The following is a 60,585-nucleotide window of genomic DNA, read 5'->3' on the forward strand; positions in this document are numbered from 1 at the left end:
TTGATAATATGAAGATATTTAAGTAATCTTCAAGCTGGCCAAATTGACAACGATTGATCTGTGCTTACTTTCATGTGTAATATATCTATTAAATTACAACTTGTAAATTAAAATATGGAATTTTGAAAAATCCAAAATTCTGAGCAGCATAGAAATTGTCTCTTTCAAATATAAGATGCTAAATCTCAATTGCCCAGTAATTTCACTAGCTACGGCGCCCTTCAGACCGAAACACACTAATGTTTGTACACTAATAATAATACTTGCAGAAAAAGGCGCCGCATTAGTAAATTTATGCATCATCATCATCAGCCGGAAGACGTCTACTGCTGGACAAATCTCAATAAAAATGCAGATTTCAAACACATTTTATTCATTAATAATACTTATGGCAATTTACTCTAGCGTTTGCTTCGTCGATTCATTCTCAAATCACGCTCAATCTCGTACTGTCGCATTTCAGACCTGTCGAGAAAGTCTTGCCGGTCCAAATATCTGAAAAAAAAACATATTTAAAACATCGTGTCAGTGCTTTCCAAAGTTAAAAGCTTAGATAATTTATACATCTAGATACAGCCCCTTGCTGTTACTCAAGTTTGCGCGTTTAACATTAAAAAACCCCATTTGTCGTATCACCGCTCTTCGAAAACACTTCCCTTAAAACCTCGCCTAGTATCAGAATACTGGGTCTCGAAATCTCGAGCGATTGCCAATTTCGCGGCGACTTGGAGAGCAAAGCCAAATTGGCTTCGAAGAAACTGGGCGTCATAAATAGAGCATGGCAATACTTCAAGCCGGCCCACATTCTACCGCTCTACAAAGCGCAGGTCCGGCCACATATGGAGTATTGCTGTCATCTCTTGTCTGGCGCACCCCAGCATCAGCTCGATCCATTTGACCGCATGCAACGCAGAGCAACTCGAATTGTCGGGGACCCCGTGCTCTGGGAACGGCTGGATCAATTGGCTCTGCGTAGAGACATCGCTTCATTGTGTGTCTTCTACCGCATTTATCACGGGGAGTGTTCCGAAGAGCTGTTTCACCTGATTGCTGCTGCCGAATTCCACCTTCGCACGACACGCCACAAATTAGGATGTTATCCCCACCATCTGGATGTGTGGTGGTAGTCCACAGTGCGGTTTACAAGGAGCTTTCTTCCATGTACTACAAAGCTGTGTAATGAACTTCCTTGTGTGGTGTTTCCGGGACGATACGACATGGGTACCTTCAATAAAAGCGCGTACACCTTCCTTAAAGGCCGTCAATACTCCTGTGATTCCTCTGGTGTTGCAAAATGTAGGCGGCGGTGATCACTTAACACCAGGTGACCCGTATGCTCGTTTGTCCTCCTTTTCCATAAAAAAATTCAACGCATGACAACAGGCCAGGTTTATTAGTTAAGTGTGCGTGACGACCTACGTCTAATACTCGCGATTTGCACTTTGTTTTAGCGTATATGCCTTGCTGAAAATATAGGTTAACAGTTCACCGGTATAGGTATGAAGTGTTCACAGCTGTCACCATCTAATTAGATGTATTAGTATCTAAGGTTAAGAGTTATCAGCGTGTTAGATCATTTGGGAGGATAAATTATTTATTAATTCTATCATTATAAATAGTGTTTTCTTCAATAGCATTGGGAATTATATTTATTAATTTCTGACCCGACAGACGTTGTTCTGTACATAATGAATAAAATACTGTTTTTTTACGAATTTGTCAATAATAATTAATAGCATCAAGAATTATTTCGTAAAATATGCTCCCTGTTGTTATAATGATATTATTTCACAGCAGAACTGTCAACACCGTGCGTCAATAAATTCTCTCATAGAAAATATGCCCATACAAAACAAATATTGGAAATATAAATAATTATGGGTCCCAAATCGAAAAAAAAACTATCATATCTCTCAAGTTGGGCTAAACTGCACTCCATGAAGTAATCCCCATTAAAATCCGTGCATTAGTTTAGAAGTTCACATTTTTTTATATAAAATATAGCCTAAGTTACTCCTTATTACATCAGCTACTTGCCAATAAAAGTCCCGTCAAAATCAGTTCGCCCATTTCAGAGATTACCCGGAACAAATAGACAGACAGAAATTGTAAAAAATGTTAATTTGGTGCACGGACTAGTAAAAAAATAAGGACTCCGTGTCACCTTAAATAACAGTATAGCACCAAAACAAGCCGATTAACGTGTAAATACATAGCCCCACGCACACACTTATTATTACACACTTATGAGATGTGACAGATCAGTTTGCGTCTCAATAAAATATTTTAAAAATAACATAAAAGTATTTGTGGATATATGATTATTTAAGGGAGAAAAAATTGTGTAACTGGTATTCCCCGTAACTGCACACACACTAGCATAGAGGTGCTTCACTTGCTAATATCACGGCGCGGAGTCCTTTATTTACTAGTCCGTGTTTTGGTGTATGTACCGTATATATATTCATATACATGTAGTAAAAAACGGTTATTTCAATATTACAAACAGACACTCCAATTTTATTTATATGTATAGATAAGATATTGATAAAATTACCCATTCTTTCCTTTATTGTGACTCGTAACTTCCTCTTCAAATCCTTCTTCCTGTTTGTAAGTATTCCAATCCAGCTTTGATTTCTCTAATGTAGAAAGTTTGTTTTTTTTGTTCAATTGTCCGACTAAGTTCGACAGTCCGCCAGAACTACGACCGCTGGGCACAGCTACTTTACTCACTGAAATTGTTTTGAATTGATTGTTACAAATATAATTATATTATAAAAAATAAATAAAAATTTCTTACAAAAAATCTTAAACCAAAAAAACAAAATTTTGATGTTCTTGTTAGTTTCTTATTAAATGTTTAAGATTTTATTTCCAAATTATTATAATATATTAAAAGTTTATTTTGTAAGAACCTCCCCATAGGTGAAGGCTCTTCCAAAGAAGGCCAGTTATCTCTGTCTTGAGCTTTTTTCATTCCGTGTTGGCCGGCGACTTTAGCTATTTTGTCCTCCCATCTAATTTGGGGTCTCCCTCTGGATCGTTTGCCTTTGGGTCCATGAAGTCACCCTTGCTGCCCATCTTTGGTCTTGTAGGCGCGCTATGTGCCCTGCCCATCCATTTTAGTTTATGAGCATAATGCAGAGCATCGGTAGCCTTTGTTAAGTTTTTTATTTTTGTGTATTATACATTAGTACCGCTGATTCATTCGAGGCACTATGAGCAATCCTTAAGTACCGGCGAATACATGTTATTCCTCTCGTATCTATTCCATAAAAAATATTTGAGCACTTTCATACATTTCCTGACATACGCTATCGGGGAAAACTTTAAAGATATTATATTATACATATTTAAGAAATTTATAGTTACCTGAGGGGGGTGCTTCAGCTGTTTTAATTTTATCTTTAATAACATTATTTTCTACTATTATGGTTTCTCCCGCAAACTCAAATATCCTCTTTTCTCTTTCCTTTTCACTATTACTATCTTGCTTTGTTACTTTACTATCTCCTTTTTTATCTCCATCACTTAGTTTAGTACCTCTTACTGGCTCCTCTACTTTGGGCTTCGGTTTGGAATCGGTTCCTTCTAAGAACTTCGCCCACAAATCATCCTCTCGTTTTTTCTCTTCTTCCGGTTTCACTGGTTCTTTGCTGTCTAGTTCATCTTCCGTTGCTTCTTCGACAACACTGCTTGCTTTGATTCTCTTTTGTCCATTCGAATTTGCTATGATTTTACGTTTCTTTGTGTTTTGTTCGTCTTCGTATTGCTTCTCTGTCTCTTCATCTGCCGATTCTTCTTCAGAAACTTGCTCTGGTTCACCCGGTACAAAATCTTCGTCACTTTCACTGCCTGACGACATCTGTAAATTAATTACTGCATAATAAATATATGAATTTACATTAAAATGTTATAAAAGTACCTAGTAATAATCTCATAGGATAAGGAAAATCACAAAATTAGAAAAAAAAACTACTTTTATTATTAGGTATTTAGTATTCTCCATTATACAAATTCATTGTATTAAAGCTGAGAGAAAGGTATTAATAGCCTATTTTAATGCAGCATAACACTCAATTAAAATATTGTATAGGTACCTAGTCTTGGCTTAACTGCCTAAATCGTTTCCCCTTCGTCAATCTTCACAGCTGATAAAAAATATGACGATAGCTTAAGAAAAATTCTCATGTTTATTTTAACTAGTTTTTTGTATGAACATTTTAAATAATCATAATACTTAACATTACGTCGGGATTTTTCACTAAATCGTATCAAACTAATATTATAATAAAGAAGCTTATGAAATTTCTTTTGATAATATTAATTGTACCCCAAGGGATTCTTAATATATTTTGGATAGTCGAAGGGCAGAATTGAGTCTAATGTTTATTATTTAATAATATTGGTTGTTCACGTAGAGAGAACAGGTGAAAATAGACTTTACAAAAAGAAGTGGTGAATAAAACGAAATGGAACTAATTAAATTAAAAATTATTTAACTCCATATTTATAATAATAATAACAGTAAGTATGATATATCTATAAATATAATTTTTTTATGAAAGAGATCGGCAAACGAGCGAACGGGTCGCCTGATGTAAAGTGATCACCGCCGCCCACGTTCTCTTCAACATCAGAGGAATCACAGGACCGTGGCCGGCCTTGTAGATGTCGTATCATCTTGGAAACACCACACATGGACGCTCATTTCACAATGTTTGGTTGTACATGGAAGAAAGTTCCTTAAAAATCGCACTGTGGAAGAACGCCACACATACAGACGGTGGGGACGATATCCTAAGTTGTTGTGTGTCGTGCGAAGGTGGAATTCGGCGGTAGGAATCAGGTCAAACAGCTCTCAGAACAATCCCCGTGATAAATGCGGTAGAAGACACACAATGAAGCGACGTCTCTTCGCAACAAGTGATCTAACCATTCACAGAGTACTGGATCGGCACGGTTTGAATCTGCACGCGGTCAAATGATTCGAATTGATACGGGGGTGCGCCATACCAGATATGACAGCAATACTCCTTATGTGGCCGATAATTGTGCATTAATTAGTCTAGTTGCTAACGACTCTAATTGAACAAGTTTTACAGCTCAGTCTCTTTCAGTTTTCACAGCAAAAAGTTACTATAAAAAGAAGAATACAAGCCCAACAAGCCAGGTAATTATATCAGGACCATAGAGGAGGTCTGTTATCTCTGACTAACCCTCTAGAAGTCATGCTTAATTAAACATATTTTTTTAAAATATAAAGTACTTTAATTTGGTGAAATTAATATTATTTAGTTTCCCATAACTAAATTGATTCTAATGAGGATATAACTTTGACGTAAAAATAAATGATTAATTTAACCAAAAAATTGATGTTAAATTTTGCATGATGCATTTTAATGTAGGTATAACTGGTGCCAATAAAAAACGAAACTAAAATGGAGGCCAGTAACATATAACGTATTGCCGCCATTTTAGATTTGTTTCATTATTGGCATGGGTTATATAGTAGTTGTTAAGCTCACAGTTCCATGGAAAACGGCCATACCAAAACAGCACAGTTAAAAATTTCAGTAATTTCTGTCTAGAGCAAGTATATTTTACCAGTGGGAGGCTCCTTTGCACAAGATGCTAGATTATGAGTATACAGTTGAACAATTGAAACGAAACGTGTGAAGATAGCTCTTGTCTTTTTAATTCAGTTTAATAGTTAAAAGTGGATATTTTATCATTATTATTAGTGTTTTTGTTTTAAATAGTACCTTAAAGTAATACGAATAAATAATTTTTGTGTGTATCTATTCATTTGGACGGATTTTAAAAAAAATTAAGTGAACAATTGTGAGATTTTTTGACGGTGAATCGAAAATACACGTTAAAAGAAGACGCACAACTCGTTTACTACGTTGTAAAGGCATCATACGACTATAAATTTCTTTCTTTCTTAAACTATTTTATTATAATTGTTCAATTCTTAGTGCATAAGTTAATAAATTGTATTTAGTTGGTAAGCCTTTATAAATAAATAAATAAAAAATAAATAAATAAAATGAGTACCACAACGGCGCCTATTTCTGCCGTGAAGTAGTAATGTGTAAGCATTACTATGTTTCGGTCTGAAGGGCGCCGTAACTAGTGAAATACCTGGGCAAATGAGACTTAACATCTTATGTCTCAAGGTGACGAGCTCAGTTGCAGTGCCGCTCAGAATTTTTGGGGTTTTCACAAGAATCCTGAGTGGCACTGCATTGTAATGGGCAGGGCGCATCAATTACCATTAGCTGAACGTCCTGCTCGTCTCGTCCCTTATTTTCATAAAAAAAAAAGTATATAAAGCTGCACTAGCAGGGTCTTACTAGATTTGGCTAGACAAGGGGTCCTATAAACCTACAACCGACTCACAATGTCTTGAACACTGTTTAGTTACTAGCTATGTCACATGATAGATCCATACAATAAATACATGGAATTCTAAGGAGTTTGAACTTAATACTTTAAAAAAAATCCAATGTATGATTCTCACAAATCAATGATGCTACTATGAATAAAAATATAACTACAAAAACCTCCCATATCACATGACATATAACCAAATAGGATAGAGCTTGTTCAGAGGTGTTTCCACTATGAAACAACACAAACAAACAGTGTGTACAACCCACGGACGAGTAAAAAAAGAACTGTTATGCTAGTGGGTGTGCGGTTACAGGGGATACTAGTTACACATTTTTTTCCAATTAAATAATCATATATGGCCACAATTACTTATATAGTATCGTTTTTACACTTTTTCACAACGCACTACGGCATTTTTAAAATATTTTATTGAGACGCAAACTGATATGTCAAAGACGATGACAATTCTCATAATGGCCGCCTATCGGCCTGTAGTAGTGTAAGTGTGTGCGTAGGGTTATGTATTTACACGTTAATCGGCTTGTTTTGGTGCTCCACTGTTATGTAAGTTGACACAGAGTCCTTATTTTTTTTCTAGTCTGTGGTACAACCATGTAACAGTTCTTTAAATGGTTTCTGTGATTTCTCTGTTGTTGCAGGAGAATGGAAGGGCAGGCAGGTGAAAGGATTACATCAGATTCCAAACTTTAGTGGGGGCCTCATTTACACTATTTAACTAGTCAATTAAGGGAAAAGTTCAAATTATGACCATGTACGGCCAATATATTTATAGCAATCCTGCATGTACATAAACATTATAATTTATACAGAAAAATAAGTGACGAACATAATTTTAACACTAGAAATAACTACAAGCTTATAGTGCCCCCTACTAGGCTCTGTAACATAAACAATTCTTTTGCATGCAATGGTATTAACTTTAACAATAAACTACCAAAAAGTGTATCTGAATTATCAATAAATAAATTTAAATCTTTTATTAAACACAGACTAATATCGAAGGCTTATTACATATATGTTTAAACTTTTGTGTATGTATTTAATATGTATTCTATTCTATTCTTCCTACTATGGCTCCTGTGGAGGGTATACCAGTAGTTTGCCAATGTCACATTAAAGTAGCCCACCAAGCATAGAGTTTTTATGTATTGACGTTGACAAGCAATCTTTTTGATTTTATGTCAATAAAATATCTTAGACTTTGAATGTATGTGATGGTGACCACTTAAAATGAGTTGACATACTTGTTTGTCCCCATTTCCATAATAAAAGCAATACTGTTGATGGGATGTTATTAGGTTTTCTCTCCTTATAATATTAGATTGGGATTATTTAATGTGAAACAAACAAACAATTTTAACCATCCATATCTTATTCTTATTAAGAAATTAGCTGTAAGTGGTGTTTTAAATAAAATTAAAAAAAGTTATAATACCTATATATTTATCTAAAAAATACTAAGGCTTTTTCTTATTTCTATTTCTATTCTTAACATTTGCAACTTCATAGAAATTGCTTCCTGTTTTGGTGCGTTTTTGGGCTCTTTCAATGGCTCTTCTGTGTTTTGCAGTCATCTTTGCCTTAAATGATTCTTCACCCATTGCCTTTCGTTTCCTACCATGAGGTAACTCTTCAATGGTAAAGGTACCACTAGCAGCTTTAATCTTTTGTAATTTCATCTCTTTAACAGTTTCAATATCATTTGTTAAATAATCTTCAACATCACTACAGTCATTCTCATCAGTACTATAAAAGGTGCTTATATCTGAATCACTATTTTCATTTTCATTGTTTTCTTTTTCCTCTTGACCCTGAGATATATCCTCTTGAGTATCATCAATACCTTTAAGTTCTTTTGGTATATCAATAGCATCTAGGGGTTTAACATCATCTTCATTGTCAAATTGTAGTCCAACTCTAATCTTAGCAAAGTCTTGAGCTATAATTAATTTGTTGACTTTCAGTGCAGATGTATTAGAGTCATTTTCATTTTGTTCCAATTCAACTATTTCATTAGATTTTTCTTCAGTTTCTTCTGGTGCTGTTTGTTTTGAAGTTTCTTTCACCTCTTCACCACCCTGTTTAGATAAGGGAACTTCAAATCCTTCTGGGGCTACATAGAATGGTAATTTACCTCTCTGCCAATCATTGAGAACCATTTTCGCAACCTGTGCAATGTCGGGTTCACCTTTTTTTAATAATTTTCCAGTACGAGCAGCCATCTTTTCCAGAAATTCAGTGGATGTCTCCCAACCGTCTACTTTATAAGTTTTTATTAAATAGTCTTTACGGACCCTTTTGATTACTTCCTCAATGTAATCTTCAGGATTCTGAACTAGTTCCACTCGAACAACACCTTTTAAAACTTTTTCAGTATCCGTCTCTGCTGATGGATACACAACACCTGGACAATCAATTAAATATATCCTTCTCATCAGCGTAATGTACTGCCATACTTTAGTTTCACCAGCTATAGGAGCAACCTTACAAACTTTTTTAGCTCTTAATGTATTTATAACTGATGATTTACCAACATTAGGATATCCAATGAGGCCAACACTAATTTGTTTTTTGTCAATGTGTAATTTTGCAAATTGTCGCAACAAATTAATAAGCGAACCTTTACCAAATGGATGATTCATAGATGCATGGAAGGCAATTGTAGGATATTCAGAGCTTAAAATAGCAACCCACCTTTGTGTAACCCAATTTGGTACAAGATCAACTTTGTTTAAAATAAATATTAAATGTTTGTGTGGTTTTTCTTCTCTAAGAAATTTCTCTACATAAGGACTTCTTGTTCCCATAGGATCACGGGCATCAAGAACTTGTAATAGTACATCAGATGAATCTATAACTTTATAAAGTTCATTCCAAATTCTTCTGCTCATTCCAGCTCCAAATATCCATTCCCTTTGACCATCTTTTATTCCAGTGTCTTCACGTACCCTATCAATATCTTTATTTTCGTCATATTTCTCAGCACTCTCCTCAACTGCTTTGGACAATGTTTGTAAATCATCAAACTTCAGATTAACTCTCTTCCTCTGTTTCTTTGGCCCAAATGTTTTATCAAAGCCTTCTGTATCTAACAAATGCACACGTGCATTCTTAGCTTTTTCATTTAATAAAGTAATGGGCAGATTTGTTGGTTTCATTACAACCTGATAAGGATTTTTGATGGCAGCACCAAATTCATCCTGAAACTTTTGAAGGGCATTTTGTGATATAACCCTAGAGTTTCCAAACCATTTTTGGTTGGGCTCAACTCTTGCCTGAGTGCCAGATGCTAACCAACCTTGAAATGGAGCTGGTGTAAGGATCTTTCCTGTTTTATCTCTTTTAGCTTTAAAATTCCTATACATCTGCAGCCTCTTTATTGTACCTTTGGTACGTGGTTTACCAACTCCTACAAGTCCTTCAGTCGGGCGCTCTGGATTCATGGAATGGCCCGATTTGTTAAAGCCCTGTTTTCTGGGCGGACCCGTTGCTGATCTCACCTTGCCCATTTTCAAGTTTTTGTTTCTTTAACTCTTTTGATTAATATAAAACGTATATCCTTCAAACACGTGTATAATAATTCACTTATAAAATACACCCGAACAAGTTAGGTTATATCCGACCAACAACATGATCATTATCTGTTATTTGGACACACATTTTTGACATGACTAAAAAATTACTGACTGGTAATTGACTACTGTGACATATTGTGCGAACTTCAAGCAATTGGTCTTTGCGTTTCCAAGGTATAATATAAAAGAGATTTAGATGTTAACAGTTGTATGTTACTTACCCTAGATATCGTTAAGTAATGTTTGACTACCACAAGACGTGGAGAAAAATTCTTCCTTTGCTAACGCAGTCAAATGTTCAAAAGCACAATTTATAAAATGTTTAAACATAAACAATGCCGAATTGAATGTTCAATTTTGTCAATGTCAACTGTCAAGAATAAGAATCAAGATTGAGTGAATTTTTACTTTTTACTTCAATTTTCACTAACTTCAGGCTGTTAAACATAAATATGACATTGACAATGCATTTTACGTTAGGAGGACGGAGGAAGAATGGCTTTAGTTTATAGAGGGGATGTAAACATACATACTAATAATTTAATAATACTTAAAAAGTTCTAATTAAGAAAACGTCACGTCAGTGCCAACGAATTAAAAGGTGTGCACTAGAAGAATATTCATTATAATGAATAATCTAAGTAAGCCTTTTGTAATATTATGTACGTAAAATAAGCCTTATGATTACATTAGGTAAGGTAGAGGACCTTATTGTATGAAATATTATTATGATAAAGTTGGTACCAAGAATTAGCTTCTGCGTTTTAAATAGGTTCTCAACAATCGGTGATGCTTTGGCTTTTTATGATACGATATTTTGCTATGGGGATTTACCCCAAGCTCACTTTATGGCTAAATTATATGCATACAGCACTGCTTACATGTGGCTCTTTAGTGGTAGACAAGAACCGAGCTTTTAATTTGCATTACTAAAGCTTCAGATTTTATCATCATGGAACTTGTAATTATTCCGCCGCGACCACGATTCATGCAATTGGATAGAAATATCAGCAACAAATTAATAAAATATGATATATCGTGACTACCCGTCATAATAATTACAAAAGCTTCAAAGACAAGCATGCTATGTGGTGATGGAATGCATGAGAACAACACGTACTGCGATACTATTGAGATAACTCTAATCATCCCCCCGCTGCATCTGTTTATTTATCAAGAACTAAAGATAGCTGCACTTAGATAAAATACCTGGACACACTAAAATTCGACAAATTAAAGTACCTTAGAATATTGTAACCGAAGCAGATTATAGGCTAGGAGGGCCTGTGAGACCCAACCAGTCGGACAAGAATCCTACTTGCCTCTTTCGCATAGTTGATTTAAGAACCAGATTTAAATCAACAGTATTGGGACAATTGAGTATAGCAAGCAAGCCAAATTTGCACTACCCTGTGCCCTCTTGCGATTCTCTAGGGAAATTTTACAGCTTAGTCGATGTTGACTACGGTTAAGCGCAGCCCCAGATCACAGCAATGTTACTATAGATGTCACATACAGCCCCTTATGTAGAGGCTCCCTATGGGTAGAAAAAACAGTCGCCCATGTTCTGCTGGAGCAACAGAACAGTATAAAAATAACAAGTGAAAAGAGGTGGCAAACTACAGGGCGAAACTCACCACGGGGTTCGGGGAGTCTCCGGAACGTCAAGAAGAGCTCTACCGAGTCGTCCGCAATATGACTTATGCTTTGACGCCCAGTCGTGAAGACCTGTGTCTAAGATAAAATAATAAATGATTGAGAACTTGGGAAGGATGTATGGTCAGTGGTGTATTTGCCTCATGCAAATCGTCAATCTTTAATTTATGAAAAAAAAAAGATGTCAATTTCTAATTTGTAACAAAAGTCAAAACATCAGTGAGATAAAAAGAAAAGAAGAAATATTCGCTTAATGTCTACCTAAAACCCTGGAGTAAATTCTACATGATTCATTGTTAACATTACTTATGTATACGTAAATATTAAAAATGAAAATGAATCGGAAAAAGCGGGATTTTCTTCTGAGTTACGTTGTTTCGATCAAGTGCGAAAGAATGGATTCAAAAAATAATAGTTCACCAATATCATAAAAGTGCTGATGGAACAATAAAAATCTTCTAGGTTCCCAAAACAATAAACATCAAACAATTCGTGTTGCTAGAGGTGTGATAATCGTTCCCGATGCCTCTAAGCCTCAGACTCCGTGATAAAACGTCATGTATGATATGCTGTCTGAATTCAGAGTATCGGAATTCGATTCAATCGTAGATATATTAAGATTGACTCCAATTGATCCCTTAGATACATTTGGTGAAATGTGGTATCCTGTATTTTTGTGGTCCTTGTGCTCTTCCGTTTTTGTACATACTTGTGCAGCTTTAGTAGCATTTGGAACACTAAGAAAACATAAATATGGTAAATTTTTTCCAGTGCTTCTTATAGTGACAGGTGTTATGAGTCCCATTACATCTGGAGTTGCAAGTAGTGCTGCAATTGCATTCATATATCGTGCAGCCAACTTGACTATGCCTCCAATACACGCTATGATATGGGGCATCGGACAAACTCTTTTAGGTGCAGGAATTGGTTTTACAAGAATATTAGCTACCCTATAGAGTTAATAAAATGTCTTTTTTTATGAGCCATACATGTCAATTAAAGTAGATTTAATGAGATCAAGATGAATGGTGCTAAGTTGCATGTTAAGTACACTTTTCATATTATTTTATAAATGAATGTGAGGTTAGCTTTAGTCTGTATGCTTGTATTTTTCTAATACTGGTTAATGTGTGTCACTTTTTATGTAGTTAAGTAGATAATTTTGTATAAATCTGATAATTATTATGTAATATAATATTTTTACTGTGTACAATTGAAAATGTTTGAAATATAAGCTAGAAACAATTAGTAATATCAAAATATCCAATTTTATGGAAAAATAATATAATTGTTTATTTAAAATGTTTAATAAATAGCATTCCATAATAATGTGAGGTTTGATTATATTTTTTGGCATTAAAAACAGAACAGGAGGTAAATTAATACTGCAGGCATGTTACTAAACCATTAATTTGTAACAAAAAAGCTACATTATGGTGCATTTAATGTTATATGTATTCTTTAAAATAATCTATTAAAAACAGGATGGTAATGAAATTTTGTAATAAGTTATAAATACTAAATAAAAATTATTTAATTCATATACTTAACATAAAAATTCATACTAGGAAGAGTTACACTCTAATAATTTATTTATCATTAATGCCATAAACACACTGTGACCCTCAAGCACTGATACAGTACTTACAAGAAGACTCGGGAGTGTTTTGATGGCATTAAATGTGTTAAGTACAAGGTAACAGTAATTATAATGTTCCATATCTGTATTTTGAATATGTTTTGTGGTCACCATGCAGATGTGGACTACATTCTTCATATTCATTGCTATCTTCTTGAATTGGACTTCCTAATAGAAGTGGTAATTCTAATTCTTCTTTTAAGAAGACATTCTGAAAAAATTAATAATGCATTGTAATAATCATTGTATTCTAATATTCATAAAGTGTCATGTTTATAAAAATCTATTTATTAACATTAAACACTAGGACTTACAGGACATAAGCAGAGATACTTAAAAGAAGACATCCATTTACCATAGTCCTGACATATATCCTGACTATCTTCCTCTGCCATTAACCCTTAGATACAAGCCGAGCTGGTGAATTATTAGTACATCCCTGATGTCACCAGGAAATGCATGACTAAGTCTACTTATCCCACAACATTATAATAACAATCACTTTAAAAATTTATGAAACTAACAAAACACATTTGGTGCATGACCAACCCAACAAACAATAAAAGGTTTTTCCTAAATCTCACCTCATTAATATCACTATCAGATTCCTGTATATTAAATCTGTTGACACGGTCTTTTAATGATTTTGTTTCTGATGTTGCATCTTGTAAAGTCAACTTTAGGTCAACTATTTCCCTCCTAGCATTAGATAAAAGATTTTCAGCAGTCAATAGTTTTTCTTTGAGTTCAAGCTTCTCAGCTTCCAATTTTTCCTTAACACTCTTAAGAGCTCTTATCCTACTCTCATAAAGTTTTAGTTCTGAATCACCATTACCAATACCAGACTTGGTTTGATCAGCTTTCATATCATTACACATTGATTTCAAATATTGAACATTCTGTTCGAGCACCAACTTTTCCTCGGTTATTAATTTTACTTCATTTTCTAAAGCATTTATCTTACATGTCATTGAGGCAATCCGAGACGTTTGGCTATCTATAATATTGTCTTTTTCAATCAGTTTTTCTTCTAAACTCTCAATTTTAGAAATGTATGATTGAAGCTGTAATGATTTAGATGCAGTTTCATTTTCAAGTGAATGGTTAGTATTTTCTAAAATATTAGCTTCCACAGATAAACTAGCAAATTGTTCAAGCATGTCTGATCTTTCAGTCTCCTTATGAGATAGTAATTCTTCTATTCTTCTTACTTCTGCAACATAATGCTGAAGCTGTTGTTTCAAACCATCAACTTCTTTTCTGGATTTTTCCAATTCAATCTTTGTTAACCTTAACATTCCATTAGCATCTGCAAGACTATTTTGTAAATGTTTGTTTTCTATTATTGATGTATCAAATTGCTGGTTCAGTTTGAGTATTTCTCCATTTAGGAATGAAATCTGAGATTCATAATCAGATATTTTGTGCTCTGAAATTTTACTCACACTTAGTTTTCTTTTCAGGTGTGCAATTTCAGTATCTAATTTAGTAATTTCAAAAAGCTTTGATTGCAACTTTTGTTCCATAATATTTGCATCTTCTGCTTTCTGATCTAATTCTAGAACTAATTTATCACGAGCTTCATCAATCTTCTTAATATTTTCTACTAAATTTGCTTTATCAGCTCGAAGCATTAATATTTCAGATTGATATTCCTTGCACCGTTTTTCTAAGTTTTCTATACTATCCTTAGCAAGACTCAACTTTTTTTGAATGCTGAATAATGTGTTTTGAGTTTCTGTAGTGCTTCTTTCTGTTTCAAGTTGAACATTTCTGATTTGGTTAGCTACTGTTTTTTCTGTAATAAGTTCACTTTGAAGTTTTTTTATCTGTTCCTTTAATATGATATTTTCTTCTTTATACCTTTCCCTGGATGCTTTTCCAGACCTATTTGTAAGTTTATAAGAACAGTTTTCTTCTTCTAATTGTGCTATTTGGTTTTGCTTAAATACTAAATCTTTTTTTAATTTATCACACTTGTCTAAGGCATCATTATATCTCATGTTATATTCATGTTTTTCTCTTTTCAACGTTTCTATCTCCTTAGACAGTATATCTATCTTTTCTTGTAATCTATTACTTTCCTGTTGGAAGTATTTATTCTTATCCTGATTTCCAATTTCGGTGCTTTTGAATTTACTTAATTGTTGAGTAAGGAAAATATTTTCCTTAGATAATTCTGAATTTTCAATGTTTAAATGATTTATTATGTCTTTATAATTATTATTTTTGTTGTAGTCTTTTCCTTCAGTAACTTTTGATTTCAATTCATCATTTTCTTTTTTCAACATCAAACATCTTTGTTCAGCTTCACAAAGTTTTAAATTCAAGTCTTTGATAAAACTATTTTCTGGTAAAAACTTAGGGCTGTTTCCAACACTTTTATTTTCTAAAAATTTAATGGTTTCATTGAGTTTTTCTTGGATCTGTGTAATATACTTCTCATATTTCTTTCTTTCATCCTCAAACATTTTCTGCAATTCATTTTTTCCTAAACAAATAGGGTTCATTGTTTCATAATTATTTATGAGTTTGTTTTGGTATTCTCTACTAACTTGTGACAATGCATAAATTTTCTCTTGCAGACTCTTGTTAAGCTCTACTAAATCTTTAATTTCATTTTGTAATGATGCCTTTTCATTTAGATCTTTCCAATTAAGTGAGCCAGATTCATTATAAGAGTATTGCTTCTGATTTCTTTCTGATAAGTCTCTTTCTAGCTGAGATTTCTTTAAAAGCAAGGTGTCTATTCTACTTTGTAGGATATTATTTTCATTTAACATATCTGCCAGCCTTTTATTACAATCTTCTTCTACTTTAAGGGCCAAACTATCCATTCTTTGTAACTCTTCTTTTAATTTTTTATTTTTATCAGCAAGGTCAAGAGCTCGTAACATTGCTTCATGTTGCTTTTCAAGGTTACTTTCAAGCTCTTTCTGCAGGGATTCATTGACAGTTTCCAAATCTTTAAGCTGTTTATGCATACTTAAAATTTTGTTTTCTGGTTTGTTGGAATAAAAATCTTTATTGATAGCTGTAAATGGTCTACCACCCTGAAGAAGAATATTGAGTCTAGCTATTTCATTATCTCGATGATCTACAACACTTTTTAAAATCATGATTTCATCATTATATGCATCAATTTTTTCCTGCATAAGTTTAAGAGTCCTAGATATATCTTCTGAATCTTTGTTTTGTGCCAAACCAATACTATTACAAATACAGAGCCTTGGAATTGTACCTGTATCTCCTGCATCTTTTCTCTTGCTTCTATTTCGACTACTCAAAGTTTCAGCACATAAACCTCTTAGGCTCAAATCTCTCAAATCATGCTGTAATTTCAAAATTAAGCTATCCTTTCGAGCAATATCGTCAGTTAGATTCTTTATAGTTCTCTGATTGTCTTTTATAGTCTTTAAATGGTTTTCTTTTAGTTGCATTAGTTCTCTATGAAGCCGATTGTTCTCTTGAATTAAATTGGCATTGTCAGATTTGTACGGTTCTATTTCTAATAATAATGAGTCTCTCTGCAATAGAGTCTCCTTAGATAAAGTCATATAATGCTGTAGACTACGGGTAGTCTGAAGCAAGTCAGCAAGAATATTTTCTACCAATGCTGTAGCTTCTTTAGGTAAAGTGTTATTGTATCCTAAATCCTTAAGCTTTCGTTGTAAGTTCAAATATGCGTCTGCCATCCTTAATTCTTATAGAACATCTTATTTAAAAAAAAACAATTATAGTTTTGATATAACTTTTGTTATAGGGACTTACATTTTTGTTTTAAATCCGTAACATACGGTGTTGGTATGCAGTTCTAAGTACTTACACTTAGACATATTCATGGATTTTGTAATCGTTTTCATAAAATTTTGAATGTAATATTTGTTTGGAAGATTCTATCATCTATTCTCTAAAGTAGGTAAGTAAACAGTTTTCAAACGAACAACAAATGAATACGGATTACGGATTACCAGTTTACCACAGAATAATAATAATCGCATAATACAGAATGACAGGTCAATGACGTTCTATATATATATATGGACATATCATTCGCAGTCTGAATAACGGAACGGCAAAAGTGTGGTCAAAGACAATATAAGCACACTTTTCTGCTTAGAAGTGTGTCAGCTGTGTGTCAATCAACAAGCCTAAGTGTGATATAAAAAGTGCTTAAATAATACATTAACGACTCAAAAAAAAGATGGTGTGATTAATTATAAAAGGTTATTTTATTTATATAAGATTCATATGCAAAAAGCGTAAGTACTTTAATAAAACGAGTATTTTTTCATTAAATATGGTACAATTATTGACAAGTCCTCAGACAAGACCCGCTTGTCAGAATGGGACAGATAAAAGGACACAGTCAGAAATGAAAACTATAGAGTCACTCTTTTTAAACGACTTCAAAAAAGGAGGAGGTTCTCAATTCGTTGGTATGTTTTTTTTTATGTAACTTTCGATTGGGTGAACCGATTTTGATAATTCTTTTTAATTTTATTTGAAAGCTGGTGCTTCCCGTGTGGTCCCATTGCAATTCGGTCCAGTGCTGCCAATGGCAACCATGGGAAAACCATAAAATTCTTAAATTTGCTATAAGTATGTGTGCAACAAATATACGAATAACTCAATATCGACCGATTTCAATAAATCTTCTTTTATTGGAAAGGATATCAAAGGTAGATTGGTGATAGTTTGGTTAGTTCTGCTTATGAGATCCCAGACTAAGTAACGGAACTCTACAATTCTTAAGAGCAAATTAACGATACTAGGCCAAATCTTTCTTATGCTATCCAGATATTTGAGTCACCTACCGTTAAGTTATGGTCAAGTAATTGTCGTAGTAAAATATGATGATCAATGGATCTCATGGAACAAAAAATCAAATTAAGACCTAATGAATATGTCAAAATTAATGTCCAGACACTTGGCCCGAGGGGCCCACAGGAGAATGTACAAAGTACTATCTTCGCGCCTCAATAAGGCTACTGGAAACCCAAGCGCTGGCAGCTATTTCGGTCAACGGATCAGCCTAGCTATCCAACGCGGAAATGCTGCCGGTATTCTTGCTTCCCTGTAATGATAGTTTTCATTTTATGTAGTCATAGTATTGTAAGCATAGTTATAAGATTTATTTTGTTTGAAAAATAAAATATAATGTGAGAAAATATAAATTGAAAAACTTTAAAATTAAATTAATTATCACAAAATGTATAAAATAAGCTTTCACTCTTTTACATTCAGCAGAAATAAAAATCTGGGTTTGAAACACAAAAAACGCGTCATCAAATAGCATCATAAACGCGTCTTTTTTTTGATGATTATCTGATTGCGTTTTAACAAATACACTTTCAGTCATTGCAAATAATAATTACATATATAATTATCATTAAATAATAAAAAACCATCACAAAACGTAATATATCGCTAAACACTAAAATTATATCTAGATCTTTGACGTCACACTGCGCTTCAACCAATAGCATTGCGTTTCGATGTTTTATATTTCGCGGGTATTTATTTAATGCCTCTTTGTTTATTTAATATTTATTATTCAGCAATAATTACAGAACAAAAAAAAAGACGTGTGGCACTCGGGGACTGCCGCGGTAAAGCTATTGCATAGCATTTTTTTTCTCAACGCATGCAATTATAATTATTTATTTATTTTATTTATGCAGTATATTTTTTTCCTTTGTTTTTTTCTTCTTTGACATTAATTCAAGTTACACTTTTTGAGCGTGGTGACCGATAAGAAAACATTTTTTTCTTTTATTAAATAAATGAGAAGTTAATATTGTTCAAAATATTTTTATTATCTTACAATACATGTAGGTTATTCAGGAATATTTATCATTGCAACTATAGGTCTATGGTAACTGAAATAAGAAACATAAGTTTCAGACTTGATATCTTCTAAATATCTGGAAAATACCGCGTCAGTTGTGGTCCCATATTTTGTTGTGGTTTCTTGTTGATCATTATTCATTTTCAAAATCAATATTTTCGAAAGAAAAGTTGTCAACCACTCTGATTTTTTATCAGCGAAGTTGATGTTGAAATCGCTAGTCAAAATAAGTGGAAATTTATTACCATTATTATATTTAGTAAGTATTTTCGACCCTTCTTCAGTGTACTCCAGTTGCTCGAATTATTTTTTGGGTACACTAAGTGATCCAAAAAAGTTAAAATAAACTGTTAAATTTATTTATCGTAGTTTTGTATTTTAACACAAGATGGCACTCGTTTCCCATTGAATGGACCACAACTGTCGACTGACACATTTTCATATTATTAATATTTCAAAAACAACAATGAAAATAAAAAAATAATAATTTTGAGGTTATTTTTGATAAAATTAATTTAAAAAAAAAGCAAGCAGTGAGTAAAATTTAACTTGCAAGATTTGATTTCAGACAGACAACGGGACAGGTGAAACTAAATAAAAATGCTTGTCATAATAATAAAAAATAAAAAACGTAATAAAAAAATATATTAATTAAAAAAATAAGTCGTACCCCAGGCTCGAACCTGGGACCTTCTGCATAAAAAGCATACGTGATCACCGCTGTTCCGCGGCAACTGTAATGACCGTGGCGAAATATCTATATACATCTAGTGCGGGGGTGTTAGGTTATTTTTGTTACGGAATGTCTGGATTCGGTCTCCACGCTCAAGGCCCGCGATAGAAGCTATGCAATAGCTTAAAAAACTTTTTAAGATAAAGTCAATAATAAAAAAATAACATTAGAACTAAATTCAATTCGCCGAATTCCACCTTCGCACGACACGCTACAAGTTAGGATATCATCCTCACCATCTGGATGTGTGGCGGTCCTCCACAGTGCGGTTTTCAAGGAGCTTTCTTCCACGTACTACAAAGCTGTGGAATGAGCTTCCTTGTGCGGTGTTTCAGGGACGATACGACATGGGTACCTTCAAAAAAAGCGCGTACACCTTCCTTAAAGGCCGGCAACGCTCCTGTGATTCCTCTGGTGTTGCAAGAGATTGTGGGCGGCGGTGATCACTTAACAACAGGTGACCCGTACGCTCGTTTGTCCTCCTATTCCATAAAAAAAATCTATACTACAAGCATAGGTATTAGGGGTATGTTCCGTACATATGCACTGCGATCACTGCACAGTGCTATCACTGTAGAAAAATTCGTTCCGTTATGGACTGCCAGTATACTGCCGCAGTACCCTAGGGAAATATATGACGTCATAAATCGCCGCCATATTCTATTGTGAGCACTGGCGTTTTCGAGGTAAGGTACTCGCAGTACTTTGATCACGTGATCTGTCAAAACTACTTGAGTGCCTAAAATATTAATTAAAATATTTTTAATTTAACAGTACTCCAACTAAAGTTTTTTTAATGAAGTAGAAACCTTACACGTACTTGAATGCTGCGTCAAAAAATGAGGCTGGCAGAATACGGGATTGCGTTCCGTTTTAAATAGTAATCTGTATGACTGGCTATAAAGGAACGGCTTCACAGTATACTAAATTGACGTCACACTGTACAGTGGTTTCAGTGCATACTCTAGGTTAAAAACGTTCTAGCCTGTGCGTTATGTGGATACGGAAAAAAATAATCGATACGTGAAAACGTCACTGTCGTTGTCAGTTGTCACACATGCTAATTTCGTAATGAGAAATAATATAACAATACCAATAACAAAGATGAAAGATCAAATCAAAGATCCAGGAAGTTTACAAAGTAAATCAAAATATTTTATAATATAGATTTGTTTTTATTGATTGATTGAACAATATAATAGTTTTACCTCTAAGTTATTGATTTTTATCTTTAATGAAATTTTTCACTGAGGAATAGAAATAGTTTTCAGATGCGTTGTTATTTGTTTTGGTGTAAAAGTAGTTTTAGTTAAAATTTGTTAAAAGAGTACTTAAGTATGAATCCGTACAAAGAATTAGAAGATAACTCCTTTAACACATCACCACACCTTACTTACGCAGAAATTGCCACAAAATTGCTTAAAGATAATTATTTTTTGACGGCGTTAGAATTTCACACTGAGTTAGTAGAAAGTGGAAAAGAACTTCCGCAGTTGAGAGAATTTTTCTCGAATCCCGGGAACTTCGAACAACATGTCTCAAGAGCATCTGAAGTCTCTACAATGTGTAAGTGTATTATGCATATATCTTGTAATAAAATTATAAATCTTTATTTATTTTCAAATATATTCGCTCTAAAATAAAGGCAAGTGAGCATGCAGCTTACCTTGTAAGTGAACAACAGCACGTTTCCGCGCTTTAAACACCAGAGAAATCACAGGAGTACTATTAAAGCATTCCTGTGATTTGTGCTACATTAAAAATATTGTTCCTTGTAACTAATTCTAGTAGTCTTCATAAGACACAATAACTTTAAAGGCAAATGTACACACATTTATAATAAAGTCCCAGCCACTGTTCAGGTATTATCTATAAATAGATTTAAATGTTTTATTAAAAAATGGCAATCTAAGTGATCCGACAGCCTGGTACAAGATTATGATTATTTTATAGCAATAGCAATGACAGTATAAAATATTATATATTTCATTAAAAATAATGCTTTGAGAGTAACTTGCGCTACTTCTTCTTTCTCAGAGTGTCATTTGTTTCCGAAGTGGCAGTAGTGTCTAGTATATTAGAAATGACATCAAAAATAATTCTTAAAGGCCGGCAACACTCTTGTGACTCCTCTGGTGTTGCAAGAGAATGTGCAATGCAAGGGCTGTGGTGATCACTTAAGACCAGGTGACCCGTAGACTTGTTTGTCCTCCTATTCCATAAAAAAATCAATTTTGAAAAAATAAATGTCTGTTATGCCTTAAGGTCATATGTATTTTTGAATGTTGACACAATAGACCTTTCATTTATTGATGTCTGCCTGGTAATCATTAGCTTGTTTGATATTCATAATACCAAGGAGCCGCTGCCAAGCGTGGCTGACCGTGAGCAACTTGTCAATCAAAATCTGTTACTAATTTCCTTTTCTATCTTACTGTATCTCCGTAGCATATGTTCTTTTCTCTTGCAGAATTACAGCACACTATGATGGCCGTTTGACATTTGTCCACTCATGAAGTTTCATATTAATTAATAATTTCATTGAAGGAGCAAATTACTGTTCTTTATTGTCAATAGTGATGTTTAGTTAGTCATAAAAATTTATCAAATGTATAATTTTAGGACACAAAATTTATTTATTACATTGATTTCTAAACTATATTAGGGTCCCACGATCATTTATTTTTATAAGATTCTAATAATTGTGGTACTTATTTACCATAAAACACGGCATTTGTTTTTCGAAATTCAAAATTTTTTAAAATGAAATCTAATATGATCGTCACATAGGATCGCTGGCCAGCACAAATACAACCTCTTGCAAACTCGCGTCAATGCTCATGCTCGATATGGCCGAACGTACGCAGAAAACTGTTCTAAACAGTCAGACACGTGAGTTCGTTATACGCCTTTGTAACTATTTCGATCGTGAATCTCAAAATGAAGGGACAATTTTACCTATAACGTCAGTGGTTGAACGCGTAGCTGATACGCTTAATATTGGACAACGAACTGTTAGACGAATAACCAAAGAAAAATATGCCGAGACTGGCTCAGAAGAATATAAACATCACACACCAAAAAAGAGAAAACGAGCAAAACCAGTTGTAGGCATTGATACCAGGCATTGATGCCGATGCCATCCAAAGACATGTTTACGGCTACTATTTATGGAAGGAGTATCCAATAAGTTAATACTATCACTGAAGGTATCTGGATTATTCTTCGGTGGGGAAAGTTCTTCAACGAAGATTTTGAAGACCGTTGGATTTCGATACAAGCAATGTAACAAACGCACAATATTGATGGAAAGATTTGATATCGTGATGGCAAGATATAGATTTACGGCAAGTGAAAGAAATTGAAAATTGGCAAAATGTTGTGTTTTTGGATGAAACATGGCATAATGCTAACCATGCTGTAAACCGTTCTTGGACCGATGATACTGCAGCTTCTACGGCCAAAGTTCCTGTTGGAAAAGGATCGCGACTTATAACTTGTCACGCCGGAACCATCACCGGGTTTGTCGAAGGTTCTCTCATGGTTTTTGCGTCAAAAACCAATGGAGACTATCATGAAGAAATGAATGTAGAAAATTTTACTGAATGGTTTACCTCAATGTTGTGTAGCCTCCCTGAACCATCTATTATAATTATGGAATGCCCCATACTACTCGATGCAAATTGACAAGCCACCTGCCCAATCCCAAAAGAAAGCTGACATCGTCGCATGGCTTCAAAAACATGGCGTAGATGCAAACATAAACATGTTAAAAATGGAATTAGTATGTCTTTTAAAAGAAAACAAACCAACCAAGATCCGATACGTCATTGACGAAATAGTGTTAGAACATGGGCACAGAGTTATACGGTTACCGCCTTACCATTGTGAATATAATGCAATTGAGTTGATGTGGGCTCAAATTAAGGGATATGCTGTAAGACGCAATACAGAACCTCCATTTACCACAGCAAAAATGCTAAAAATATTAGAAGAAGCTTGTGAACATGTGACTAAAGGAGACTAGGAAAGGGTTGTGAATAGAACTGTTAAATTAATAATGGAAGATTATGAAAGAGATGAGAAAATAGATAATATTTTAGAAAACGATCTTATAATTAATGTAGTTGATGATAGCAGTGACAACAGTGGAAATAGCAGAATGGACAAATCTGATTAAATCTGGCCTTTTGTTACACCTTTTCTTCGTTTCTTTTTGTATTCATATGTTTCTTATGTGCATATAAAGTATGTATATTCATTTTCATTCCAATATTCAGTTTGTTCAAATATATTAAGTAAACATTTATATTTTTGTTTTATTAAACCTTTTTTATCAGGTACTAATTGCAAAAAAACTAATAGATTTGATTATATTTTTTTCGAGAATAAATTGACATTTCACATCACTATTATAATATGTCAAAACGGCCATCATAGCGTGCCGCTAGTATAGTTTTGTAAGTCTGTGATTTTCATAATTTCTTATTAACAGTGGGATTCACATGGGGTGTATAATACAGCCTGTATTCAATGACTTGTGGGACTTGTTTTAAGTTATACTTAATTTTTTTATAGGCTAGATATCTAGTACCTCTACTGATATATTCTTTTATAATAAATAATATCTTAATATATTTTATTTGGTATATAGATCGCACCCCAAGCGTAGCAACACTAGACTCTTTAGACACAACACGGTACTCTGAAGAAGGTGGGGGAGATAGAGTGGGAAGCGGGGCTGATGTCGCTGTGTTAGAGTTTGAGTTAAGAAAGGCAAGAGAAACTATTAATGCTTTGAGAGTCAATCTCACACAAGTTACAGGTAATCCTAACATAATTATTTATTGTATACTAGATGATACCCGCAACTACATCCGCGTACACACATGACTAAGCACGTAGTACTTATAAAAATATTTATTTCTTATGACAAAACTTAAGATTTATCGTTCATAAAAATTTTGTTTTCATATTTTATTTGAGATTAAATTAAGTTTATATTTTACCTGCTGAGAAAGTTGGAAAGATATAAAAATTCTAATTCATTTTAAACTATTCTTTCTGATTTCTGAACGACCGGGGCACATCAAAGGAAAAGCAAGAATGCTGTCATGTTCATTTTTATTCACCTTTTAAATCTTCTGTGGACTTCCACAAATAATTCAAGACCAAAATTAGGAGGCAAAATTAATAATTAATTAAATCGGTCCAGCCGTTCTCGAGTTTTAGCGAGACTAACGAACAGCAATTAATTTTTATATATAAAGATGATATATATTTAAATTGGTATAAATCACAAAAAACATTGCAAAACCCGCTTAAGACAATTTCACAGGGACCTTACCAACAATGTTTCTTAAGCTACAAAGTGTATTATAAGTGATAGGGTAATACAATGAACTAATCTAAATCGAATATCATATTTGTATTGTTTCTTTAACTATACATCTTTCATAAATTAAATTAAATATGTATAGTGTAATTCTAATTGTGTTATTTAATGTTATCACTTACTTGGGTTAGACAGAAAGATTTTGCATTAGCAATTACAAGATTTTCAACATAATTTAACTTTTACAGTGTGGTATGGTATGGTTGGTATCGTATAGGGGCTCCTGTTTCCGCAATTAAACTACTAGCATGGGTCTATTTTGAGTGCAGTAACGGTCAGTTATTCCAACCAGCCCAGCTCCTTCCAGAAGTTCAGAACATTCCTGGGGTGTTCGCAGACTTCCTGGAGCGACCTCATATTGGTTAAGGTTTTTGCCCGTTGATTGGCCACCGCCGCACATTCCAGGATTACGTGAGCGACCGTTTCGTCTTCGGCCAGATAGCCTCTGCACTTAGGACTGTCCGTTACACCGATTGTGAAAAGGTTGTTGTTTAGTGATGTGTGACCCGTTAGGGTGCCCCAGACACACACCATTATACGGATGTCATGTCTGTTGAGGCTGATAAGTCTACGTGTCAGTTTGGGCGACAGTGCAGGTATCGTCTCCTTCAAGTGTCTACAGCTTGAGGCATTCATCCATCGGGTGTTGTGTTGGTCGTTGGTGAGAGAGCGTATCCATGAGCTTTTACAGTGTGTCTTTGCTTTGATTTAAAGAATAATGCCTAGGCGATAGAAAAATTTCAGTTGACTCCTCTTTGTCTTTATCATACTCACTTAGGACTCCTATTTGTATGTTATTCACATTCTCAATAAGATCTTCAATTCATTGAAGTTCGTAGGCTGCCACATTGTCATCAATGGAAGAATATCCAGGAAAACACTGCAGTAGGGGTTCTTGTTCTTCTGTTGTTAGTGTATTAAACGGGATGACAAATCATGTTTAGTTTAAGAAATGTATGAAAACATGTCTCAAGTTGCAGGGACTGGCTTAAAATGGTGTATTATACGAACAGTTGTATTAAGCGGGCCCTATTGTTACAGCAATAATAATTATTCCTAATTGTCCCTATTTTTAATTTTTTCAAAATTTTTAGATACAGACACTGGCTTGGATAAATCTTCAAAGGATAATTTTAACCAGGCTTCATTGAAACCGCATGAAAAAAGAGCCCTTAACTTTCTGATTAATGAGTATTTATTACTTCAAGACTACAAATTAACAAGTATTACCTTTTCGGATGAAAATCCTGAACAGGTATGTAAATTATTTTAATAATAAATGAAATATGTTCAGGTATCTATAAATCAGGTTCAAATATGTCTTTAACATTACTTTATATACAATTTTGCACAAAAAATTGAATAACAGCGTCTCTGATTCTCGTCTTCTGATTGGATCCTGAGTATAGCAAATTAATTTAGAGGTTATGTGAAATATGAAATTGATGAGCTAGCGAAATTCTTTCGATATTATTCAAACGAGTGCATAGGTTAACTTATGTTACGTGATCACCGCTGCCCACATTCTCTTGCAACACCAGAGGGAACACAGGAAGAATCACGGAACTTTTTGATGGTACTCATGTCGTCACAGCACAAGGAAACTCGGGTTAAAACTCATTCTACAGTTTGTTTGTATGCGGTTTAAAGGTCCTTGAAAACTGCACTGTAGAGGAATGCCACATCCAGATGGGGGGCTGATATCCTAATTTGTGGTGTGTCATACGAAGGTGGAATTTGGTGGCAGGAATAAGGTCAAATAGCTCTTCTCTAGATCATTTACATATATGCAGAGTGACCAAAAAGAACAGATGATCCTTTAGCTTCTAATGGTATAACAAATAGATGACTTCAAAAAAGAGACCGTAAAAGAGATTCTAAAGTTTTTTTTATTAATAAATACGGTTTTATTGACTTAACTGTGCTTTCATGTATGTCTCGAAGATATTTCAATATGAAAACTATACAGCACAATGGTGAAATTAAATAAACACACATTTTTTTTAAGTGTATATTTACAATAACTTGTATTTTTGAAGGAGTTTGAAGATTGGGATGATGTCGGTTTAAACATACCCAGGCCACCAGGGTTGATATCATTGTTCAGAGGTAGCACAAGTGTCGTGCATGCTTCTTGCTGCGATGTTTCGACTCAGTTTGATAGTGACTACTTCTCCGATGCCGAATGTCAAACCGAAAATGATGAAGCGAATGTGTGTGCCAACTGTCATATGTCTATGCAGAATGAGGCGAGCTGGGTGCATGAGGTAATTACAAGATCTGAACTGCAAATCATGTAGGGTTGTCCCGAGCACACTAGGGTTGTACGCCACTTTTTTAGGGTTCCGTAGCCAATGGCAAAAACGAAACCTTTATAGATTCATGTCTGTCTGTCATTCCGTATGTCACAGCCAATAAGAACTAAACTGTTGAAACTGGGTAAGTAGATGTATTCTGTAAACCAAATTAAGTTTTTTTTTGTTCATCCAACCCATACGTGTCTGTTGGATACGTCTTCAAAAATGATATTGAGGTTTTTAATATCATTTATTCTAAACTGAATAGTTTGCGCGAGAGACACTTCCAAAGTGGTAAAATTTTCTACGTCGTTCTATACATATAGACAATGCACCTCATACAAAATCAAAGCCGAAAAATGGCACATGCCACAAATGACACCATAAAAATCTTCGACAGCTATGTCCATATATGTCTGCGTTTACTCTAGTTTTTTAAAATATTATTGGTCAATAGGCAGCAATGTAAACACTATTTCAGTTTCAGCTGCGTATTTTGAATGTAGAACCCGATTTGGACAGTGATATCAGAGGAGTAGCAGTTAGGTATTTTTTTAAACCCAGATGAGAAAGAGGGTTGCTATAACTTAACGTTCGTCAGTTTGTCCCTATTTTCATATTTGCGATGTAAATAAGTATCAATTATCACTAGGCAACGATACTTCCATGATAACGTGTAAATAGCACTGATCACACCTAAAGTGTTCACGTTCTTGTAAGCCGTTCACTTTACACAAAATACAATATTGATAATCATTGTTCACTAGGTCTTAAAAAAAAATAACAAAAAAACAACCGACTTCAAAAACACTATTCCAAAATCCAATTAAATAAAACACTTTTAAAGGATTAAAACGCGTGTAAATGTAACTGTGTTTTTACATTAGATTTTTTGCGTAAGTTTGCATTTCTTTTTATTTTAGTTAACCCGGGCTAACTTAAATAAAAATATAACTTTTACGCAAAAAATCTAATGTAAGAACACAGTTACAATTACGCGCGTTTTAATCCTTTAAAAGTGTTTTATTTAAATGTGTAACACTCGCGTTAATCACAGAAAATACGATGATATCCAAGTATCTGGTGTGTTGTTTTCGGTGGCAGGAATCAGGTCGAACATATCTTCGAAACATGATAAGTATCGGATAAGGTATCGTTGTGGTGGAATTTGTAAAAAAAAGGCATTTATTTTCTCAAAATTGATTCCTTTAGAACTCTTTTTGATGTCATTTCTAATATACTAGATACTACTACCGCTTCGGAAAAAAATGGCGCTCTGAGACAGAAGAAATGGCGCAAGAAACTCTCCCAGCATTCTTTTTTTGCGCTCTTTTCAATAAAAATATACAATATTGTACAGTCAATTCTATCGCTATAAAATAATCACAATCTAGTCCCAGGCTGTCCGATCATTTAGATATTCGGCTGTGGAGTTATAGGATTTACGACAGAGCCATTTTTTTTATAAACATTTAAATTTATTTATAGATAATACCTGAACAGTGGCTGGGACTTAATTATAAAAGTGTATACATTTACCCTTAATAACCCTTATTTTATAAAGAATTAGTTACAAGCAATCCCTTATTTCTAGTGTTATAATTATGAAAATCACTATTAAGAGCAAAAAGGTGACGATTTTTGTGAACGTATATTAAATTTTCATAAATGTACTGACAATGAAAAAATGCTTTAGTAGTTAAGCAAACGAGTAAACGCTATAATTTCGCAGCTTCACATCCAAGCGGAGGAGATAAATTTACTGAAACAAAAAATAATTGCTCTGGAAACGGAAAAGATGAACTTCCAGAAGCTGTACGATGCAGCGATAATAAGTCTCAACACACTTACGAGTCCGGCTTCTGACAAGCAGAGCTTAGAGCTGCATATGTCAAATGAAAAACTAAATACGGCCCAAGAAAGGTTTGAGCAGCAAATCAACCAGAAACCTATTACATATATGGCCACTGAGAATCACTACGGAAGCAGTAATTCAACGCAAAGTGCTACGCCGGAACAATTCGAATTGATCGAGAATGACAAACATTGTGCAGTGTATGTATGATTTCTTGTTTAGTTTCTATTGTTACTTTTAAAAATTTGTCGGTGATATAATTAGTTTGCATATATAGAGAATTTATTGAAGTAGGCGTTACTTTGCAGAAATCCATAATTATACGAATGATTTAAGTTTTCTTAAGTGTTAATTCCACGAGAAATCACGAGACTCAAGTCTCGTGCCAGATTTTGGCGAGACAACACGTCCTGAGGATGCCTCGTGTAGATGCGAAACACGCGTCGAATTGTTTAAAAACAAATATTGGCGGAATTAACACTAAAGAAAACTTAAAGCATTTGTATAGAGATATAGAGAACCACAACGGCGCCTATTTCTGCCGTGGAGCAATTATATGTAAGCATTATTGGGTTTCGGTCTGAAGGGCGCCGTAGCTGGTGAAATTACTGGGCAAATGAGACTTAAAATCTTAAGTCTCAAGGTGACGAGCGCAATTGTAGTGCCGCTCAGAATTTTTTGGGTTTTTCAAAAATTCTGAGCGGCACTGTTAGGGCATATGAATTACCATCAGCTGAACGTCCTGCTCGTCTCGTCCCTTATTTTCATAAAAAAAATATATTGTTAGACTCTAGGTACTCACTGAATGACATGTCAAGCTAGATAACATAGACCACAGAACGCAGCCGAAAAGTTTTAAATGTACAAGACTAAATTATTATGGTAGATGGCACTGTAATTATTAGGTTCCTGCGAATTCTCAGTTAGATTAGGTAAGTGTTCAAAACTCTGGAAAATGGTTTTCTCGGTTTAACTTCCTGTTTCTCTCAATGGCCTTTTCCATTCTCATGGTCCACTTTGTTGATAATTCTTTTAAAATCATAAAAACAGGTTTATATTTTTTTTGTTATGGAAAAGGAGGACAACCGAGCGTACGGGTCACCTAGTGTTAAGTGATCACCGCCGCCCACATTATCTTGCAACACCACAGGAATCACAGGAGCGTTGCCGGCCTTTAAGGAAGGTGTACGCGCTTTTTTTGAAGGTACCCATGTCGTATCGTCCCGGAAACACCGCACAAGGGAGTGCATTCCACAGCTTTGTATATTTGCACGAAAAAGATTGTATGACAATAAGTGGACTGTGAGTGTCTAATAAAATGGTAACAGTTACTTTGAAAAATGTATGTTCAAGCGAATTTCGACCTACTTGTTTATTATGACTGTAGCAAAATGACATTAAGGTGGGTCACGATTGAAATTTTTCGATAGTAGGTCATATATACTATTGCACGAACAGCTAAACGACCCGCAAGTAATGTCAATTGTCACCTCAGCGACCATAAATACGAAGGAAAATAGACATAATATGCTAATAAGCGTCGATATCGCAATAGATGACGCGGTGATTTATTTGTTAAGCACTCAGGGAAAATAAAAACAGTATTTCAACACAAACCACTGTATTATGAACAGATTTTATATTTATAACTTGTAACTTTCAAATATACACTTTCGGAATTATTTACCAACACTTTAAACACTGCAGAATAATCAATTTAATCCCGAGCAAGGCATTATATATACTTCGCCACCCCTCTCCACTCGCCCACACTTCACACCGCTACACTAGCGCCACCTCTCAGACACCCGCTGCTCACTTCACTTGACTCGTAACATATTATTGTTTTATTCGACGCTTTATAAGGTCGGCAACGCTCTTGTGAGTCCTCTGGCGTCACAAGAGCGTGATGACATAAATTGCACCCACGAGAATAAAAAAATCTTTGACAAAATTAAGACGATGGGCAAAATATTTGTTTTATCACGTGTAACACATATTCGGTATGGGCAGCTATAGCACCATACTTTTTTTTTCACAATCAAGGGTCTAAACTACAAGTAATTACAAAAAAACGGAAATAAATTACTTAAAATGTTAGTTTTAATAATATTTTACGATAACAACGGCTATAAATGTAATTAAATTTAATAAAACAAGTCTTTAGGAGAACGATGCCAAAAAAAATACACAAAAATATCTAATTTTAAAGAAATGGCAACCGATTGAATGATCAAAGGAACAAAAATTTAGAAAAAAACTAAAAGTATGCATCATTTTTACACTGTTGGTAAAACTGACGTAAAAACGAGATTTTATTGTAGCCTGACATCGGGGCTACCTCCACTTATCGGATTATGCATTATGCATTATTTACGACAGACCCTGTATATACCACTTTAAAGGAAAATTTATAGAGATAAATAATAACCGGGTCGCTTGTCTTGATTGTCTGTCCTAGTGGAGTGTATTTGGTTCTCAATAATATTTATGCCAGTAGAACAATTTGTTATTATTAAAGTGATAACCTTCAATGTGCAATTTTTGTCAGTCAGTATGGTTCAGTAAAGATAGACAACTAACTAAACTAGTTCGTTTTGGTAATTTTAAAATAACGGTGTATATACCGATTCATAAATAAACAATGGATTAATTCAATTGTTCGCATTCAATGATATATATAGCTTGAGGGCGCGCATAAGAAAGTGTCAAACCGTTTGCCGTGACGGTCTATTTTACTGCCAAAGTGTAGTCCCGACTAGATGTTTCACATCAATAACTTACTTTTTTTATGGAAATAAGGGACGAGACGAGCAGGACGTTCAGCTGATGGTAATTGATATGCCCATTACAATGTAATGTCGCTCAGAATTCTTAAAAAAGCCCAATAGTTCTGCTCTACAATTGCGGCACTACAATTGTGCTCGCCACCTTTAGACATAAGATATTAAGTCTCATTTGCCCAGTAATTTCACTAGCTACGGCGCCCTTAAGACTGAAACACAGTAATGTTTACACATTACTGCTTCACGACAGAAATAGGCGCCGTATATACTTGCATGTATTTAACAAGTACAAAATTACACAATTAAATTAAAACTGGGAACAAAGTTTGAAGACGAAAGGTCGCGGGTTCGAGTCCCGCATCGTTCATAAAATTTTGCTTCCAGTTTTGTATAATTAATCCCAGAAGTGAGGGTTATCACTTTAAAACATAACAAATTACTTTACAGTTGATAACCTACTCAACCCCAATAATTGCCTATTATTAGGAGATTGAGATGTCACTCTTTCAATTCTAAACAATTTGTTATTTTTAAAGTAATAACCCTCACACGTGGGATTAATTATACAAATTTAATTTGTAACTACAATAATGACCACTCGAACTCCCTCCGAGCGCTCTTTCCACCAGAGCCAACCGTTCGAGTACGCATAGGTCGTAAATTTTGGTCTATCTTGTTCAACTCTCAGGTTATATGGGGTATGTGCCTCATAAGAAAGCTCATAGTCGCTCAGAGAAGCGGCTTCGCTAGTTTTCCTACGCGATCGAATCGGAAATGAGGCGATCCGTAGGAGAACCAAAGTCACTGACACAGCCCGGACGATTGCGACAGGATAGCGACGCATAGCTTTTGGGGCAGTAAACCCTCTGGATCGCGACCACTTACTGGAAGACGCAGTAGTGGTAGACCATCCACAAGATTGACCGATGATTTGGTCAAGATCGATCGTCATAGGGATCTTTCGGAAGGCCTTTGTCCAGCAGTGGACGTTCAGCTTAAGTGTGTGTGTGTGACCTCACTAATCAAAAGTATCATTTACCAAACGTTAAGGATCAGTATCTCTCACAAGAACATTTTTCAGAGTAAAAAAAGGAGGTTCGAATACCAGCTCGTTTGAGCCAGGCGTTGACAGCAGCAGAGGTTCCCCACTGCGACCCGGGAGCATTACCACCTTGGAAGACACGCTCAGTATCAATGACGCCACGGAGTGGACTAGGCTTCAGTTGGAGTACAATGTCGTCGAGAACTCCAAGGAAATGTGGATTGATAGGTATATATGAACTTCTCATGAGGGTATAATAAAGAAATGCTATTTATATATTTACTAGCCGTTCCCGCCCGCTTCGCTGGGCGAATTTTAAAACGAAGTAAATTAAATTTTATTCATCTTATTACAAATACAATAAAAAAATAAGTAGCCGTAAACCATCTAGGATAAATTTCGCATCGAATGGTGGTAGTTTCATATCGATACGATCAGTGGTTTAGGCGTGAAAGAGCCTCAAACAAAGACCATTTTCACCGCAGCGCTTGTCCAATATTAACTTGTGCAGGCAAATTTTTGGTACCTAAATTTCTATTATGGCGATTTTCAAAAATATCTTAAAACGTTGTGATAAACAGGCGATTTTAGTCTATGATTATGTAGTTTTCCATAGGTGAAATAATTACAAAATTGATAAAGAGTTTTATAAGTTTTATCAATAAACGTAATGACAAACTAACATACGAAAAACCAAATCTCTCAAGGTCCGATTAGCGTCCCCTAGTAGCGTTTTAAGGCACTAAAAAGTTCACTCACGTACCCCCATTACTGTAAGGGTGTTATTGTTTTAAGAACCGAAAACATTATGAATACCACAATAAATCATTGAGAGAGTTATAGGTACATACACACATACACTTTGTTATATTTTTAAAGTCTCCTCGCAATTGGTTATAAAACGGAAATTGAATTTGTCATTGCACTCTCGGCTTCCTGCGGCTCAAAATATGGCTTAAAGTGCAATACCCCCCCATACATATATATGAATATAATGTATGCTAGAAAAAACATTATTTGTGATTCGAAATCATCCAATTGAAGAAAAATAAACTGTATTTGCTGTGTAATAGGTTAGCTTTTACAATAAAATATCAGACAGTTAACCATGACTAACGCTTCTTTGACATAGAAGGCTTACTACATTATATCAGATTATATAGAAGATTATTATATATATTATATCAGGTGGCGTTGCGTAGAGGCGTCGCTTCATTGTTTGTCTTCTACCGCATTTATCACGGGGAGTGTTCCGAAGAGCTGTTCAACCTGATTCCTGCCGCCGAATTCCACCTTCGCACGACACGCCACAAATTAGGATATCATCCCCACCATCTGGATGTGTGGCGGTCCTCCACAGTGCGGTTTTCCTCGTAGTACGAAGGAGAAAGTTCCTTGAGCTTCCTTGTGCGGTGTTTCCGGGACGATACGACATGGGTACCTTCAAAAAAAGCGCGTACACTTTAAAGGCCGGCAACGCTCTCGTGATTCCTCTGGTGTTGCAAGAGAATGTGGACGGCGGTGATCACTTAACACCAGGTGACCCGTACGCTCGTTTGTCCTCCTATTCCATAAAGAAAAAAAGATAATGCATGGTATTTGAGTATTCTGCCTTATTATATAGAAGATGGGCTGGAAGTTTCTTATCAGTTCTTCTCCCCATGTCAAAGCCCCATTACGAAGCTTTTTAGTAGTTATTAAGACCTTATGTAGGATCATGACTTTTATTGTTTTTTTTTCAGTCCATATGGGAAATAAATAAATTTCTTTTCTATTCTAATGACCAAAATTTTTACAAGTGTACTTACATTTTTTTCCATTTAGCGTAATACCGAACAATCTGAAAGAATCAATAATGAGATGGTGCAATGAAGGAATGGATGTAAGCGGCCAGATATCCAACGACCTGTTGTTGGAGTTGGTGAACAGTGAGAAGCCTGTAACGCTGCCCGGACTGTTACTCCTGGTAGCTGATACCTTACCGCGAGTAAGTAGTACTTTAGTCCGACAACTACTTGCGCGACCGTCGCGGGAAGGGCAACGCGTGAGAGTGCCCGCTGACATATTAGTACACCGTCACCGATCACCGTCTGTCACCCCACGTTTTGCCGGTTTTTTTAAATGAAAATACGAGACGAGATGAGCAGGACCTTCAGCTGATGGTAATTGATACGCCTTGCCCATTATAATTAGTGCCACTCCGGATTCTTGGAAAGCCAAAAAAAAATCTGCGGCACTACAATCGCGCTCGTCACCTTGAGACATAAGATGTTAAGTCTCGTGGTACCCATAATCTAGCCAGCACCATGTGCAAAGGAGCCTGGTATTCCCGCGTGTCGCGCGGTGGTAGCACGCACTGCGGCGCCCGTGCCGTGAGTCTTGAAATTGTTTAATCGCCTCGTAGAAGCCCGCCCTGATTGTGATCTATCTACTAATAGACTTAAGGTGTTGGTGAAGTTGCTTTGAATTGATTAAAGTACCAAATTAATAATTGACCAAAATCACCGACATAGCTCAAATGATTGCGAAACTGAAGTGGCAGTGAGCAGGGCACATAGCTCGACGGACAGATGGCCGTTGGGGCAGTAAAGTCCTCGAATGGCGACCACGTACCGGAAGACGCAGTGTTGGTAGGCCCCCCACAAGATGGACCGACGATCTGGTCAAGATCGCCGGAATACGTTGAATGAGGGCAGCGCGATCGTCGTGGAGATCTTAAGGGAGGCCTTTGTCCAGCAGTGGACATATTTCGGTTGAAATAATCATAATAAATCATTTATACAAAGCACATTACCTTTTTATCTTTTAGATATTGCCGCACACGCTGTTGGCACGACGCAATGAATCGGCGGCATTGTTATCTGCCGCGGTGGTGTTGCTTCCGCCCGCTGACTCCAGGCGAGCGAAACTACTGCATACATTGCTGACGCTGTACAAGAAACCCGACCCTCCCGATGCCAAGATACTGTGTGAAGGTAATTTAAGCAAACGATACGAAATTCAGAAATTACGAACGAATGTATGAAGTAATCATAAAAGGAATATCTAATGTATGTGTCCCGGTGTTTGTTACCAAACTCCACCGAAACGGCTAAACCGATTTGTATGAAATTTTAATTGCATATCGGGTAGGTCTGAGAATCAGATAAGTGACCCTGCTGACACACCCCTAAAGAACAATGGCGAAGTTTCATACTACAAAATATTTGAAATTGAATGGAAGCGTCTTAAGAACTGACGTGTACTAATTAATTCTCTATAATTTTCTGCATCTACTGACATTATTCATTTTTAATTTGGAACCGGGATAATGGAGAAATAAATGATTATTTTGTTTGAGTTTTTAGGTCAGGGTTTTATTTTTATTACTTTACCGTTCTAACTATATTATACTTTTCTATTACATTCCAACTAACATGTTCCAACAACAATAACCCTGAATAACACCAATTCCAAAAATCTTTAAGGATAGGAACTAGTAACCATAGGCAAATAGTTAATAAATACCTAATTACTAACGTCTACGGTCAACAACTCTGAGTATTATATTATGATAAAATGGAAACTTGTTACTTGATGCAATGATAATAACAGTTTATTTGCAACAAACCAGAGTTGGTTGTCCATAGCTTTATAAGTAATTTTATAAGAGGGAAGTCAAATGCGCAATCCATAGTCGTAGGTACTTCTAGTGTCCCTAACCTACGACCGAATTTAAGGCTCGGGTCGACTTTTAAACTAAGTACTTCCATTTTTATAATCTTAAAAAACTGGTAAAATAAGTACCTAGTTTTCTAATGTCTTTTTCTCGATCCAAGATCTTATTTTGTAGAAGTAGGTAAATTAAACAAGCAAAATATTTTATTTTGTTTATTGTTATATAAACAGCGTACGTTAGACCAAATCGTGGGGCATAATTATAGTTCGGTAATGGAGTGCAGAAGTAGTTCAAAATGAGGTTCAGAGTTTAAAACGAGAGAAAGATATTATTCAAGTCCAAAACCAAGCCAGGTAAAATATAAACTACTTATTAAAATAAAGAAAGCACAAAACAACACAACAGCGGTAACTATAATTGATAGGTATTATTAGCATTAGGTAGATCATAGGTGACAGGTATAGAAATTAGAAACTCATTGATCACTCGCTCATCGCTGTCAGTCATTTGACAGATAGCTTTCCTTGATCTAACCTAAAATGGGTGTGATTTCATAGTCGTGACAGCATATAATGTGAAAATGAAATAAATATTTTATTTATTTCCCCGGTTCCTTTTGCAATACAATTTTATCTAACAAGTCAATTTATCTACGAAGTTTATTTTGTAACTATCCTAACCTTAGACGGTTATTCCTACAGTCAGGTAAGATTTCGCCTTTGTTCTTTATGTTTTTGACAATTTTTTTTATTTTATTATGATTCATCATTAAAAAATACATAAAACTTAAAATTTTTACCCTACGATCAACACATATTTTTGTGTCGCGATTTTAATATTATTTTATTCCATCATCACATACGCAATAGAGTTGCAAGAAGGCAAATCGAATATAATGATTATTTTAGTATATATTTGGTAGGTCTGAGAATCGATCGTCATCTATTTCTTATACCCCAAAAATTTTAATTGTTGATTTTTTTAATAATATAATATATATATATAATATAATGTTGACACACTTTTTACACAAATTATCTTGCCCCAAGTTAAGCATATATAGCCTGTGTTATGGGTTACAAGACAATGATATATTTAATACAATATACTTACTTAAACATACATAAATAAATTTAAACATCCATGACTCGGAAACAAACATCCATATTCATCATATAAATGCTTGCACCTACCGGGATTCGAACCCGGGACCTCTAGCTTAGTAGGTAGGATTAGTAAATACTTACTATATATGGCAACACAACGTTTGCTGGGTCAGCTCGTATTCTTATAGTATATTTAAGCATTTTGATAACGTGTATGCTAGTAGCCTTTTACTTAAACGCAAGTTTTATGGTCTCCTGGTAAAAACTCTAAAAATAACCAAATTTCATAGTTTAATTTTGATAGATCAAACTGGCCTATGGGAGAATGGATTGGCTATTAATAATTTTTTGTTTCAGAATGTATTGATTTAGGCGTTACTTTGCGGAAATCCATAATTATACAAATGATTTAAGTTTTCTTTAGTGTTAATTCCGCCAATATTTGTTTTTAAAACGATTCGACACGTGTTTCGCCTCTACACGAGGCATCCTCAGGACGTGTTGTCTTGCCAAAATCTGGCAGTCTCGTGCCAGATTTTGGTATTTACATTTATTATTTAACTAGCTGACCCGGCAAACGTTGTTTTGCCATATAAAATATAATTCACGCGATAGTTTTATAAGTAATAAAATATTGCCTATATTATAGCCTGTACATCATTTTGTTCTATTGTCAATAGTTTTTGCAGCGCACGCAAAATTAGGTTTTCGATTTAACACCTTGTGTTACAAAATAGCAATTTTATTACGGACCCCTAATTTTGAAAAAAAAAAACATAGCCTATAGCCTTCCTCGATAAATGGACTACCCAACACTGAAAGAATCATTCAAATCGGACCAGTAGTACCAGAGATTAGCGCGTTCAAACAAACAAACAAACAAACACTGCAGCTTTATAATAATATAATATTATATAGTATAGATAATTTGTATTTTTTGTTTCAGCTGCATGTCTGATAGTAAAATGGGGTGGAAGCGGAGAAGTGTTGTCATCAATCGCAGAACTGCTGGCCTCTAAGTCACCAGAGAGAAGAATTCTCGCAAGCCAGATATGCCTAGCAGTAGCACCATACGTACCGTTAGAATTATGTACGTCACTACTGCTAAGCCTAGTTGTACTCATGTGTGAATCGAGTGAGAGTGAATTACGATACTTTGGATTGAAATCCGCGGTTCTAATATGCCCTATAGTTGAACATAAGTACGGCCAGTTGGAGAATATTCTGTTCCACTTCTTGAAGGATCCAGTTGATAGAATTGTTAAGGATGCCGTGAATGTTTTTCTTCCAGTGCTAGCGAGGAGTGCATTGATATCAGGTACTTAATTTTTATTATTTTTGTTAAAATGTGTTATTATTGATGTGAATTAGGCCGGATAATAATAATATTGACACACTTCTTACACAAATTATCTTGCCCCAAGTTAAGCATATATAGCCTGTGTATGGGTTACAAGACAATGATATATTTAATACAATATACTTACTTAAACATACATAAATTCATATAAACATACATAAATACATTTAAACATCCATGACTCGGAAACAAACATCCATATTCATCGTATAAATGCTTGCACCTACCGGGATTCGAACCCGGGACCTCTAGCTTAGTAGGTAGGATCGCTAACCACTCGGCTATACAGGTCGTCAAATGGATTATGGGTCTTTTTTCTGCCGCGAAGCAGTAATGTAAAGATAGAAAAAATGGTTGACGTCATTATACATTCTGATAATAGTTCTTAAAGTTATACTATTCTAATTATGATCTAATGACGCCAATGGACCCCCAACTCAGCAAAGTTGTAGTTTCGAAAGAATCCACAACGTTGGTCTTCCGTGGAAACCCAGAATGTGTTAGCATTATTGTATTTTTTTTTATGGAATAGGAGGACAAACGAGCATACGGATCACCGGTGTTAAGTGATCACCGCCGCCCACAATCTCTTGCAACACCAGAGGAATCATGAGAGCGTTGCCGGCCTTTAAGGAAGGTGTACGCGCTTTTTTTGAAGGTAACCATGTCGTATCGTCCCGGAAACACCGCACAAGGAAGCTCATTCCACAGCTTTGTAGTGCGTGGAAGAAAGCTCCTTGAAAACCGCACTGTGGAGGACCGCCACACATCCAGATGGTGGGGATGATATCCTAACTTGTGGCGTGTCGTGCGAAGGTGGAATTCGGCGGCAGGAATCAGGTTAAACAGCTCTTTGGAACACTCCCCGTGATAAATGCGGTAGAAGACTGTATTTTTGTCTGTAGGGCGCCGTAGTTAGTGAAATTACTGGGCAAACGAGACTTAAAATCTCATGTGCCAAGGCGACTAGTGCAACTGTAGTGCCGCTCAAAATTTTTGGGTTTTTCAAGAATCCTGCACTACATTATATTAGGCAGGGCGTCTCAGTAACCATAAGCTGGCGTCCCTCTCGTCTCGTTCTTTATAGTCATAAAAAAACGGCTTAACGTAGGAGCGGCCAACCCGTCATATTTTTAAAACAAGCACGTACCTGTGAATGAATATGGCGTTTTAACGCATCTTTTTTAAAACAATTTTAATAAAAGATATCATATCTAGGTTTCTATCGAAGCAGAAAATATAAATTTTAAGAAACAAATTCAGTACAACCTTCCAAATATCTGCTTTTGGCACAATTACCAGAACTTTGCCCATTCATAATTTACTCATAAATTATTGTAAAAGTAAAGAAAATATTACGATTGAAACCTTGCGTATGTAATGAAGATTCGAGATGAGACAAATTTATTTCACAAATTTGTAAAGATTACTCAAACACACGTATTTGCTGGAAGAAGTTTTATGTAATTTCTTCACACTATTTTTCGTTCAATGTTATCGCTTTCTCTTGTTTGTCGTCAATAGGCGGTACGCGTTGGATAACATGATCTTCGACCATGTTCGTTTAATTACACAAATAAAATTTGAAAACAAAATTATGAACGATGTGGCACTCGGACCTCCCGCCTTCCGTGCGAGCTCTCTTACAACTGAGCCACCCGTTCGAGTGACGTAAAGTTCAGAAATCTTTTATGCTTTGTTCAACTCTCACGTTATGGCTTCATCTTAATTTTATTTGTGTAATTAATCCCAGAAGTGAGGATTATCACTTTAAAATATTATAACAAATTATTTTTGTTCGTTTACATCAAATTACAGATAATTGTCGGCCATAATTTTAATTTAGAAGTATTTGCGAGTGTTCTTCTCAGGTCTGAGAGATACATTTTCAAATGTGTCGTAGTTTTTGACGTTCAATAACGGCCATTCCCAATATTCAGTCTATCGCCGGTCGTGGCCTACTTAAGATAAAAAATCGTAACTATCGTTGACTTTTCTGTCCCAATAAACTTATCGACGGTAACTCATCTTATCCGTACACGCTGTCTGTCTATGAGACGACGTAGCTTACCAGGCATAGAAGTTTGTATGGAAATTGCAACTGGCGATAAGAATTACTTATCGGGTATATTGGGACAGCTTCAGATTATTGACAGCTAATAAATGACTACTGTCAGTACTAGAAGACAGTACGATTATTGTAATTATTGAAGTCAGTGTCATCCAAGATAGGTTTGTAACTACATACATAGTTATAGGTGAGATGTGCTTGAGTCGTGAGGAGGCGAGAGGCGAGAACGGGTCGCGGCGGAAGGATACCGATTCCAAAAATAACAATAATCGTAACTAGAATTAGATTTATTAATTATATTGTACAAAAATACGCAATTATTTTTATACTTTTTAGTGCATATTATATCTATTGTTCTGGAATAGTGTTTTCGAAGTCGGTTGTGTGTTAAAAAAAATTATGTGTAAAAAATTTTGAATTTTATCTAATTTAGATGAACTAAAATGAGTTATTTTTTCAGGGAAGTTTTTATCAATGCTGTGCAATCGAATCATATCAAACCTAGTGAAAGCAAGCAGTGAGAATGACTGGAAGAATGTCGTTTTATATTTAGATGTGTTAAGAACATTGGTGATAGCGAAGCTGTCGTATGTGATAAATGTACAAATAGTTAGGGATGTAACTTTAAGCAACTGTGATTTAGGAATGATTCAATACGTGATGCTGAGTGAACAGGAGTGTTTTGTGGAGCTACAGTGCTATTTGAGTGATAATTGTGATGGAAAGACTTTGCTGGTCGCGATGAATAGTTTGTTGAAGGAGAAACCGGATGTAAGATGGCCGGAGTTGATGTGGTTTATAAAGTTGTAAGTATTACTATGTTTTTATTCAAATTCAAATTCAAAAACACTTTATTCATGTAGGTCACGGAAATGACACTTATGAATGTCAAAAAAAATAAAAATATTTTTTCTTATTGAATTTACCGCTACTTCGTAAAGGGTTGAGCTAATGAGAAGATGTAGCAAGAAACTCATTGCCTCTCTTTTAAGTCAAGATTTACATTTTAATTGTTTAACAAATCATTTCAGTTATTGTAACTGCAAAGTGACGCAACAAAAATACTCAAATGTCAAAAACTGAAAGGCTTGCACGAGTAAGTCAAAAAAAGAAAGTTAATACTTATAAACACAAGAGTTATTGAGTATAGTAGATGCATCAATCCACACATACCGTAAATAAATAGAGGCATTATGTGAGCATTTCATAAAATAAAATATATAATAACTTTAAAGGAAATAATAATAAAAAAAACACATCAAGCAGACCTCCCGGTAACAAGATCATCCAGTCACCACGAGTAGCACCCGTTCACGAGCATGACGCATGGACCAGCCATCGCTTCCCTCGACCATATTTTAGTGATTAGATATTTGTGGGAGGCTCCTTTGCACAGGATGCCGGCTAGATTATGAGTACCACAACGGCGCCTATTTCTGCCGTGCGGTAGTAATGTGTATGCATTACTGTGTATCGGTCTAAAGGGCAAATGAGACTTGACATCTTATATCCCAAGGTGACGAGCGCAATCGTAGTAAGACCGCCGTAAATAGTGAAATTACAGGGCAAATATTTCTAGAATCCTGAGTGGCACTGCATTGTAATAGGCAGGGCGTATCAATTACCATCAGCTGAACGTCGTGCTCGTCTCGACCCTTATTTTCATAAAAAAATTCGTTCGACGTTCAATAAGTGATTTTTTAATCCTATTTTGAATAAAAATATTTGAATTTGAATAGATTCGCTTTCCTTTTCTATCTTGCTGTGTCTCCGTTGAAGATGTACTTCTCTCTCGCTCGTTCTTTTGTTAATACTATTTGTAAGTCTGTGCTATTAACTATGTTTCATTACTGTTTCAGAACAAAACAAATATTAGAAGTAATGACAACGCACGAAATACTCAACCATTCCTCTATATATGAGCTCGTTATAACATTATTTAGCAGTTATGTCTACAATTTCGGTGTTCACTTCACGTGCGAGATACTGAAGCCGTTATTCCAGCCAGTTATTAGTGACCTGGAATATAAATTGGAGAAACTTCAGTCGGTGAACGAGAATTGTTTAGTTGTGGTTGGAATCTACTTAGTAACAATTTTAGCAATTGAGGAGGCGGATCAGCAAATTGAATACTTACAAAAGTAAGTATGTTTTATATATATATATTTATCTTTAAACGAGCAATTCTTGTATAGATGCTAGCTGACCCAGCAAACAATATATTGCCGATATTAAAATTGCGATACAAAAGTAACTGTTGATCGTAGATGGGTGAAAATTTGAAGTTGTATGTATTTTTTAATGCTGACTCATGATCAAATAAATTTAAAGGAAATGTCAAAAAAAATAAAAAAATAAAATTTCGTGAAAACCACCCTTAACATTTAGGGGTATGAAAAATAGATGTTGGCCGATTCTCAGACCTACTCAATATGCTCACAAAATTTCATGAGAATCGGTCAAGCCGTTTCGGAGGAGTACGGGAACGAACATTGTGACAGTAGAATTTTATATATAAGATATAATCTGATATAATTCGTATACAGGGGATTTCGGGGGCGATAAATGGATCTTGCTAGGTTTCAAATTAAAAAGAAATGTTTTATCCGTGTTTTAATGAGAAACAGCTACAATAACTTTAGAATACAAAGGTAAATTTCGCCACTATATACAAGACTATAATAGCTCAGATGGTATATTGGGTGATCCGGAAAGCAAAAGACGCCGGTTCGAATCCAGATGACCTATTATTTTTTTTGTGTTCAAGGGCATCGTAGCTAGTGAAATTACTGGGCAAATCAGACTTAACATCTTATGTCTCAGTGTGACGACCGCAAGAATGGTGCCGCTCAGAAGTTTCAGATTTTTTAAGAGTACCTACTCAGCGGTACTGCATTGTGATGGGCAGGGCGTATTAATCTGCTGAACGTCTCGTCTCTGTCATAAAAAAAATGTTTCGTGGCTAATAAAACAAACATTTTAGGTGGCTGATGTACGGTAGCATAAGAAGTCTCCCAATAAAGATGCTGGTAATACCTCTTAAATGGCTCACAACACATAGGCCTGATCTACTGGAGTTATATCTGCAACATATGAGAGAATGTAAGTACTTATTTAATTTTCTTCTTCCAGCCAACCAACCAGCCAAGCTCCTCCAGGAAGTCACCGATAGTTCAGAGATAGTTGATTCAGTCTTAAGTAAAACCATCACCTACTGGGAGGCATATTACTATCAAAATTTACGATAGATTATATATTGAATTGGCACATAGCTCGATGGACAAATAGGCATCAGTAAACTGTAAGACGTAGTGTTGGTAGCCCCCCCCCCCCCCCCCCCCCCCAAGATGGACCGAAGATTTGGTCAAGATCACCGGAATACGTTGGATGAGGGCAGCCCAGGACCGATCGTCGTGGAGATCTTTGGGGAGGTCTTTGTCCAGCAGTATAGATATTTCGGTTGAAATAATAATAATAAATCGTTTGATTCAGGCTGCAAGGCCTATAACATAAATACCTTACAAATAAACTTGGTATAAAGTTATAACTGATGATAAACAAAGAAAGTGCAAAATGTTTACAATATCGTTGACGACACTGTCAATACAATGATAATTCTGAAGTTTTCCGAATGACAAGCTGCCTTGTAAATAAACGCGGGAAACGTTATACGTCCGAACAAACCATTCGTAAGCAAAATGTCTATTTGTAAACATTTTACATATTCTTGGTGTATGCTTAGTTATAACTTTATGAAATTTTATTTGTAAGTCCGTATTAATATAAAGAACAAAACCCTCACTTCTAGGATTAATACACAAATAAAATTTGAAAAACAACAAAACTTTATGAACGATGCGGGTCTCCTCCGGCGTTCCGTGCCGGTGCTCTAACCAACGGAGCTAACCGTTCGAGTGTCGCATCGTCATAAAATCTTGTATGCTTTGTTCAACTCTCAGATTGTGGCTTCATCAACAGGATCGTTCATAAAGTTTTGTTTTTTTTTAAATTTTATTTGTGTATTAATCCTAGAAGTGAGGGTTATCACTTTAAAAACATAACATATTGTTTGTATTTATTTAACTTAAAACTACGTCGAATTTTCGCTGCGATGTGGGACCAGTGTCAACAATATATTGTTTTCAGTTGTTGCTAGCAGTTGTGACGTAGTGAGCGGCAGTGCGCTGAGAGTGTACACCGCTAAACTCGTGGCCGAACTGCTGAGCGTCGCTGAATGTTCTGACGAGACTATCGAGAGACATCTGCTGCCAGCTGTCACGGCCCTGCTGCACGATGACGAAACGTGAGGCTGCCATCTAATATTTATTATTGAAAGTAAAATAAACTTTAAATCTTAAATTCTTAAAAAACCCCTGATGGACTCAGCAACAAGCAGAATTTAAAGAAAACTTGAAGAAATAAATCATGTTTTTTTAATAAACCTATTGCCGGGACTCTACCAAAATTTAATACAAAATTATTCAAATAGAATCATTTAGACTCAGTAAAGGTGTTCGCACATTACACCGACTCAACGCCAATCCCTCAGTAAAGGTGTTCGCACATTACACCGACTCAACGCCAATCCGATACTCTTCCAACTAGACTCTAGAGGTATCAACGAGTTGTCAACTAGGCGATCAACGCTACGGTCACCAGTGGACAAGTTCTTCATTCCGTTTTCTTCGCCCCTCTATATGGGCGTCGCCCGCTTGCCCATTGTCGCCACGTCGTCGACACTAGTTCGTCTCCGTCTAGTCGTATACAGTCAACCTAGTCTAGTTGACACTCTTAATTCACTCAACACAATCTTTACCTAGCTTTAAAACCTCTATTAAAGATTCTAAAACAGCTTATTGCCAACATTAAAATACCCAATGTCCTAATAGCCATTACATCATCCAAACGAGTGTTGTAATGAAATTCAGTACAACATTATATCATCCGTTTTCATAATAACACTCCTTTTGATGATATTATGGTTGCTAGGACTGGCTGTTTTAATTTTAACAGTAAGCTAACTGTTTCAGAATCTTTTATAGACGATTCATATTCTGGGTGTAGATAAAGTCTTGTATGCAACTGTTGATAATTAGGCATTAAAACACTCATGTGATACTATTATCAAACCCACATTCGTGTTCTAATATCCCTTATTACACAACAGTTGCATAAATAACTATAACACACTTGCTCGTAAAGTGAGCCTTATTACAATGTTCTTAGGACCATAAACCGAACTAGGTATAATACACGCGTGCATAATATATTTTTTTATGAAAATAAGGGACGAGACGAGTAGCACGTTCAGCTGATGGTAATTGATACGCCCTGCCTGCGGCACTACAATTGCGCTCGTGACCTGGAGACATGAGATGTTAAGTCTCATTTGCCCACTAATTACGGCGCCCTTCAGACCGAAACGCAGTAATGTTTTACAGATTACTGATTCACGGCAGAAATAGGCGCCGTTGTGATACCCATAATCTAGTTGGTATCCTGCTCAAAGGAGCCTCCCGCTGGTTCGGTTATACTGCGAAAACTACTGAACCGATCGGAATAATACTTATACCATAAGATGCTGCGTGTTTTCTAGAAGGTTTTAGTATATGTTTGTTGATGATTACTTACCCGGAACGTATATTTTTTTGACTTAGATATACCTGTGTATTCGCAATACAAATAATTCATTAAATGTCATTTCATATAAAAAAACTAGGTTTATAAAACCGACTTTTAAAACTCAAAAGTATAAAATAACTTAATAGAGATTTTACTTTAATTTTAATAAATTACTACTATTTTTATGTGTTACCTATTGATAGGGTTTAAGTCGGTGCTTGCCCGCTTGGGTTGGTTGGTTGTTCTCAAAGTCACGCGTGGCGAGTGTAGGTACCTGCTATTTCATTTGTCTTGGCATTTGGCTCCTCCTTTTTGAAGTCGGTTAAAAATATCACTACTCATACAATGAGCGGGCGCGGGATTTTTAATCTATATGGCAAAACAACTAGTAGTAATTTTAATTTTATTTCAGTTCCGTCCGCGAAGTTGCCATCACAGCGTGGGGCAGCGTGACAAGGACGTGCTTAGTACGCGGCCTGGCAACACAGGCTAACAATATTGAACCTCTGTGTTGGCCTCCGTTCGAAGAGCTCCTCAACTCTCGGACCCTCTCTAACAAAGAGAGCGTTAAGGCGGCAGAGGCTTTGACGCTCCTGGTGTTGCCAACTGTTGAAAGTCATTCGGTGTCAGAAAGAGGTAATTGTTTTGATACCTAATACTTAATCGAGGTAAAGAATAGTCTTACTATCCGCAATCTGTCGCGGATTATTAAAAGGAGGATTATTTATTTATTCATGTATAGGAAACAAACAGTATTATGATAAATATTAACAAATCTTAAAACTTACACTTTCACCAGTGAAGTTTCCAACAATTTATACGACACTTTTAGTTAAAAGGTAAGCAACGGTAAGATAAAAACCACAAAACAAATGTAATACAAATTAACAACTAATTACAAGCTATATAAGTTACATAATACTATACACGCCTATTATACAATACTATAATGAATTAGTTACAAATGAGATAAGTATTCAGAAAAAAAATGTAAGAATGGGGTTAAAAAAAATCAGTAATTATTTAAATTATCACAAACCAATGATCTGAAAACATTTAACTTTTCATGAAATATGTCAATATGACTGTATGCTCTATTATAACAGCTACATGCCCGAATTATAAACCTGTTCTTTCCACGTACTGTTCTCGCATAGGCAACATCTAATACATCTTTACATCGGGATGTAGGCCTTCTGCAGTGTAATCCTATTTTACTTAATAGAAATGGAGAATCAGCTATATTATGTAATAATTTATATAAAAATATAATGTCTCTATGGGTTCGACGGTCTTTCAAAGAACTTAAATCGTTGGAGTGAAAATTAAACGTGGGATCTAAATGTTGTCGGAATTCTAAATGCTTAATGAATTTATTTTGAATACGTTCCAAGCAGTTTATATGAATATTATAGCAGGGGTTCCAAACAACTGACGCATACTCAAGATGTGACCTGACAAAAGCGTTGTATAAAATTAAATATGTATGCAATTTTTTAAACTCACTTCCCTGCCTTAAAATGAAACCAAGCATTTTATATGATTTATTAATTATACGATCATAGTGGGTTCTAAATGTGAGTTCACTATCCAGGATTACCCCCAAATCTCTAACCTCTTGAACTCTTTTTAATTTTGTGTCATATATCTGATAATTATACAGTATTGGATTAGATTTTCTTGAAAAACTTATGGCACAACATTTTTCAACATTTATAGTAAGACCATTTTTTACGCAGTAATTACCAAGCTTATTCAAGTCAGTCTGGAGGAGTATGCTATCATCTGAATTCTTAATTTTTGTAAATATTTTATTATCATCAGCGTATAGAAGAGAGCTTGTATTCCGAAATATATTGTCTATATCGTTGATGAAAATATTAAATAATAAAGGGCCAAGATGTGATCCTTGGGGAACGCCAGAAGTAATGGGGATAAAGTTGGAAGTATAGCCTTTAATCGTAACTGCTTGGGTTCTATGTGTAAGGTAACTTTCTAGCCATCTTAGAAGGTTGCCATGGATACCGATGCCAGCTAATCTCTTAATTAATATAAAATGAGATATTTTATCAAAAGCTTTTGAGTAATCAGTATAAATGGCATCAACCTGATGTCCTTCGTCCATAGCCCTAATTACTATATCCACTAATTCACAAAGATTGGTCTCAGTGGATCTTTTGTTAAGAAAACCGTGTTGGTTTATTGATAAAATATTTCTTACAGCTGGGTAAATGGTATCATAGACTATTTTCTCAAATAATTTAGGAATAGTAGAAAGTTTTGATATAGGTCTATAGTTTTTTATATCGTGTCTATCACCGCTTTTAAGAATTGGAGTGAGTTAGAGAATGAAAAGGATAAAATTAAAAAGCAGTCCAAAATAATGATACACTAAATAATTAAACTCACTGCAAATAATTTAAATTAAAAATTCAAATATTTTTATTCAAAATTGGATGTTACATCACTAATTGAACAATCTGAGCCACATCCTGAGAGTTGAACAAGACAGACGTCGCGGGTTCTAGTCCCGCATATTGCATAAATTTGTTTTCAAATTTAATTTGTGTGACTACTACGTTCGAAACTAGTCGGTTCCAACACCGGTGAATCGATAACGGGGCAAGAGGTTACTATATTTATATCAATAGATATAATACTGGGCGCAGTCGAGTTAGTAAGTCTTTTGTGGGGTGATGCATGTGCTTTTACAACAAGATCCCAGAAACTGTTCAAAACAAAAGTATTACTAAATTCAAAAGAATTTTGTGGTAAAGATTACTATAACATAAATGACTTTCTCAATGATACCACAGATTGGGAATGAAGCGACCGCCCTCAGGCTATTAAATAATAAGTTAAATTGTACAATACTATTTTGTATACATTTTTTATTAACAAAAAACTGCCCGCTGAGTTTGTTGCGCCCATACTCAGGTCTGAGGCATTCGTTTTGGAATGGGTGGTAGTTTTTGACTTTCAATAAGTGATGTCATATCCTATTTTGAATTTGAATATAACTGAAATGCACTTGTTTGCGTATGCAATAAAGTGTTAATATAAATATTTCAGCGGTGTCGCTGCTCTGTGCTCTGTGCCACCGGAGTCCACAGTCGGCGGAGAGCGTGGCAGCGCTGAGTCCAGGTCTTCAACTGGCGACTCACCACTGCAGCCACCATCCCGCGCTGCTACCGGCTCTACGGTAAATACATTTTATACTTAATCTACACCCATAAAACACGCTTTAAATCCTCCATTAAAGATTCTAAAACAGTTAGCTTATTGCCAACATTAAAACACCCAATGTCGTAATAACCATTACATCATCCAAACGAGTGTTGTAATGTTGTACTGAATTTCATAACAACACTCCTTTGTTTTTTTTTCTATCCCTTCATGTTTCAACAGACAGCCACATTCTTATTGCTCGATGCGTGGCATCTGTATGAATTTCAAAAAAAGAATAAATTTCGTTTACGCGCGTTCCACACTACCAGAACGTCGCGCGCCGTAAAAAAAGAGTAGGTTATTCGAATCTCCGCCATTTTTCTTCTATATTTTTATTGTTTTGTTTACAAAAAATGAGCGATTCAAGTTTTGACAGCACACCGCCAGATATTATAATGCTGCAAAAGAGCATAATATTCAAGTGAATTTTTATTATTGCACTATACAAAATGTAAATTACTACTAAAATAAATAATTCATTCATTAATACTTGGTTTATTTGTATATAAAATCAATAATGGATGATATTTGGTTACTACTAGGACTGGCTGTTATAATGTTAGCAGTAAGCTGTTTCAGAATCTTTAAGAGGATTCATATTATGGGTGTAGATCAAGTCTTGTATGCAACTGTTGATAATTAGGTATTAAAACACTCATATGATACTATTATCACACTCGGCTTCGCCTCGTATGATAAACCCACATTCGTGTTTTAATGCCCCCTATTACACAACAGTTGCATAAATAACTATTACTAGCGTCTCCTGGCTTGCACCCCGGCACTGGTGGCATTACCAGTGGGAGGCTCTTTTGCACAGGATGCCGGCTAGATTATGGGTACCACAACGGCGCCTATTTCTGCCGTGAAGCAGTAATGTGTAAGCATTGCTGTGTTTCGGTCTGAAGGGCGCCGTAGCTAGTGAAATTACTGGGCAAATGAGACTTATCTTACAACTCTTATGTCTCAAGGTGACATAAGATGTTAAGTCTGGCATGCTGCACTAAGTAGCCTCCCACTGGAAAATATTCAATAGAAGATAATAATGCATGGTTCTGGAACATTGTACAGTATTAAGTAGTCTAAGCATTTTTTTTATTATGATTTAAAAGATGGGCTGGGAGTTTCTTATCAGTTTTTCTTCCCAAGTCAAAGCCCTTTTACGAACTGATGTATCTTCAGGAAGTTTACCAAGTGTTGTTGCAATGTTATGTTATATATCCCATAAGGTAAACAAAAATATTTCTATTTGTAATGCGCCTGAACACCCACAGGGCTTAGATTTTGTGGAGAACTCTGACTTCGGTGAGTCAACGGCTCCTGAGGATGCCTCGTGTAATTCGTTATTCCATATGACAAATATACAGATGTTCCAACATTTTCCATTAATTACCGTTAACGTACTACAAACAGCTAGACTCTCAATCGCCTATTTAAATGTCGTCAAAAATGTCCGAGCGCCGTTGTATAAACGTTCTTATACATTAACTTATACAGATTACATTAAAAAATTCATTCAAATTAATACCTTATTCCTTGGCAGTAATGTTCAGTCTATTGTATACGCTCATAAAAAGCTCATTGTTTATGGTGCGAAATGTGCGAAAGAGACGTTCTTCACATTTTGTCGGCGATGTATTTTGTTTTAACAATTGAATTGATATTATTTAGCAAAATGATTAAGACATCAAGTTAGTTACATAATTCTGTTAATTTAAAGCCTGTTTACCTAAAATATGAAACTCCATCCATTTTAAGTTTGGAGATGCTGTTATTTGGACAGCTTTTCACTGAATACTTTTTCATTGCGTGGAGTTGTATTCAAAGCGCGGTCGTAACACATTTGGCAGAGTTTTGCTTGAGACAAGTTTTGAGCGTGATTGTGAGTTGATTATCGTGTGTCAATGTTAATTACTTATATTTGCTACACAGGAAACTAGAAGAAGCCATTCAAACCGCGTCTCTGCTACAATTCAAGCCGGCCATAGAGTCCCTGCTGCACGTGGTCAGCAACGAGACGCCGCGTGTGCCCTCTCCGAAGCCCACCACCAACTTGCAGACAGCCCAGGAGGTCGGCAGGCGAGTCACGCAAATGTTCCAGCACTCCAAAACCAACATCAACTTACCGAATATATTTAAGAAGAAAACCTAGTTGGGGTTGCAGTGCTACTTACGGGCTAGCCTCAAGCTTTAGGAAATTTTAGTGGTTGTGTGAAAACTCCGTGCGAATCGTGAATAAGTTAAGAACACTTTTTGGTAGGGAAAAAATCTATTGTGTTTGCGTCACCGACATTCTCATGACTGGCGCACGCGATAAATAAATAATTAAAGAAATAAATACATATAATTAGACACTTTTTGGATGTATAAAATCTTGTGAGTTTGCGTCACCGAAATGCTTATAGCAGTGTTTCTGTAGCTATACAGCTGACGTATTTTGTGTATAATAGCTGGCCCGAAAATAATAGCTTTGTCTTTTTTCTAATTGTTAGCTCATTCTCGCTTCGTACAGATATATTCTTTCTATCATTTCATCTGTAATAAAAATTAGTAGAACCGTTTCGTTTACACGAAAAATAATAATATAAATAAATCATCACAGTTCTATTTTGGCATTACCAAGATAATCTATTGTAAGGCCAACGAGACGAGCTAAAGAATGTTATCAAAGTTTCAGGGGTTCAAAACATTTTTAATTAAATAAATTCAACCAAATCTCCAGCGAAAGTTTATTAAAATTATTCAGGAAAAACAGATACACATAACTATCCTATTGAAGCATGTTTCTCTACACACGCCGTCCACTCCTCGCGTGACCACCGGGTACGGAAAGCAAAAACATTGTTTGTTTCAAAACAAAAATGTGTCGTGAAACATTTCTTTGTGTAGAAGATTTTGTTAAATATTGAAATGTTTTTGTTGATTGTATAGCATTGACTTACAATAAACAAGTAAACTCACAATCACGCTCAAAAATTGTCTGAAGTTTAACTTTGCCTACGCGTCAATTAGGCAGAGTTTTCGTTCAGTTATGTTTCGACCGCGCTTTGAATACAACGCCACGCAATGAAAAAGTGTTCAGAGAAAAACTGTCCAAATATCATTATATCCAAATTTAAAATGGTTATAGTTTCGTATTTCAGGTAATTGTAAGTGCACCTTTACAAAATTATGTAACTAACAAAAGAGACGGACGTCTTTCCCGCACATTTCGCACAACCATCAATGTGCTACCTATGAGCTCATGAGCGTACAAAATATATATGATATACTTTGAATATTACATATTATATAATAGACTTTGGACATTACTACCACGAAATAGGGCGTTAATTTGAATGAATGTTTTAATGTTATCTGTTAGTGTTAAAAGTTAATACGTATACGCTTACAACGCCTCTTGGATATTTTTGACGAACTTTTAATAGGCAATTGTGAGTGTAGCTGTTTATATTATGTCAATGTTTTGTAGGGAAAAACATGCGCTGGTGACACGGCTTAACCAAAGAGGAGAGGAGATATATTTCAACAACCAATCAGATTTCGTTATTGCCACATCTCCTCCCCGCTTAGCTTCGGTGGAAATGGATGAAGAGGAGTGGAGAGGAGATGTCTCATTTTTCTATAGAATTTTGTGCCGCGTCCATCGATGATCCAGAATATATGTTTCCTTCAATTGTTTAAATATTGAAGAATTCATTGTGTTTCTTCAACCTCTAATTCCTCTTCCTCAAGCAGGTTAATATATAATTTTTATAATGACTTCGTTTCGTAGACATCACTTACTGATTTCGATCTCGCACAGCTCACATCTCCTCTCAGCTTTGGTGGAAATAGCCGGATAGCTTCGCGGCCTATCTCCTCTCAACTCCTCTCGGCTCTGAAGGTCGGCAACGCTGTTGTGATTCTCTAGTGTCACAAGATAGTTTGGGCCGCGGTTATTTAAATAATTCCTCATGAATGATATAAATAACTAGGCATAATACATGACAATAATTTCGTTTCATAATTAATATTATAATAATAATTTATCTTTGTTATTCGTTAATGTTGCTGCTAAATGTAATTAAACGAATTGACCGCTGGACATGAAACTCACGAAAAATAATATATGGAATTAAGATCGACAGAAATTTCGCGGGTGGTGGCGGGGGCCACAATTGTTAATTAAATGACTGTCACTCGAACGGTTGGCTCAGTGGGAAGAGTGCTCGCTAAGAACGCGAGAGGTCGCGGCTTCGAGTCCCGCATCGTTCATACCTTTTTTTTATCAAATTTCATTTGTGTAACTAATCCCATAATATGGGAGGGTTATCACTCTAAAACATAACAAATTGTTTAGATATTATATTTAATACAATTAACAAACATTTATACTCAGCATACAAACGTTTGCACCTACCGGGATTCGAACCCGGGGGGTCACAAACCATTGGGCTATATCATTCGTCTGTAGAAATAGCTACTATAATTTGAATACATACATATAAAAATACAAATTTTTTTTTAATTTTCCGCTATTATTTTTACAAAACAAAACAGCGCGTTTGTCTTTTTTTGTGATTACGTTTCCCCGAGATCTCGCGTTATCTAAACTCGCTCTATGTCTAACTACTCTCGCGTTATGTCTAACAACGCCATATCAATTACTGAGGCTATTAGGCTCAGTAAGTGGGTAGAGGGTTAAAGGCGCGGCCCCTGTAACGCGTCCAGTGGTCAATTCGTCCCAAGTAAATTATTATGAAAATGTTGAACGTGATATAACTGAATACTCTGTATATTTTAGTATATAATACTTTAAGTAATAGTTATTTATGCAACTGTTTTGTAATAAGCGATATTAAAACACGTATGTGGGTTTGTGTTATGTGATAATAGTATCACATGAGTGTTTTAATACCTAATTACCAACAGTTGCATACAAGACTTTATGTACACTCATAATATAAATCCTCTATAAAAGATTCAGTTAGCTTACTGCTAAAATTAAAAAGCCAGTCCTAGTAACCATAATATCCATCCATAGGAGTGTTATTATGAAAACGGATGATATAATGTTGTACTGAATTTCATTACAACACTCGTTTGGATGATGTAATGGTTATTAGGGTGTTTTAACGTTGGCAATAAGGTAACTGTTTCAGAATCTTTAACAGAGGATTTAAAGCATGTGTGTAGATAAAATATATTTATTATACGTTATGTAAAAAACTGCACTAAGTACAGTTTTCGCGCGAGTTGAATGCAGTTGGGGAAAAAATTACCAATCAGAACGCTCGAAGTCTCACACTGCTTACTTCATTTGTGATGTACCTAGATTTATAATAATATCACTATAATAGTGTGTTCTACCAGTGGGAGGCTCCTTTGCACCGAATACCGGCTAGATTAGCTAGTGAAATAACAGGGCAAATGAAACTTAACATCTTAAATTCTAATTTTTCTTCGGAATTTCTATTCTTCAGCAACCACAAACGGTACAGACCATAGAGTAATAGTAACTCATACTGTCTAAATATAAAGTTTAAAATACTCTCTCGAATATATTTGGCCTTAATTCACTCGTCTTACGCTTGACTATTTTTATATATTATGTTTCATTAAAAAAAAGCCAAGCGTTATGCGAATAATGTTTTAACTATTAGTATTAATTTAGATTGTTACTTAAGATTATTTAAAAGATACTGTTCTATTAATACCTTAGATTAAGGATTGGTCTCCGCTGCGCTCCAACTAGCTACCGCACGCGTCCGGCAACTAATACTACGCCAACGCTGGCGTATTCGAGCCAGTCTCGAACAATGTGTGATGTTGACGTGCCGAATATTATGTTAAACTTTGCTATTATTTGAAAATAAAATGCCGGGTTGCGAAGTAAAACTCTGTAAAAATAATGCTACAAGAAATATGAAAGACACTGGGATCACATATCATCAGTAAAGTATTTTCTATTTTAATAATTTCAATGTAAAATAACACGAAGCGTATGTTACAAAACTTGAAAGATGCCATTGAGTGTCAAGATGCCAGGCACACAAGCATCTAATAGTTGCCGTAATAAAATAGCAATTGTTATTAGGTATTTCGGTATCTAGTTGGAGCGCAGCGGACACCAATCCTAAATTTAAGATTAATACATATTAATTATTTATCAAAACATAGCAATGTTATATTTAAAATGTACTTAATTATACATTAAATAATATTTAAGCAAGTACAAAGGAAGACATTAATGCAATAATTAATTGTAGTACAATCAATGACGTTCTATACATATGGACAAATCGCGTCGGATTAAAACAAAGCCGAAATATGGCACATGCCACAAATTACTCATTAATAAGCCTCTACTGGTATATAGCAGTAGCACCCTGTAGATATCTACAGGGTAGCTATTTGAGAGGGGCGTTGATGGCCAAGTTGGAAACTACGACACATAGAGAAAAATCGTGAAAGGAGTCATGCCCTAGATTTATAACTAAGCATATGTAGATTTTTAAAATTTCTTGAACTTTTGACGAAAATCGATCCGAATGATTTTTATTAAAATTACACATTGTATTGAATCGTTTCACTCACTGCTCTGTAAGATTTCTAACAAAAATATTGAATAGGAGGTGAGTTTTCTTCCGTGTAAAAATAATAAAATTTGCTATTTCCTTTCATTTTTAGCAATACATTTCTTTGCAAAGATTGATACTTATCAGCAACAGAGTTCATTGGTTCTATAATACAGGATGTAATTTTTTATATCTACACCCATTATTTATTTCCTCTATTAAAGATTCTAAAATAGCCACCTTATGGCCAACATTAAAACACCCAATGTCCTAATAACAATTATCCAAACGAGTGTTGTAATGAAATTCAGTACAACATTATATCATCCGTTTTCATAATAACACTGCTTTGGATGATATTATGGATCATCCAAAGAAGTGTTATTATGGTTACTAGGACTGGCTTTTTTAATGTTAACAGTAAGCTAACTGTTTCAGAATCTTTAAGAGGATTCATATTATGGGTGTAGATAAAGTCTTATATGCATCTGTTGATAATTAGGTATTAAAACACTCATGTGATACTGTTATCACAATCCACGTTCGTGTTTTAATACACCTTATTACACAACAGTTGCATAAATAACTATGATATATCATTCGGATCGATTTCCGTCAAAAGGTCAAGAAATATTAATAAACTAAATATGCAGTTACTGGTTTCTTATAAATCAAGGGCTCCTTTCACGACTTTTCACTGCCCGTCTCAAAAAACCACCCTGTATACATACATTGCCGCATTTACTCCAGCTGTTTAATATATTCTTGGTAAATAAGGAGCAATGTAAAACATTTACTCAGTTCAGGTTACGTTGAATTTAGAACCCGATTCTGATAGTGACAGTCGAAACAGACACACGACTAAGGAGAAAAGTGTGCTTACTCTTTAAGCAGACTTTTGCCGTTCTGATATCAGACTGCGATGTCCTTATGTACATAGAACGTCATTGAATACAAGTTAGTTTTATTTTATTTATTTATAATATAAAATATAATACTCTTGTTCTGATACTAAATTATTAAACTATTTTGAATTTTTTGTTCAACAACTGAACATTTGAAATATATGATTTTCTTCAGTGCACTTTGATATCTATTCCTACCTATAATATACTAGCTGACCCGACATACGTTGTTCTGTAAATAATAAATAAAGTACAGTTTTTTTTTATGAATTTATCAATAAAATATCATAACATCAAGAATTATTTCGTAAAATATGCTCCCTGTTGTTATAATGAAATTGTTTCGCAGTGGAACTGTCAAACCGTGCGTGACTAAATTCTCTCATAGAAAATATGTACATATAAAACAAATATTTAAAATAAATATTGGAAATAAAAATAAATATGGGTCCCAAATGGAAATAAAAAGTAGCATATCTCTCAAGTTGGACTAAACTGCACTCCATGAAGTAGTCCCCATTAAAATCCGTTCATTAGAATTCATTGTTTTGAAATATTATTGACAAATACATAAAAAAGTATTTTATTTATTATGTACAGTACAACGTCTGTCGGGTCAGCTAGGATATATATATCTCTCTCCGCTAGAGATGCACTTCTTCTTACAAGCTTTGTTTGTCTTTACGCTAGTATATTGTAGGTATATAGTTATAACAATGAACATGTCATAACATTTAGTAATCTAAGCACAACCCAGTCCAGTTTTAAACGGCGAGAAATTGGAATCTTTCTGGCGCATTTGAGAGCTTCCAATCCTTAGTGTTCAAATTCGCCTTACTCCCGTTTTCCAAAAAAAAGGTAATATGTCCGCAAGAAGGTTATTATAACTTTTATTATTTTATTATTAAGTTGTTATGTTATTAAGCTGTCGAACACGTTAAATGATATTTTGTCTAAATGTATGCTTTTTATGAAATATATATATATATGTTGATACAACAAAGGTGTTTTATTGATTTTTTTTAATGGAAAAGGACGACAAGCGAACATTGGGTCACCTGATGTTAAGTGGTCTCACCTGCAACACCAGAGGAATCACAGGAGCGTTGGAGGCCTTTAAAGATGGTGTACGCGCTTTAAAAAGAGCGCAAATAAGAATCCTGGGAGTTTTTTGCGCCGCTTCTTCTCTCTCATAGCGCCGTTTGTTTCCGAAGCGCCATATTAGAAATGACATCAAAAAGAATTCTAAATGAAACAATTTTGAGAAAAAAAAATGCCTTTTCTTTAAGATGTGTTGTACGAAGGTGGAAATAAGCGGTTTGATTTGATATAAAATAAATTCTTCAACGAGGGAAGGAACTAAACGATTCCTACTTACCTGATGAGTGGAATCCCAGTATTTTTCAAAGATCTTGGCGGTGCTTCAATCTCTTCTCTTCATTGATTATCGAAACGAAGTGTTTGTATGGTAACGCCACTATGTCAGTCCGTCTCCAGGATCAGTTCTCGAAGCCTATCAGACTGTCGCGGGGAGTCAGACTAGGCGATGTCAAATGGCCGAAGCTGTTCACCGCTGCATTGGAAGATGTTTTTAAGCTGGATGTCAGGACTGGAACGGACTAGGCATCAATATCAACAGCAAATACATCACTCACCTAAGATTCGCAGACGATATCGTAATCATGGCAGAGATCATGGAAGACTTACGCTATATGCTTGATGGCCTCAACGCAGCTTCCCAAGGAGTAGGTCTCAAAATTAACATGGACAAGACGATGATCATGTCTAATGCCCATGTTGCACCTACTCCCGTTACAGTTGGGAACTGTACTCTCGAAATTGTTACAATTATTGGACAAATGATCCAGTTGGGCAGGCGCAATTTCGGGAAAGGGGTCACTCGTCAAATATAACCCGGATGGGCAGCGTTTGGGAAGCTACGTAAACTCTTTTCGCCACAGTGTCTGAAGACGAAGGTATTTAATCAGTGTGTGTTGTCAGTGATGACATACGGAACGCCGACGTGGTCGCTAACTATAGGCCTTATGAGTCTGATTGTCCCTTACAGGGCAATGGAAAGGGCTATGCTCGGAGTTTCCCTACGAGATCGCATCAGAATTAAGGAGAACCAACGTTATCGACATATCCCAGTATCCCGTAGTTGCGAAACTGAAGTGGCAGCGGGCAGGGCAAATACCTCGACAAATAGCCTTTGGGGCAGTAAAGTCCTCGAATGGCGACCACGTACCGGGATACGTACATTGAATCTATTACAGATATAGTTAAATGTCCAAATAATTGTAAAAAATATCTCCGTTATTTATCGACTTCAAAAAAGGAGGAGGTTCTCAATTCGTCGGTTTTTTGTGCTTATTATATCAGAACTATCCACTGGTTGAACCGATTTTGTTGATAAAAAAGATTGTTATTTGAAAGCTTATGCTTTCACAATATTGTAATTTGGTCCAGATCTGACAATGGCATCCATGAGAAAACCATAAAAGTCTTATATTTGCTATAAGTATGTGCGCGACCAATGGACGAATAACTCAATATCGCGCCAACCGATTTCGATGACTCTTCTTCGATTCGAAAGAATATACTGCAAAGGTAGATTGGTAAGAGTTTGGTTCGGTTGTGATTATAAGATCCATGACGAAAGTAACGGAACTCTTCAATTCTTAGCATCTAATTAACGATACTCGGCCGAATCTGTTTATGGTAGCCGGACATATCAGATAGTCACCTACCGAAACTTCGTTATGGTCAAGTAGTTATCGTTGTCGAATATGATGATCAATGGAACTCCTAAACAACTTACTT

General features: G+C 35.3%; 4 protein-coding genes across 6 annotated transcripts; 2 read left to right on the top strand and 2 right to left on the bottom strand.

The window, feature by feature from the left end:
- Positions 1-356: 356 nt before the first annotated feature.
- LOC126972495 (uncharacterized) lies at positions 357-10,388 on the bottom strand. Of its 2 annotated transcripts, none has more exons than XM_050819301.1 (4): positions 10,220-10,388; positions 3,376-3,868; positions 2,558-2,735; positions 357-495 (listed from the first exon to the last, which is right to left on the bottom strand). In XM_050819301.1, exons 2-4 carry the CDS (start codon positions 3,866-3,868, stop codon positions 402-404), a joined length of 765 nt encoding a protein of 254 aa, XP_050675258.1. In that variant the 5' UTR covers positions 10,220-10,388; the 3' UTR covers positions 357-401. The 2 variants fall into 2 exon arrangements, with proteins under 2 accessions (XP_050675258.1, XP_050675259.1); XM_050819302.1 differs by lacking the exon at positions 10,220-10,388 and adding an exon at positions 7,917-10,149.
- Positions 10,389-11,849: 1,461 nt separating this feature from the next.
- Positions 11,850-12,983, top strand: LOC126972512 (transmembrane protein 170A). Its single transcript, XM_050819335.1, has one exon. The coding sequence runs from the start codon at positions 12,212-12,214 to the stop codon at positions 12,608-12,610; it is 399 nt and encodes a 132-aa protein (XP_050675292.1). The 5' UTR covers positions 11,850-12,211; the 3' UTR covers positions 12,611-12,983.
- A 102-nt stretch (positions 12,984-13,085) lies between these two features.
- On the bottom strand, positions 13,086-17,058 carry LOC126972429 (centrosomal protein of 135 kDa). Its single transcript, XM_050819161.1, has 2 exons — positions 13,878-17,058; positions 13,086-13,504 (listed from the first exon to the last, which is right to left on the bottom strand). The coding sequence occupies exons 1-2, from the start codon at positions 16,986-16,988 to the stop codon at positions 13,361-13,363; spliced, it is 3,255 nt and encodes a 1,084-aa protein (XP_050675118.1). The 5' UTR covers positions 16,989-17,058; the 3' UTR covers positions 13,086-13,360.
- Positions 17,059-20,943: 3,885 nt separating this feature from the next.
- On the top strand, positions 20,944-58,647 carry LOC126972426 (RAB11-binding protein RELCH homolog). Of its 2 annotated transcripts, XM_050819151.1 has the most exons (17): positions 20,944-21,018; positions 21,327-21,443; positions 24,532-24,702; positions 26,367-26,527; positions 27,312-27,539; positions 29,302-29,624; positions 33,292-33,480; positions 35,077-35,239; positions 36,062-36,227; positions 38,963-39,334; positions 41,908-42,253; positions 43,307-43,588; positions 44,431-44,549; positions 45,594-45,750; positions 47,482-47,705; positions 50,142-50,271; positions 52,230-58,647. In XM_050819151.1, exons 1-17 carry the CDS (start codon positions 20,949-20,951, stop codon positions 52,447-52,449), a joined length of 3,438 nt encoding a protein of 1,145 aa, XP_050675108.1. In that variant the 5' UTR covers positions 20,944-20,948; the 3' UTR covers positions 52,450-58,647. The 2 variants fall into 2 exon arrangements, with proteins under 2 accessions (XP_050675108.1, XP_050675107.1); XM_050819150.1 differs by lacking the exon at positions 20,944-21,018 and having other exon boundaries at positions 21,083-21,443.
- Positions 58,648-60,585: the final 1,938 nt, after the last annotated feature.

Source organism: Leptidea sinapis, chromosome 26, assembly GCF_905404315.1.
Source record: "Leptidea sinapis chromosome 26, ilLepSina1.1, whole genome shotgun sequence".
NCBI classification, from domain to species: domain Eukaryota; kingdom Metazoa; phylum Arthropoda; class Insecta; order Lepidoptera; family Pieridae; genus Leptidea; species Leptidea sinapis.

Bases quoted from the DNA above. Each gene is read 5' to 3' on its own strand.
- LOC126972512 (XM_050819335.1), top strand. From the start codon at position 12,212: ATGTATGATATGCTGTCTGAATTCAGAGTATCGGAATTCGATTCAATC.
- LOC126972426 (XM_050819150.1), top strand. From the start codon at position 21,215: ATGAATCCGTACAAAGAATTAGAAGATAACTCCTTTAACACATCACCA. The intron at 27,540-29,301 runs GTAATTACAAGA...ATAATTTCGCAG, and splicing joins AGGCGAGCTGGGTGCATGAG to CTTCACATCCAAGCGGAGGA. The intron at 39,335-41,907 runs GTACTTAATTTT...TTATTTTTTCAG, and splicing joins GAGGAGTGCATTGATATCAG to GGAAGTTTTTATCAATGCTG.
- LOC126972495 (XM_050819302.1), bottom strand. From the start codon at position 9,932: ATGGGCAAGGTGAGATCAGCAACGGGTCCGCCCAGAAAACAGGGCTTT. The intron at 3,869-7,916 runs GTTAAGAATAGA...ATTAATTTACAG, and splicing joins ATTTCTATGAAGTTGCAAAT to ATGTCGTCAGGCAGTGAAAG. The intron at 2,736-3,375 runs GTAACTATAAAT...AAACAATTTCAG, and splicing joins AGCTGAAGCACCCCCCTCAG to TGAGTAAAGTAGCTGTGCCC.
- LOC126972429 (XM_050819161.1), bottom strand. From the start codon at position 16,988: ATGGCAGACGCATATTTGAACTTACAACGAAAGCTTAAGGATTTAGGA. The intron at 13,505-13,877 runs GTGAGATTTAGG...TAATTTTTTCAG, and splicing joins CTGATAGTGATATTAATGAG to AATGTCTTCTTAAAAGAAGA.